Source organism: Pinus tabuliformis, chromosome 8 (assembly GCF_031772625.1).
Source record: "Pinus tabuliformis cultivar Carrire ecotype Pingquan chromosome 8, CPIR1, whole genome shotgun sequence".
NCBI classification, from domain to species: domain Eukaryota; kingdom Viridiplantae; phylum Streptophyta; class Pinopsida; order Pinales; family Pinaceae; genus Pinus; species Pinus tabuliformis.
The window spans coordinates 686,835,241-686,907,329 of record NC_142294.1 but is presented as its reverse complement, the minus strand read 5'-3'; the positions used below and the strand labels follow the sequence as shown (position 1 = coordinate 686,907,329).

Below are 72,089 nucleotides of genomic sequence, written 5' to 3'. Positions count from 1 at the left end.
TTGCTAACCATTCTAAGTCATCTATCATTCTTTCCAGAACCTCAATCCAAGAGTCCCATATGGCTCGACAACTGTTTCCTTTCTGCATCTGTCCCTTAGATCGCGGCCTCAAATATTTAGGGTTCTAGATCAAGCCTATTAGCCAAAAGATAACTGACTGGGTTTGGCTAGTAGCTAAATTGGAGAAGCGACTCAACATATGGAGCCATCGATATCTATCCAGAGCTGGTAGACTTGTATTGGTTAAATCTGACCTGGAGGCCACACCGGTCTTTTGGATGGCTCTTGCATGGATTCCGAGGAGCATCTTGGCAAGATTACATCAAATATGCAATAGATATCTGTGGAATGGGAACCAGGACAAGCACATAATTGCATGGGTAGCATGAAAGAAGATAGCTATTCCCAACAAATGGGGAGGTTGGGGACTAAAAGACCTGCCAATATTTGCTCAAGCCCTTGCCGCAAAAATGGGGTGGACTTTACTCACAGGTCATAATCTCTGGACCAGCATTACATACCACAAGTATATCTGGCCTCTTCACATAATGGAATGGATCCGACTTCCAACCTGGCCCAAATCTGGTATCTCATATGTATGGAAAGCACTTCTAAAATCTATGCCTCTCATCAGAGATAATCTGGTTTGGAAAATCAACGATGGATCTTTGGCTCGTATTGGTACAGACCCATGGAATGGAAGCGGCAGCAGACATATACTACCTGAGGCCCTCATTCGGCACCTGCACTCACAAGAGATCAAAGTACTTGCTGACATTGCTGATCCTCAAAACTCATCCATTTTAGATCAGCGCTGGAAATCTGCATTACAGATCAATCTTCCACCTCACTGGCACCAGGAATGGACTGCTTACATTAATGCGTTGTCAGAGTCACACATCAGGATTAAACAGGGGCCGGACGAGCTAATCTGGCATCATTCCGAGAATGGAATATATACACCAAAGACTAGTTATCTATCGCTGATATCGCAAAAGGTACCAGATTTGATTTCTTTTTGGTGGAAGACATTATGGAAGCTCACTGCGCCCCCTAGGCAGAAACTCTTTTTTTGGTGTATCCTCAAAGGTATAGTTCCCACAGGGGAATATCTCATGCGCAGAGCAGTATACGGGCCTACCTGGTGCACCCTGTGTAAATGCACTTCTGAATCGAGCCTCCATCTGTTCCTAAATTGCACAGCATTAACGACCCTGTGGCAATCCGTATCCTCATCTATACAATTCACAGGAAAATGGGAAGGCGACGATATAATCCGAGCCTGGGAATCATGGTTTTATCGTCACAAAAGCTCCAAATTACAAAGCCTGCCCATTATTATTAGCTGGTACCTCTGGCTGGCTCGAAATCGGGCTATTTTTGATGATAAACCAGTGAGCTGGCCTCATTTAACTGCTCTCATCATATCTGCCTATAACGAACTGCCTGAGCCTCCGCAACCTCGTACTCGAAGACCCCGTGATCCACCGCATATTGATAAAAGCACCCCATGGGCATTTTTTGATGGTGCTGCCCAGCAGCAGGGATGCGGGGGAGGTTTCATATTATACATTAACGATCATCATTACTATAAAGTCAGAATGGGTTTGGGGATAGGCTCAAACAATTTTGCAGAGATCATCACTCTTCGTCATCTCATGCATTTTGCATTGGGGCATAACTGCATGCACATTCATATATTTGGAGACTCGAAGATCATCATAGATTGGTTCAACAACATTATTGTTTGTCACACACACACACACTCAGTAACATATTGGATGAAATAAATATATTGAAGGCACAATTTATTGACATTACTTGCAATCATATCTACAGGGAACACAACAGCAATGTCGACCAACTATCCAAGGAGGCCACGACACTACCCAGAGGAGAGTGGATGATACAGGAGCAACAAGGAACAAATGCATATCAATACTATCATCGTCCTTACATAGATACACATTATCATAGGGCAGCCAGCCCATGAGATACAAAACAAGATAATGATATTTTTTGAACAGCTTTTTGTATATAGTTGACAGCACCACTTTTCAGAAGCCCTGCGTGGCAATATGTATATATAAATAGAACAACAAACGAAATAACAGACATATTAGACCATATAATGAGCCCTCAAGAGGCAGATAGACTCTATAGCATATGCATAGCGCATCTACAATATGTAATTTTTCAAGTTAATGAAAGATTACGATTTTTCCAGTGGAATTTTTTTTTTTTTAATACGAAATCTAAAGTAATGAAAGGGATAAAAAAAATAATAATGAAATTAATAGTAAAGTAGAAAAATGAAATATTTATTGTAAATATGAAATAACAATAATGACATTATTCTATGTATATGAAAAAAATGAAAAAATAATTTCAATAATAGAATTTTGTTCAAGAACAACGATTTTTTTTTTTAAAGAAACATTGGGTTAAAAAATAAAACTGCTTGGGAACCTTTCCAATTGCAATGACATGCAACATTGTGAAAAGGGAAAAAAATTGCAAGGCTTGCTCGTAAGAATGGATTGATTAAGCCTTCTTGGAAGATCGATGGATTTCTTTAGTGGAAATGGAGAGAAGGGAAGTGGAAACGAAAAGGTGAGGGTTGGTGGGAAGGTATATTGTAACGGTGCGGTTCCCCAAGATTATGTGTGTTGTTTCTTTGAAGTTGAGTTCTCTGAGTTGCTCTGATTCGTTGGTTGCGCAACATTTCGACAAGGTGATGGGTTCGAATTCAGTAGGTGGGGTGCTCTACAGAGATTCATTGTTTGGTCGTACAAAAATGTTAGGTAGCATTCCTGTTTTGTTCTTTTGAAATGTGGTCCTGTATTCAAAATATTTTTTAATTTACCTATAAACAACTTCGCGTGATTGTAGAAATTGCGTTTATTAAATCACAAATTGAATATTTTTTTGAAATAAGTCGCATTAGTTATTTTTTAATTTACCTATAAACAACTTCGCGTGATTGTAGAAATTGCGTTTATTAAATCACAAATTGAATATTTTTTTGAAATAAGTCGCATTAGTTATTTCAGAAGGATATTTTATATTCCCTTCTCATTGTTTTAAGTTGATTCCTTGATGGGCCAACTAAGTCCATCTGGCATAGACCCAAAAAGTGCTTGTGGTTGACAGTGTGCTGGAATTAAAGGGAAGTTCTACAAAACCTAAGGAGGAATTAAAACGTTTCCAAATGCTGACTTGGATTGGATTAAAATACTATTAACATTGGATTCCTTGAAAAAATTTTTACCACATTCCTACTATAATTTCACCGTCCTCGAGAAATTATTACCCCGATAGATAACGCTCTCCCATAATCACTCGAAACGGAAAAGAAAACGAAATCTCGATGAGGGGATTCAAAAAGTGAGTACTTTTTTGCAATTTGATTTGGTTTGCACAGGTGAAAGCCTTCAATTGAGGGGGGAGAGTGGAATTCATTTCTAGGTGAAAAGATTCAACGGCAGAGCGGACCGTTCTGTGGAGAAAAACTTACAGAAATAAGTGGCTACAACTGTTATCTTTTTGAAACATATATAGAGTTAAACTGTTGATTCCAAAACCAGGACGAACGCCTACCTCATATATCCGCTGATTTGGATGATCAAGACAGTATTTCCATTAGTGAAACAGTTCCAGATCAAAAGAATATTTCCACTGTTAAACATGACTCCGCAGCTTCGTCGTCGATCAATCGACTCTCATTATTTGAGTTACATGCATAACTTCGAAACAAAAAATATGTGGATAAGTTTCATAAACATTTTCATAAGCATAACTGAAACCAAAAGATACATGGATATAGCATATTTGCACAAAGTGAAAAAAAAATAAAAAAATTTGAACATAATTTTTTATATATATTTTACATGAGATTTCTTGCGAGAAAACAATGATATATTTCAGGTAGACTATTCAAAAATTATGAGAAATTAATGATTACTTTTCATGGAAATGGTCATAAATGAATGACTTACTTAACTGAGTTGATCCCAAAAAATGATCTAATATAATGCACTGCAAAAACCCCTTAATACTTGAATTCAAAAAGAGTGATAGGAACTCTACATGAATGGTTCATGAGGCACAATACTTGCTAAGGTTTTGCAAATGGGGTAGCAAACTAAGTGGGCTTGATTGTGGGAAAATCTCCACAGTTAAACACGCGTGAGCCAGAGGCGATCTAAGATGGGATGTAAGGACCACGAGTTGCAAGTGAACGCGTGTGGAGGTGACGATTGAAGAGTTGTGGAACAGTGGGAGAAATGTGCGAAGTGCGACCAAGTGTGGAAGCATTTGGATATATAGGCCGTGTGTGGTCCCGGCGGGCCGACAATGACATGTAATGGTTGGGTCTAGCAGTGGGCGAGCCGACCCGTTCAGGAAATGAAAGGGGTCGGCCAATATAAGGATGCGATGATTCAACATTGGGTGAGCCATATATATAAAGTGGATTGGCGTGGAGCTAAGTCAATCAAACAACCAACACACAAAACATCCAAGTGTGGAGTGAAGGGTGCAAGAAGTTTGAATGAGGCATAGTGTAGGCGGTTAGGCTGAAGCACTCACGCTGAAACAAAGGTGCGAGCTGAGGTACGGGTCAAGGGCTGTGTAGGGCGAGCCAAGGCGCACGGGAAAAAACACATGGGATAGTTGAACGAGTTGTTCAGGAAGTTGTTCGGACGGCTAAATGAACAGTCGTGCTGGGCTGAATGAACAGTCGTGCAGGGCTAAACGAACGTGCAGGAAGTCGTTCGGTGAATTGTTCGGAGGTCATTCAGAGGATCGTTTGGAGGTCGTTCAGAGGACGTACGGGAGATCGTGCAGGGGGTCGTTCAGAAGGTCGTTCGAGGGCGTGCGAGGGCGTGGTAGGACACCCACCTGAACAACACGAGTTGTTGAACAGGGTTCATGCGAAGTCTTCAACGGGTGCACGGTGAACGACTCGCCGGTGGACACTTGGCGAGTTGGGCGTTCAATGGAGAGCACCTGCCATTGGACGAGTTGGGTGTTCGGTGGGAGCGCCTAATGAGTTAGACGAGTTGAACAAAACGCGCTCGGGTGAACGTGCGGAAGCAAACGAAGAGTTGGGCAAGAGTCATTCGGACGACCGTGTGGGCGTGCCGACGAGCTGGCTAAACGCATTGTGCCGGTGATTGTAAAAATATTCCAAGTGTAAATCTAGGGTTTCCTCAGGATTGTAACTTATATATATATTATTATTGTGGGCAAACTCATTATAGGGAGTTGCCCCTCCCAGTTATACTGTTGTGCATTTATGTTAATGTTGATGAATGTTTAACTATTGCGTTATAATGAATGAAAGTATTTGGTAAAAGAGAAAAATAAACTAAGTATAGAAGTAAGGCGTAGTACATGACCGTGAGTATCGTTGAAAATAAAAGGGTCGGTGGTGCCACACGTCCTAGAGTGCGGTTGGAAGAGTACCGCGAGTGTAGGGGCGTGACAGGTGGTATCACATCTCATGAACGACGGGAATCTGATCCCATTGTACTAGCGTGACAGTTGGTATCAGAGCTGATGAACGATGAGAAGCTGATCCCACTGTACTAGTGTGACAAGTGGTATCAGAGGTGATTGAGACAAGGAAGCTGGTGCAAGCTACACTAACATGACAGTTGGTACCAAGGCTTTGGTGATTCAGATTGACAGTTTATGGTCTACACAAGATCGCAAAGAAGATTGATGGCAGAGATGGCAGAGGAACTGGTGCAGGGGTCCCCAGCATATACCTATACTTAGCCAAATGATACCAGGCTTACCTAGCATATACCCATAGTATGCATTTAAACAATGCATCCACAATTGTCCCAGGTTTTTAACTCAACGAAGGAGTAAAAACTTCAGATCTTAAATGGTCAAGGCCCCTTTATAAGCTCCTTTTATTGGAACTTCAATCACCCCGTCTGAACCTTTCTATCAGGACTCTATCCACTCTTATAACCCTCACATAAGAGTTAACGAAGCCTTTTCTTCATATCCCTCCATTGTTACACACACACACACACACACACACACACACATATATATATATATATATATATCGGCGCTATATTCCTATTACAAAGGAAATATACACTCATACTTACCTTTCTACCTTAGTACAACTTTTGCACAGATTTAATGCTCCACCTTTATCGCCGTTGGCAATTGGCTCCTCCTCGGCCTTAACACATATACACCATCACCCCTTCTTCGACTCCGATCTCCAACTATTGGAGCGATAACATATGCTTTTGCGTTAAAAGGCCCGTGCCATATAAACTATTGGAAATATTAAACACTTGGGAATACAAAGGAATTCCCACTCCAAACTACACACGGCGGATTTGAAATCTTATCCAACCATGTTCATAACTATCGTTGGGCCCGCCTCCTCTACGCTTCCTTCGCGCTCTCCAATAGCCCGACCTCCCGCTGCGCCGAACTCCGATATGCCTACACTCGCTATCAGCTATCGCTTCTCCACCTTCGCATTACTTCTTCCGCTATGAACTTCCGATTGCGTGATCACCAATATCGCTAATCACTCATCGAAGTTTCTATTTTTGTGGTCATTGTCCTTTGGTACCTCCAAAATGCGATTGCAACTTTCAATCGTGGTCGTTGATCTTTGAAGATCCAACAGCTGCTGAGCATCAACCTTTTACTTCTCACTCGCCTCTCTTACTTGGGTTTTTCCGTGTTTTTAATGGTTTCTGCAGCTCTTTTGGGTTCTTCAGAGGTTCTTCCTCCTTCGCTATTTCACTGCAACTCTTCTTTCTGAGCTTCTCTTTGCATACACCTCTACTTCAAAGCAACTCTTCATCTCTTAAGAGGATCAATACGGTTCCTCCGAATCGCTCTTCTTCTTTGTGCAGTTCTTCAAAACGCTGCTGTCTGTTTCCGCTGCTCAACTCCCTCAAAGCTTGCCTTTATGTGAAGTCTCACTTCGCTACTTCTTCAAAGCTTCACTCTGTTCCTTCAGCTGGATTCAACAATCCCTTATGATTCCTTTGAATCATCCTGTTCCTCTACGTCTTTCAAAATTCTGCCTACAAACTATCACAAAGCCTAAGAATTCATAATAAATCATTCACGAAATACTCTTCCATACTCTGACATAGTCAGGAACAAACATCTACATATATTAATATAAAATCAAAGTTTACATTCGAGACTTCTCGGTCTCGTACAGGCCTATTTTCCATTGTCAGTGGCCTCCTCTTCTGCCCGTAGGCTTATATATGCTTATATGGAAACTTTGGATTGGATTACTATGAAGGACCTCATCAATCCTCTAAAAAAAGCCCTAAAGCTCTCTACATGCATACATATGTGGCAGACTTTATCCATTCCATCTTTTCCTCTGTTTTAAAACAGAAAAGTTCCCTTATCAGCTCAATGGTCCACTTCTACTCTAATTAATTCCTAAAAGCTCTCTCTTGTTCCTTGAATCATGGAACTGTTAGGAGTTTGATTTGACTTCTAACTCTTTGTCATTTATTCACTACTCATGTTCTCATTTTTTTTTTTTGAGAGCATTTACATATTCTCCTATTATCTAATTAAATACACTTAAAGGCCTAAATATTGCATTAAATTGATACTTAGGAAAACTATTTTCTAAAATGCATGACCCCCTATGTCTACTATTTACAATGATTTTCCTTGGGCTGAATGCTCCTGCATCAGACTCCCAAAGTAGAAAATATTCATGATCTCCTGATCATGTGTCTTCTGGTCTTGGTCTTCCTGGATCCCACACTTTTTTCTGTAACTGTCCAAATGTCTTGTACCTTTGTTTCTGCTTTATGTCTGTTGTCTTCTCGTTATTATCAATCAAGTTCAAGTTCTGATTGATGTTTCTTCCTGCTACTACCACTTTTCTCCATTTGAATTGCTTCATCATCTGCTGCCACATTTCTTCAATTTCTATGTCAAGCGTATCTTTGGGCTGGTCCATCTTTTGCTTCATATTTCTGCCTCCTTTTCTTTGTTTCAGGTTGTTGTTGTTGTCTTCTATGCTGACTTTTCCTTTGCTTGCTCCAACTTTTGGTTTGTTTGTGCTTGCTTCAACGCTTTCTGTGACTCCTATGCTGACTTCTTTTTTACTTGTTTTATCCTTTGGTTTACTTGTTGTCTCGCTATCATCCTTACCCTCTTTCATGATTGAGTCATGACTGTTTAGCTTTTTCTCCAGCAAATTAACTTCTCTATTCCATGGATTGAATTCTTCCATAGAATGTTAGCTGAAAACATATTAAAGGATCATCAATTCACTATGATGATAGGCACAGTGGAGATAGCCATGGAAACTGTTGAGACAGAGAGTAGGGAAGAAGGACATCTACTGAAATATGTTAAGAAAGAGGAACTCTATGCAGAGGATTTAACCTTGGGAAAAGGAACACTAACAAAGGAGTGTTTTGAAGAGGATGGAAAGTATTTTGAAGATGTTGAAAGTCTGGAGGAGTATTCTAGGAGAACAGAGTATGATGAGGAAGACCTCTTGAATGAGGGAAGTAGTGATTTGCTACAACAGAAAGACCTTGAGATTACAAGGATCAAAGGAAGATAGTGTTTTAATACTGTAATACAACATGTGAAGGATGAAGCTAGAAGAAGAGAACCTTGTGATGAAGTGTTTGCTAAGTGTGAAGAAGAGATTAAACTGCTAGAGAAACTAATGAGAGAACCTGATGGTAGAACAAAAGCTGCAATTACAATTTCTGGAGAAGAAGATGTGTCTCAAGTAGCCATGGAGACAGAAAGATGTAATAATTTGTTTATAGGCTCATTAAAAATCATGAGTGAGTATGAGTATGTGATCAAAGAGATTGAGCAGAGATTGTTTGAAGATGGTAAAGAGGCAGTAGGAATCAAACAATTTCAAAGTGAAGATAACCAGTAGTAGGTTAAAGGAGGGGAAGTTCACTACTATAAACCAAAGCAGGGAAACATCATTAGAACAGATGGTGTGGAAGAGAAATTAATTGACAATCTCATGAATTCTGTTGAGAATTCGAATCAACATACTAATGTGCTGACAGAGGAGAAGGAGAAAACAGAACAACAAACTAAAATGTTTCCAAAGAAAGAAAGGGCACCAAGGCCTCAAGTTTTTAATTTTAACAAGTGTTTTGAGTATGCAGGTTTTGTTGCAAGTGCTGGAGGAGATTTGGCACAAGTGAATAGCCAAATAAATAACATCTTTCTCCCACTGTATATGAGATCTATCTATCTCATCTTCTTCCAAAATGGAATTTAGATTTTGCTGGTCTTCTTCCTTCTTCATGACAATATCAGCAAATTGTCATTCACCTGTTTCACCTACATACATACACAAATTGTTAGATTTAAAATCATTAGACCCCTTGGCCCCACTTGAAGTTTCAGTCTTCAAGTCTTCATCTTCACTTTCTCCCAGAAATTCTCCTTGTTCTGGTTCACAAATGGATTCTCCCAGTTCTAACTCAACTTCCTTGAGTTTTTCCTTCAACCACTTTACTTGCATTTGTTGTAGCCTTCTCTGCATTTCATGCCATTTTACTGGCTTCTTCCTCAAGACCCAACCTAGTCTCTAGCTTTCCTCAAGCATTATCCTTAATGCATTGAGTTGTTCTTTTAATTCAGCGACCTCTTTGTCAATTTCCTGTTGAATAATCTTCTTGCCATTTGCTTTGGCATCCTCGTTCTCATATCTTCTACTGTGGCTTCTCTCTGAACCTCTGCTATGACTATCAATAGTCATCTTCTTCTCCTCTTTCTTCATGAGATCCTCTACAACAAGCCTCTGCAACAGCTATTCCTCCTTGCTGCAATCTTACCTCACTAAGATCTCTTCACTCAGTGTTTTGGTAAGCATAGTCCTCTATCTAGGACCTTCTCTTGAGCAACAGCTATGCTCCTTCTAGGCTTTTGCAATCTCTCACTTCCTCTTCAGAACACTTTAGTTGTCCTCTCTGTCCAATCTCTTATTGGATTCTTCAAGTTCACTACCACTTTTCCTTCAAAGTATTCTCTTTATTGTGCCTTTAAGAACACATCAGGTTCTCTTCTCACAACTTTTCTTGTTGTCACTTGTGCATTAGTATAAAAAAAAACATTCCCAATTTAAAACAGAACATATTACCTCACCTTCAAGATCTCAGCATGATCTTGCTTCACCATTCTTCTGCACTTTGAATGGTTTGTAATCTGGTTGGTTTCCAAGTCCTCTTTCATTCAGAACTTTCATTAAGCAATCTTTCTTTCTCCTTCCTTCAAGGAATCCTCTGTTCATGTTTACTCCAAGCCTCTGCTGGAATGCTACAGTCTTCCAAGAACTTCAAAAGTTCTCCTTTTACAGATTACAATCTACTCTGATACCACTAATGATGCAGGGATCCCCGACATATACCCATACTTAGCCAAATGATACCAAGGTTACCCAGCATATACCCACAGTATGCATTTAAAGAATGCATCCACAACTGTCCCAGGTTTTTAACTCAACGAAGGAGTCAAAACTTCAGACCTTAAATGGCCAAGGCCCCTATATAAGTTCCTTTTATTGGAACTTCAATCACCCCACCTGAACCTTTCTATCAGGACTCTATCCACTCTTATAACCCTCACATAAGAGTTAATGAAGCCTTTTCTTCATATCCCTCCATCGTTATCTATATATATATATATATATATATATATATATATATATATATATATATATATATATATATATATATATATATATATATATATATATATATATCGGCGCTATATTTCGTTACAAAGGAAATGTACACACAAACTTACCTTTCTACCTTAGTACAAATTTTTCACAGATTTAATGCTCCACCTTTATCATCGTCGGCAATCGACTCCTCCATGGTCTTAACACATATGCACCATCACCAATTCTCTGACTTTGATCTCCGACTATCAGAGTGATAACATATGATTTCTTATTGAAAGGCCTACACCATATATACTATCAGAAATATTAAACACTTGGGAATACAAAGGAATTCCCGCTCTGAACCGCATACGCCAGATTTCAAATCTTATCCAACCGTGTTCATAACTATCGTTGGGCCTGCCTCCTCTACGTTGCCTTCGTGCTCTCCGATAACCAACCTCCCGCTGCACCAAACTTCGATAGGTCTGAGCTCTGATATGCCAACACTCGCTATCGACTATCACTTCTCCACTCGTGCATTACTTCTTCTGCTGTGAACCTCCAATTGCGCGATCATTGATCATATTATTGGCGATATCGCCAATTGCTCGTTGGAGTTTCTATTTTTGTGGTCATCGTCCTTTGCTACCTCTGAAATGCGATTGTGACTTTCAATCGTGGTTGTTGATCTTTGAAGATCCAACGGTTGCTGAGCATCAACCCTTTACTTCTCGCTCGCCTCTCTTACTTAGGTTTTTCCACATTTTCATTAGTTTCTGCGGCTCTTTTGGGTTCTTCAAAGGTTCTTCCTCCTTCGCTATTTCACTGCGACTCTTCCTTCTGAGCTTCTCTTTGCATGCACCTCTACTTCAAAGCAACTCTTGATCTCTTAAGAGGATCAATACGATTCCTCTGAATCGCTCTTCTTCTCTGTGTAATTCTTCAAAACGTTGTTGTCTGTTTCTGCTACTCAACTCCCTCAAAGCTTGCCTTTATGCAAAGTCTCACTTCGCTACTTCTTCAGAGCTTCACTCTATTCCTTCAGCAGGATTCAACAATCCCTTATGATTCCTTTGACTCATCATGTTCCTCTGTGTCCTTCAGAATTCTTCTTGCAAACTATCACAGAGCCTACAAATTCATAGTAAATCATTCACGAAATACTCTTCCATACTCTGACATAGTCAGGAACAAACATCTGCATATATTAATATAAAATCAAAGTTTACATTTGAGACTTCTCGATCTCGCACAAGCCTATTTTCCAATGTCAGTGGCCTCCTCTTTTGCCCGTAGGCTTACATATGCTTATATGGAAACTTTAGATTTGATTACTATGAAGGACCTAATCAATCCTCTAGGACCTAATCAATCCTCTAACAAAAGCCCTAAAGCTCTCTACATGCATACATATGTGGTAGACTTTATCCACTCCATATTTTCCTCTGTTTTAAAACAGAAAAGTTCCCTTGTTAGCTCAATGGTCCATTTCTACTCTAATTAATTCCTAAAAGCTCTCTCTTGTTCCTTGAATCATGGAACTGTCTAGGAGTTGGATTTGACTTCTAACTCTTTTTCATTTATTCACCACTCATGTTCTCATTTATTTGTTTTGAGAGAATTTACATATTCTCCTATTATCTAATTAAATCACACTTAAAGGCCTAAATATTGCATTAACTTTATGCTTAGGAAAACTATTTTCTAAAATGCATGACCCCCTATGTCTACTATTTACAATGATTTTCCTTGGGCTGAATGCTCCTGCATCAGGACCCTCAAGTTGTGACAGGTGAATCTAGCCACAATGCAGGTGAAGCTTTTATGAACAGGGTATTGGAACGAATGGAGGAATGGGGTTCTGAATGGACTTCGATGAAGGCTGAGAACATGCAGGTTCATGAAGGCTATGCGAAGATGAAAGAAGAACTTGAAGAACTCAAGGATCGATACGAGTATATGGAATGGAAGTATACACAAACAGAAGAAGAGGTCAAGAAGATTGGTGAAGCAAGAGATCAAGGTTTGGCTAAAATCTTGGAATTGCAGCAAGCTCTTGACGAAGCTTGAGATGAGATCGCGGTTTTGAAGAAGGCTATGAGGCACAACTCAGGTGGAGAAGTGACTCATGTCAAAATCAAAGAGCCATATTCTTATGATGGTACAAGGAGTACGAAGACTCTTGGAAAATTTCTATGGGACATGGATCAGTACTTGGAGCGCTTGGGATTATCCGATGAGGAAACCAAATTGAAAGTAGCTACTCAATTCTTGATGAAAGATGTTAAGATGTGGTGGTGAAGAAGGATTGACCAAATTGGCAATGGTAATGCTGGGGACATAACTTTGTGGGATGACATGAAGAAGGCTTTGCAAACCCACTTCATTCCATAGGATGAAACATGGGATGCAAGGATGAAGATAAAGTATATGAAGCAAGTGGGAAGTCAGCAGGCATATCAGCGAGAGTTTGCAAGTGCAGTTTTGGAACTTCTAGACATGGTGGAAAGGGAGAAGGTGTTCAACTTCATCATAGGTCTGAAACCTTGGGCGCGGAATGAAGTGAAGAGACAAAAGATTAAGACACTTGAGGAGGCTTTTGTTGTTGTTGATCATTTGGTAGAAGACTTTGATGAAGGTTTTGATGAGAAGAAGAAGAAGTATGACAAACCGAAAGAGAAGACTACGAAAGAGGAGACTTCGAGATCGAATGACAAGTCAAAGATGAAGAAACCCTTGAAGTGTTAAATATGTGAGGAACCACATACGATGAAGAATTGTCCTTGTAGATCAAAGGTGGCTGCCATGACACAGTCCAATGTGAAGAAAGAAGAAATTTATGTAGGGGTCATGTAGATATTGGGAGCTGCAGTGGCCATGGAAGCCATCTCAAGGAGAGATCCTGAGAGGAACAAGTTGGATTATGTTAAAATGAAAGTTTGGAGTGTGGATGTGCTTACTATGGTGGATAGTGGAGCAGCTCACAAATTTATGAGTGAGGATATTGCAAGAAGGATTGGGCTGAAGATTGTACCAGTGCAGGCACAAATGAAGACAGTGAATTCTCCTGCAGATTCTGTGATTGGTGTAGCTGAAAAGGTGGAAGTGACACTTTGTGAATGGATAGGGAAAGTCGATTTCACTGTGGTGCAGATAGATGATGATGAAGCTGTACTTGGTATAGAATTCATGAAGGAATTTGATGCGATGACTGTTCCCCATATGAGGAAACTATACATTTACGATGGACGAGAGGATGTACCCATTGGTGTACTGACTATGGGAGTAACTAAGGCCGAGCGTAAGATGACAGTGATGAGTATGGAGGATGGAAAGAAAGATGAAGAGATCTATAAGCGTTTGTCTGTTGCAGAGACAAAACTTATGGAGCAGTCACAGGTTATCAAGGCATTGTCAGATAGCATCTTGGATCTATCTAGGAGGCTGGAGGCAGTGGAGGATGACAATGACGAAGAGTATGTGAGGCCGAATGTCCAGGTGGAAGATCAGGAGGCATACTTGCAAAGAATGGAAGTGGAGGATCCAGATAGGTGGATTGAGTTGATATGTGAGGGAGAGCCTTCAGGCTCTGCTCCCTCCTCATCATCTTAGACTATCAGGGAGCATGAGGCTCATTGTTAGCTGCTCATGGAAGTGAGTCTCCAAACACTTTGAGCAGGCATCTAGGGGTGAGATGACACAGGTTGATAGATAGCATGCAGTGGACAGTCATGATGATGTGGGGCATGAGTTCTTGTGGAGGCGATGCATGGTTGGATTAGCTACCCAACTAATCATTGACATGAGGGGTACCAGCACATGATTCCTTGCAGCATAGTGGCATATCTATGGCATGAAGCAGGTTAAGTAGTGGACATCTGGACTACCCATATACACAGTTGTGTGGATGATATCTTGGCGACAGGTGGTTGCTGGGATGGAAAATTGTCGAGGATGACAATGACTTCAGGTGGAGGAGAATGTAAGGACCATGAGCTACAGGCTAACGCGCGCAGAGGCGACGAGTTGAAGAGCTATGGCACGGTGGGTGATGAGCCCCAGAAATGGGTAATTATATGGGCTCATTTTGCCTCTTAATTCGACTTAATCCACCATTCTCATTAGTTAATTGCATGTTTTTGAATAAATTTATGCTAATAGAGTGAATTGGGTTAGTCATTTTGCCATGTAGTCTAATGTGTACTTTATGCAGATTTTTTGGTCAATTTTGGACAAAGTCAATGGATTTATGAGAAAATGGTAGCAAATACTCGAGCAAAACAGGGAAGAGGATTTGTAGGGGGGTGTCTCCTTTATTTATGACCCCTTTCCTCGAATCTTCCATTAGCAACTCGGAGCACAAAGGTCCCCATTGATGCCTCCAAGGGGCAGCCGAGCAAGTAAAGAAGGATTGTTGTTTATCTCCAGTTCTGGAAAGCCGAGATCCTTGATTTTAGGAGGACTGTTGGAGGACTCCATTTGTATAAATAAGGGGGCTTAGAGCCTCAGTAGGTTAGCCAGTTATTAGTAGAATTTTCGCACTTTTGTGCAGCTTTTTCTCAACTCATTTCAAGCTTACTTTTGTAAACAAGTTCATGTAATGTGACTATTATTTTTTATAATGAAGATGAAATAGTTTTTGAGCCAGCACTGATCTCTTTCGGAGGGTCGAAGATCTTGGGTTAGGGCCCAACCCAAGCTGCCCAACACCTCTTTCTTTGTACTTATATGTTTTTGCTTCAGTTTATGAGTTAATTTCTATTACATATATTCATTTTGCTTTGTTAGATTAGGTTGCTTTTGATGGTTTGCACAGTTGTTTTTGTTTCAGTTGCTCAAGTGGGTTAATGCAGTGATAGACTAAGATTCAAAAATGCCAACAGCAGGCCCTGATCTCCTTTCTTCCTTCCTGGGACTATGATTTGAGGTGAAGGCACTACTGCTGCCACCAAAAACACAGTTTTTCTCTCCCATGCAATTTCTAGTGCGATGACTTGATTCGAAAAGATTGATATATTGATTTAGATTCAGTTTCCTAGATCATTTCCTATTCTTTTACCATAGATCTCTCTGCATGATTTTCTGTTCAAAGGTTACTATTCGGCATTTTCTGTTTGTAGGTCAGAAATTAGGTCAAGCTAGAGAAATTTTTGTTTTCATGGTATAGTCAGTCCTTTCTTTGATCAGTTTTTATAAGTAGATGTGAAGATCTCTTGTAGGACACCTCAACTCACCATACATCCATAAAGTATCCCACACCAACTCACTTCTCACATATTTCCCAAATCATTCACAACATTTCACCAATCTGCCCTAATTTCTACATTTTTCTTCATAAGTTGCCCTCTTGCCATTTGAACAAATCCAACCATCATGTTTTTTCTTGATCTTCCTTGATAAGCTCCAGACACCTCAATACCTTCATCTAGCCTTCAATTACCCTTTCCTATCATTTTTCCACCTTCAAAACTCCAAAAATAGCTCTCGGCCTCCTCTTGTAGATTCTCTTGTAGATCCGCTGCAACGTCCTATAGAATCCCCTATAAGTGGTTTTTCGAAATCCGATTGCAATGGGAGTCTCCAAAAGGGTACTAGGGCCTTATTAGGACTTCTCCACACCTTCCTCCACCTCTGCAAAATCCAACTCCATCTTCCTTCGCCACCAAACCTCTGCACAATCACAACTACATAAATCACAAGCATAATAATTTCACATAAAAACACTCAAAAGCACAAAAAGATGTTTCCTTCTCATTTCTTTTTAGAAGTAGCTTGAATAAATGTAATTTACCTTTTTCAGTAGTCAATGGCACTCCTAACATCAGTTTCTATCTCTTTTTCTACAAAAGTAGGGTTAGTTGGATAAATGAGGGTTTTCTAGGGTTTGCGTTACATTTCAGTTTTCCTTCTCTTTCTGCAAATAGAATAGCCTCTGTAGAGTTAGCTTTATTTCATCTATGTTAAAGGATTCTTTTGAGAATTCATAGAAGTTGGCTAAAGCTCCTAGTGATCTTGCGCCAACTGACCAAGGGACAGCCTGTAGTAAGAGCTAGTACTTGTGCATATAGCACCGTCGCTTCCAAGTTTTTTACGAACTACCGAGTTGATAAAAGTAAAGTAGGAATCCCCAGGAGTTGTAGCATTATTGCTACAATACTAGTGCTCACCACATTTTGGCATCGTTGCCGGGGAAGCGTCAGAGTATTTTGTGATTACTGCTTTCTTCTATTTTCTACTGCAACATTCTACTATGTAGTTTATTTCAACAAAAGTAGAGTAGTTGTTTCATTTCAATTCTGCAATTTCAATTCTGCAAAAGTAGATTAGGCATTTCCTACTTTCATTTCAATTTTTCAATTTCCATTTTAGCAAAGTAGATTAGGCATTTCCTACTTTCATTTCAATTTTGCAATTTCCATTTTAGCAAAAGTAGATTAGTCATTTCCTCACTTTCATTCCAATTCAGCAATTTCCATTCCAGCAAAGTAGATTAGTCATTTCCTTGCTTTCATTTCAATTCTACAATTTCATTTTAGTTAGTTGCAATTTGTTTGTTCAATCAATTTCAGTTTTGCAGATACAAGAAGAAAAAAACAAAAATCACCCAAAAAGAGATTTCATTTCATGCCTCGTAGGAACAGAGATAATTTAGGAAAATTCCTACCCAACACCCCCACCACATCACAAAGTCACCCTTCTCTCTTCTTCAGTGGCAGTGATCCAAAATAACCTATAGGTGAACCACCAGAGATATACGAAGATCCTATAATAGAAGATGAGCAAGAAACCATCCCTCTTGATACCATGGTTGAAAACAGAAATGTTAGAGGGAATGGGGAAAGAGTAGAGGGTACCTTTCCCATCCGAGAAACCAATGGGGACACTAAAATGAAGAACATAAGCCCTTCAGCCTTACCTCACTTCCATGGGTTGACTACCGAAGATCCTGATACCTTCTTGTTTGAATTTGCTGTTATCTATCAGACCTATGACTATGCAGAAGATGAGCAGAAGTTAAAACTGTTTCCTTCTACCCTCAAGGATGCAGCATTGCACTGGTTCATGGGGTTACCTGGCAACAACATCACAACTTGGGCTCAAATGCAGCAAGCCTTTAATAACAAATATCGGGACTACTATAGGTCAAAGGATACTAAGGAGGAAATCTTTTGAATGACCATGGGAAGTGATGAATCCTTGGAAGATTATGAAGAGAGGTTTTAGCTCAGTTATAAAAAGGCTAGGTGCACACTTGACCCCGAATCTCTGAAGTCAGTCTTGCTCAGAGGCATCTCGGAAGACCTTCTAGATACCCTCCATTTGCTGGCTTGGGGGGACATCTACCAACTACCTTATGAAGACATAAATATTGTGTTTAGAAACCATTCTAAGGTAGCCAGAAAGAGAGGTAGGGGAATTCAACCCTTAGCCAGTACATTCTCATCCAGTTCATCCCTTAGAGGTGAATTTGGAAATCTGCTGGAAGATTTCAAGAGCAAGATGATGTAGACTCTTTCCATGTAAATGGATACCTTGCATATCAAAAGGAAATAAGAAGAAGCAGAAAGGGCCTTAGCCATTTTTTGTCCTAACTACACCAGAAGGCATCCCACGAATGAATGTCCATTAAAATCTATAGAAGTGTGTTCAGTATGTGAAGAAGACCATTCTACGAATCAATGCCCTTCCTTGCCCGGACTTAAAGCTGCATACCAGGGGGCTGAAGGAGCCACTGAACCATTCTATTTCATGAACCAAAGGAGGCCACATGGGCCCAGACCTTACCAACAGGGAATGCAAGGGACATCCCAGATATATTACAACCCCAATCAAGCCACTTCCATGCCTTCTTTGGGTCCCCCTACTCATCCTTCCTCGTCCACACCCCCTCCTTGGTCATATCCATCTCAATACCATGCTCAACCAACTGCTCATTCATTTCACTCTTATTCTTAGCCACAACCTCAGTGGAATGCACCTCATCAGGGGTGGAGGCCCCAGTACAATTCTCCTCCCAATATTTTTCCTCCACCACCTGCTCAACCACAACCATTGCCTCCTACTCCACCAAGGCAACCCCAAATACTTGCTCAACTGAACCCGAACCCGAATAACAGACAGGCCCAACAAGTATATAGTAGGGAAACATCATGCCTGACTTATGTTGTGGAGATTCAAGAGATTAACCTACGATATAGGAAGGTTCTCCTAGATAACCAACCTCCTCCTAAGGAGTATGAGGAAGAAAAAGAGGAAAGTGAACCAAGAGCCACTCCACCCTTTCCTAAGAGATTATTTGGAACAACATAACCTACCCCAGAAGAAACTAAACTTCTGGGAGAATTGAAACAATTATATGTAAAGATACCACTTCTCCAAGCCATAAAGGATGTGCCTATATACAATAAGATGATCAAGGAAAAGTGCTTCAGGCACCCAGGTAGGCACAGGAGAGATGCTCCAACTATCAATGTCATAGGACAACTGTCTAACCTAATGTTGAGGTAGGTAATCTGTCTGAAATATCTAGACCCTGGAAGTCCTGTAGTCAATGTCCACATCAATGGCACCATAATCCCCAATACCCTGATTGATTTAGGGGTTACCATTCATGTGATGACCAAGGACACTATGCTCAAGCTCAACCTTCAGGGCTCCCTAAGAAAGACCACAACAGTACTACAGTTAGTAGACCGCTCCACCATGACCCCTAAAGGGATTGTGGAAGATGTAATGGTATCCATTAATTATTTGGAGTACCCTGCTGATTTCCTGGTTCTCTAACCAAAGGCAAAGCTCACTGAGTATCCTCTCATCCTGGGAAGACCCTGGTTAGCTATTGCAGATGCCTACATTAGTTTTTGAGATGGGAACATGAAAATCAAGAATGTGCATATGTCCAAGCATCTAGTCCTATATCCTCTTGCCCAACCTTTGTTAGAACATGATTGATCCAAGTGGATGTTGGTGGCCACCCACCTATCCCATTTGGACCCCCACAACTGTCTCTTTCAGCTTTTTCAGTTTCCTAAATTGTAGCACAGTTTACTATTTTTAGCAGTTTTTCGGGTCCTGAACTTCCGGAGCCATTTTGAGGCCCTAAACGACGTTTTTTTTGGGAATCTGGGGCAACATTGGTCCATGGACCAATGTTGCCTCCCAAAGTGGTAGTACTCGGATAGATCTTTCTAACGAGCTATCGTACGCGTCAAACAGAGATCGTATGCCAAAGTTACGACCCCGGGAAATTGATGTACCAATTTACCCAAACGGGGCCCACAATTTGGCGTTTCATCTTCTAATGTTAGGTTTCGGGATGTGAAGGGTTTTCCATTGTTTCTCAACAATAAATAGGCCTTCGAGCCTCATTGTAACATAGTTCTGAACAGTTCAGAGGCATGTAGCCACCACATCTCTTCTCAGAGATAAGCTACCATCGCCCTAGCTGGTTTATTTCCATTTCTGGTTGTAAGCATATTTCAGTATTTTCCATTAATGAAATGAAGCATTATTTCCGCTGCATATCTGTGTTTATGGTTATTGCATCTCTGTTTTTATGGTTATCTCTGTAATCTATTGCGTTCCTGTTTAAATCCGGATCAGTGGTATCAGAGCGGTCTGCTTTTTCTCTGTTTTTCTTTGCATGTCCCCAACGAGGTCGGGATATAAGGAGTTAGGGCTTGAACTGGTCGAACCTTTGCAAGACCAGCCTCACAAATCCCAATGGCCTCCCATGGCGGATGAGAAGAAAGACGAGGGAGCAGGAGATCCTATCAAAATCTTGCTCGAAGAAGCGCTCGAGCGGCAAAGGAACGCGATGATGGATAGCTTTGCGCAAATCCTTCAGCGGCTACCCAAAGGCGACGCATCGGCTTCCAACAGCGACTCTGGAAATGCCACACCCTTCAAGGTACAAGTTAATTTTGAAATCCCCATCTTCAAGGGTCAAATAGACGCAGATGCTGTAGATGAATGGTTAAATCTGCTAGATGGGTATTTTTTTGTTCATGAATTTTCAAATCGGGAAAAGATTGTTTTCGCTCTTCTCAAAGCAGCCCCCCACATCAAGGACTGGTGGGAAACCTACTGCGAGAAGAAGGATGAAAGTACAGGCTCACTATTTTCAGCCGCATCCACTTGGAATGACTTCCGGGATGCCATCAAGGAGCAGTACTACCCTGTCGGAAGCTATGAGGACAAATACATCAAATGGACCACACTGCGGCAGGGACGAGACCAAGATGTGCCGGAGTTCACAAACATTTTTCATACCCTTCGCACACAGTTGGGTATCAAAGATTCTGAGCTGCATCTGGTACTCAAATACCGCGGCTGCCTACATAGATACATCTAAGAAGAGATGGGGTTCTTGAACATTTCCTCACTCGGCACAGCATACCGATACGCTGTCAAAATCGAGCAAAAGTTCAAACAAAAGAAGCGAGACTTTGGATCTGCAAATCCGAAGCCCAAAGGACAAAGCCAAGGCGGGGTGACCCAAGACAACCCGTCAAAGACGCAAGAAAAGAACAACACCACGAAGCCGAAGAAGGACACAGGAAAGTGGTGTGAGTTCCACAAGAGTCCCACTCATAACACAAGTGAGTGTCGGACCAAGCAGTCACTGGTGGCTGAGTTGAAGGCTTCTGAATCATATGCATGTTCTGACCCTGAGCCAGAACCTGACAAGGGGAATGGCAAAGGGAAGTAGATCATTGATGCGGATCCCAGCGCCACTGTTGCCACCGCCAAGATCCAGAAAGATGAGCCCGAAAATCCAGAGGAAGGGGAGTGCCTTTTCCACTCACAGATGTGGGTGAAGGGTTCACCACTACAATTCATTGTCGACAGTGGCAGCCAAAAGAACCTCGTTTCAGCAGAGGTCGTGAAGCAGTTGGGCCTACTGACTACACCACACCCACAGCCATACAATATCGGGTGGCTTCATGAAGGACGGGATCTCAAAGTTCGTCAACAGTGCCGCCTTCCCTACAGCATCAAGCCCTTCACAGACGAGGTATTGTGTGATGTTACACCTCTGGATGTTTGTGATGTATTATTAGGCCAACCATACTTGTGGAGGCGACATGCTGTGTATGAGTCAAGGCCTCGTGCTGTCATTATTTCTTTAAATAATTCATTATATAGGATACCGAGGTAGCCCCACCTACTGCCACATCTTTGATCACTGCTAAGAAAGTCAGCAAGCTCATATCACAGACCAGGAAATTCATATGTCTGGTTCACTCCCAAAATAAGGGGAAGATCGTTGCTACATCCATGACCCCTGCAAAGGGTTCCTCCATGCAGCAGCAGCAGCAAAGGGATACGGTCATGAAAAAACACAGGAACAACTTCTCCTCCCCCACATGGGTACCACACAAGTTTCAGGTGGGCAACAAAGTATGGTTGCATCGACAGAAAGAACGCCTTACCAGAACCCATCAAAAGCTCAGACCACTCCAACATGGTCCTTACAACAGTGCCAAGGCTATGGGGAACAATGCTTTGGAGCACATCATTCCTCCATTCCTTCGCCTACACCAAATGTTCAATGTGGACCATCGTCGACCATGCTTCCCACCATCACTGGACACATCAGAGATTGCAGGGCAAGTTCAGCAGATGGAGGAACTCAACGCAATGGGGACCATTGCTTCCTAAGGGGGGAGGAATGATCCAGGTGGATGTTGGTGGCCACCCACCTATCCCATTTGGACCCCCACAACTGTCTCTTTCAGCTTTTTCAGTTTCCTAAATTGTAGCACAGTTTACTATTTTTAGCATTTTTTCGGGTCCTGAACTTCCGGAGCCATTTTGAGGCCCTAAACGACGTTTTTTTTGGAATCTGGGGCAACATGGGTCCATGGATCGATGTTGCCTCCCAAAGTGGTAGTACTCGGATAGATCTTTCTAACGAGCTATCGTACGCGTCAAACAGAGATCGTATGCCAAAGTTACGACCCCGGGAAATTGATGTACCAATTTACCCAAACGGGGCCCACAATTTGGTGTTTCATCTTCTAGGGTTAGGTTTCGGGATGTGAAGGGTTTTCCATTGTTTCTCAACAATAAATAGGCCTTCAAGCCTCATTGTAACACAGTTCGGAACAGTTCAGAGGCATGTAGCCACCACATCTCTTCTCAGAGATAAGCTACCATCGCCCTAGCTGGTTTATTTCCATTTCTGGTTGTAAGCATATTTCAGTATTTTCCATTAATGAAATGAAGCATTATTTCCGCTGCATCTCTGTGTTTATGGTTATTGCATCTCTGTTTTTATGGTTATCTCTGTAATCTATTGCGTTCCTGTTTAAATCCGGATCAATGATTTACCTCTTTGATTGGAGGAGGAAAATGAGGATGAAGTCTATTCCGCACCATTGTGTGCAGTGGAAGCTACCATGTGGGGGGGGGGGGGGGGGGGGGCACAAACAGAGGAGGATCTTATTGAAAACTTGATTCAAAATCCACCCCCCAGTGTGTTGCCATTGGAAAAGTTGGTGGAAGAAACCTAAGCCAATCCTTTAGTTGACCTCTGTGTGGCTGACCCGTCCTCTCTTCGAGTTAAGAATATGGAATTTAGCCTAGGAAGAACCTTGAAAATCAACTCATCCCTATCCACCTCTCAGGAGAAAGAACTGTGTAGCTTGTTAAGAAACCACTTGGATGCTTTTGCTTGGAGCTAGAAGGAGATGAAGGGAGTGCACCCTTCAATCTATACTCATCACATTTACATTAAGGAAGATTGCAAACTAGTCAGGCAGCCTCAAAGGAGGATGAATCCAGCCCTTAAGGACATTGTCAAAGAAGAACTGCAAAAGTTACTAGATGCAGGATTCTTCTACCCTATCTCTGACAGCGAATGGGTCTCTCCTTTGGTGCTAGTGCCAAAGAAAAAGGGGAAGTAGAGAATCTGTGTTGATTATTGGGAACTAAACAAGACCACCAAGAAGGACCATTTTCCTTTGCCTTTCATAGATCAAGTGTTAGATGGCTTGGCAGGGAAGAAGTTTTTCTCCTTCCTAGATGGGTTTAGCAAGTACAACTAGATCTAAATCAGCCTGGAAGACAAAGATAAGACCACTTTCACTTGCCCTTGGGGTACCTTTGCATATCATGTCCTTCCTTTTAGATTGTACAATGCTCCTGCCACTTTCTAGAGAGCAGTATTGTGTATATTTGCTAAACTGGCTCATGATGCAGTGGAAATCTATATGGATGACTTTACCCCTTATGGTTCTAACTTTCAGGAAGCTTTGTCTAACCTGGGAAAAGTTTTGGACAAGTGTATTGAAATGAACCTGTCCTTCAGTCTTGAAAAATGTGAAATCCTGATGATTGAAGGGACCGTGCTAGGTCATGCAATCTCTTAGCAAGGATTACAAGTGGACCCAAACAAAATTGCCATCATCCAAATGGTCCCACCTCCTCAAAAGGTAAGAGATGTTCGAAGTTTCCTAGGTTTATTAGGGTATTATAAAAGATTCATCAAGAATTTCAGTAAGATAGCCTCTCCATTGTTTGGTCTTTTGGAAAAAGATGCTGAGTTCATATGGTCTAACAACTGTCAAGAGGCTCTAGATACCTTGAAAAGTAAACTGGTGACTGCCCCAATTTTGAGAGGTCCAAACTGGGCCCTACCTTTCCACATTCATATATATGCCTTGAACAAACAGATAGGAGTAGCCTTAGGGAAGGTTGATGAGAAGCTACCTTATGCCATATATTTTGTAACTAAAAACTTCTCAAAGGTAGAGTTAAACTACACTGTAACCGAAAAGGAGCTCTTGGCTATAGTCCATTCCCTAAATAAGTTCAGACACTACATCACCGAATATCAAACATTTTTACATACTGATCATGCTGCAATTAGGTATTTAATGAACAGACGAGATGTAAATGCTCGCATTATTATATGGTTTCTTTTATTGCAGCAATTTGATTTAACCATTGTTGATAAGCCAGGTAAGGAAAATGTTGTTGTTGATTTTTTGTCTAGAATAGATCTGCCTGCAGGTGAAGAAGGAATGGTGGATGATCAAATGCTAGATGAACACCTATTTTCTATCTCAGTACTCTCTCCATGGTCTGCTGATATAGCAAATTACTTGGTTTCCACATAGTTCCCACCACACCTGTCCTGAAAAGAAAAGAGCAAGATCGTTTGGAAAAGTGCCCCTTTCACCTGGATTGGGGGAAATCTCTTCAAACTTGGCCCAGATCAGGTTTTGAGGAGATGTGTCAGGGAGGAGGAAGTTTTTGACATTCTCCTAACCTGTCATGATGGACCCTATCGGGGCCATTTTGCAGCAAAGAGGATTGCCTTCAAAATCCTGCAAGTAGGTTACTATTGGCTCACTCTTCATCAAGATGTAAGGAGATATATCAGCCAATGTGAAAGATGTTAAAGGATGGGGAAACCTACTCCAAGGGATGAGATTCCCCTGCAACCTCAAGTGACTTTTGGGCCATTTGGGAAGTGGGGCATGGACTTTGTGGGTCTTGTCAACCCTCCTTCAAAGCAGAAATCTTACATCATCGTGTGCATTGATTAACTAAAAAAATGGGCAGAAACAAAGATGGTCAAGGCAGCAACAGAAGAAAAGGTAGATGATCTTTTGAGAGAGAATATATTCTACAAGTTTGGATATCCAAGAGAATTAGTCATAGATCAAGGGAGTCAGTTTACCTCTAGTCTGATTGAAGACCTGCTCACACATCGCAAAATTAAGCACAAAACTTCCATCCCTTACCATCCTCAAGCAAATGGACAGGTGGAAGTCACTAACAGAGCTTTGGAAGGGATTTTGACCAAGGTAGTGAGCAGCAGTAGAAAAGATTGGGCAGATCGATTGGTTGAGGTCACCTAGGCCTATAACACCACCTGGAAGACCACCATAAGGTTCACACCCTATGAGCTGGTCTATGGGAAGAAGGCTTTGTTGTGAATAGAATTTGAATATAACACATTAAGGATGGCGACTCAGCTGGACCTAGATCTCAGCCATGCACAAAAGGAAAGTTTATTTCAGCTAAATGGATTAGATGAATAGAGATTGCAGGCCCTTCTCCACTCAGAGGTAGTCCAGCTTCAAAGGAAAATATGGCGTGAAAGACACCTCAAAGAGAAACAATTCCAGGAAGGAGATTGGGTGTTGTTGTATGATTCAAGGTATAAATATTTCAAGGGCAAAATGAGGACAAGATGGTTGGGACCGTACACAGTAGAAAGGTGCAATGACAATGGTTCAGTTTTGATTAGGACCATTGATGAAGAAGCCATCCTCATGCTTGTCAATGGGTATAGGTTGAAAATCTATAGGAAGCCCCTCTCCAAGCAAGAATTCATTGAGAATCTGAGCAAAACAGTGTTGGCAGTGGAGTAAGTCTCTGCCTCCACTCCACCCACACCCTAAAAAAAAAAAAAAAAACAATAAAACAATAAAAGAAGAAAGGTAAAAAGGAGAATAAAAAATCCCTAGGTGAAAACCTCCCCTTGGAGGTGCCCAGGGTAGGCAATGAGGGTGAAAAACTCCTAGAGGTGCCCCAATTGTATCATAAAAAAAAAAAAAAAAAAACAGAAACAGAAAAATTAACTTTTTTTTAATACATTGCAGGCTGCAGGAGGGCCATAGAAGAAAAAGGGACATGGCCGAGTCAAATACACCTTTGATAGACCATTTTTCCATCGTTATTGTCTTTTTCTAGTCCCTGGTCTCACCTGTTCTGGAAATTATGCATCCTATGGGAGGCTCTGTGCATTCTACTGGAGGCTCTTGTAGAAACCACAGAAAGCTCGCAATCAAATCAAGAAAAGGATCAAAGGGCTGGAAACTTGTCCAAAAGACCTGTGGACCCCCCTGCCACCATTCATCCTCCTAACTCTCCATTCCATACCTGCACCACTGCATTTCCACTCGCTTCTTTCTTCCCTGCACAGAAATCCTATTTCTTTTATTTAAAAAAAAATGAAATAAAGAATAAACAAGCAGCACCCTTAACTTAACTCTTACCTAGTACATACCAGCTACTTTTCCTTGATCGAAAAACCTTCCTCAGCTATCTCTCCAGTCGCTGCTCAAGCCTCAGCCAAAAGTTTTAGAGGAAGAAGTAGTTACAGGAAATCCTGCGGGATTCTTGTAGCAGTTGATCCCCTTAAAAATTGAGCTCCACAGGCAGGGTCAGTATAGCTGCAAATGTATAAAATGTGTAAGGAGCTAGTCCTGATTAAAGATCACCAGTACGAGGTACCTGAGCCACCAATTTAGAAGCCATTGGAACTAGCAGTAGTGATCCATGAATAGAACGCCAAAGTCTAAGCATGCAACAACACAGTAGTGACTAATAGGGAAGTGACTAAACTGTTCCTCTGTTGCATGGGTATAATTTAAAAACTTCATGGACAAGTGATATGGTTACGATTAAATGAGATTAGTGGCCAACTAACTGGCCACCCTCGTCTAGTTAAAACAACACCCCTCGTTTAGTTCAAACAATACCTCGTCTAGTTCAAACAGCGCCTCATCCAGTTCAAACAGCACTCAGTGGGTGCAATCAGCACGTGTGATCAGTCCACTCAAGAAAATCTCAAAAGAGGTAGTGGTGGCATCTAACAGGAATGATTGAAATAATTACGGTAGGCAGAATAAAGGTTTCATCATGACACTGAAGTAGGGACCAACAGTCTGGATGAGGTAATGTACCCTTCCTGCCACCTCACCTCGTCACCGCAGAACACTCCCGTAAGCTTAAGTACGCCGCAGTCGACCACCTCCACCACCTTTGTTTTCATTTGTATCGACGATCTCTCGGCTGTAGCAACCTACCTACCACCTCCAGAGCCTCGAACCAGTCACTCTCTTTCAATTTCAAAACCCTTTCGCTTATCGGGCTTTACAGGAGCATTATCCGACTTTACAGGAGCAGAAACACAGTTGTATAGGAGCCTTTCTACAGGAGGGCTAGTGAGCAGCATCGTAGATGAAAATTTGAGCTCGAAAAGGTAGGCTCATCAAAACCCACTCTCCATTTCCACATATATACAAAAGGTGGTGGGATTTGAAGTGAGGTATTGAGTTGAAAAAGGGAAGGAAATTGAGAATAGAGTCTGCCTATGTTTTTTTTTTAAATATATAGATTTTTTCCATTTACTCTTTGAACTAAAATACTGTCTCTTTCTCCTCCGTGGTATTCTCCTCTATAAGGAGATGATGCAACTCTAGAAAATTAAGCTTGTAAAAAAGTGAACTTGCATTGGGTAGTCTGCTTATTTTGTGAAAGAAAAAAACATTGTTCTATATACTCTCTGTTTTTTAAGATATTGTTTCCCTCCAACAGACCGAGAAGTAAATTAAGTTTGAGAACAGAGTTTGGAAGGAAGGAAAGTTGCAATTTGTTTTTGTCAAAAAGGAAGAACACGAAAAACTCTCTCTCTCGTTCCAGAAAGAAAATCTCTGCTATTCCTCTGTTTTCGGGTTTGAAATTTGCTACCTTCCTCCTCACCTAAGACATTCCAGCAGTCTTTGAACATCATGACGGGGGGTTTTATGAGGAAGGAGCCTCTGACTTCAACTAAGCTGCATGAACATCCAGAAGTGGTAGCCCTCTTTACCAGGGAAAATTGGATGCCTTTTTTTGAGAAGTTTCATGAGTATGAGGAGAAAGTCACAGAGGAATTTTTATTGTCTTTAAAACCTCAATCAAAAACCCATGCCACCGTTAGTTTCAAGGGTCTAACCATAGAACTTAAACCAGAGTTCATTAACAGGATTACAAGTCTCCCACTTGGACTTCCTTGGAGTAAGGAAGAAAAACCATTGGGCCAAATTGCCAAGGAGACCTTTTTTCAGCCTAATGAACATCTTGTGGAGGATAAGAATGGCATCAGGAGGACAATTATACCTTATCCATGGGGTGAGGTTAGTTATCAGATCATGAAATATATTTCCTGTGAAGGAAGATACAGCATAGTTTATGGGTATCATTTTAGACTGTTACATGAAGTAAGATATGACATGGACCTTCCTGCATCTAGAAAACTCAGTATTCCATATTTTCTTCTCCAATCCTTAATAGAATCTAGCACCAAATTAAAGGCAAGGGTTCCATACCAATTGGCTCACCATGGGCTAATTAAATTGCTGGTGGATGATGCCCTCTACACTTACACAATCCCCATAGCCTGGGAGATTTTTAGGAACATGACTAAAGAGGATAATATAAAAACTCTCACTGATGACCTTAGTCCATCTAGAAGTGAAGAGGAGGAATAAAAAGGGGAAGTTGAGAAGGAAATCCACGAAGAAGAAAAAAACACTCAATTGGGAGAAGAGGAACCCCACATAGAAGAAGGAGGAAACCAGACAGAAGAGGAGAAACATGACACCACCAAAGATGAGCCTAAAGTAGAGAAGAAGAAAGAATCAAAAGCAAAAAAGGGTAGAACCACAACAGAGAAAAAGAAGAGACCAAGAAATAACAGGAAGAAGCCTAAGACAAGGCATAAAAAGGTTGCCACAGGAAAGGTAGAAACTAAGCAAGTAGAGGAGAAAACAAATTCAGAGACAACAGAAACAAAACCAACAGAAACAGGAAAAACAATAGATGAAGAAGAAGAAGCAAAGTAAGAAGAAGTGTCTCCTGAGACACTAGCAAGAGAGGCACCAACTGTTCTTTCTGCACTTAGTACTCCAACCAAGCCCAAAGGAAAAAGGAAGAGATGACCATCTATGTACTTCAAGGCTCGAAAGAGCACTAGAATAAAGATGGGGAAGCCTCAGCCACCTTCAAAGGAGTCCATCATCACTGAGGATGTCCCTGATGTAACAAAGGAGGAATCTCCATCCAAAATCCCCATCACTTACGAAAGACGAAGTCTGAAGACCTCTACTTGGAAAGAAATGATCAAACTAATGGACTCTAAAACAGTCCTACAGGAGGCGTAGACCTCTCTACAGGAGACATTGACAAAGCTCCAAGAGACTGAAAAACTTGAAAAGAAGGCAAAAGAATAGACCAAGGAGGAGTACAAGGCAAAAGAGATACCAAAGCCTGGACCTCAGCCTAACTTAGGCTCTTACTTAACCTCCTGGAAGGTGGAGAAATCATCCCACAAAAGTTTGCAATCCCTCCTTTTTTTAAGTTGGAAAAGGAAAGAGTAAGGACCCATACATGGATGCAGATTGCAAAATCAAAATGGGTGGAAGACATTGGGCACATGGAAAACAAATTGACGAAAATGAGCAAAGAATTGAGCATGGTCAGGCATACAGAAAGCATCAGAAGAGCTCAATTGGAGGCAGAAAATGAAATGTTAAAGAAGCAGCCACAAGAAACGGAACCTCAAGGAGGAAATGAGCTATCAATCTTAAAAATACACCAACAGGAAGACGGACCCTAGGAAAACAGTGAGACATTAATAAAATAGCAACAGGAAAGAGAATCCCAGGCAGAAAATGAGGTGTTGATTTTGAGAAGGTAGCTACAGGAAAAGGAAACACAATTAGCCTACATGGCCAGCTGGGCTATGGAGGCATTACAGTGCAAGAAGCCAGCCAAATCATATGCAGTGCACCTCAAGGATCAGTGGCTTCAATTTCAAATCAAGACACTAGCCCAGAGGGGCACAATACCTTTTAAGGATTATGGCCAATTCATGCATCTATGTGATCACAGTTCAGCTAAGGACAAAGCGAAACTAGCAGAGTTTTACTTGCACAACCTGGCCCTTAGTGATATGAACCTATGGGATCCCAATGCTGCGTTGGGAGACTTGCAACTAATGGCCATGGCATCTTGGATGAACCATGAAGAGAAAAGGGCAGCAGAGATCCAGAAAATGACAGAAAAAGAGCTGAATGAACCCCTGATGATTAGAGCAGAACCAGCAAAACCCATGGCTCTCATCTATGCCCACCAACACCTTACAACTAATCCTCAAGTTGTGCTAGACTATATTGATAAGCAGGCCCAGGCTATTGCACATTTCAAGGACATGGAGAGATTGTTTGGAGATGACTGCATTCATGCTTGCATGAGAAGGTGGAACACATTAGCACATAGCCTATGGATCAGGGAGTATCACTCCCCAAACAAGATGAGGGAAGCCATGAAGAGAGTGGCATTGTATAAGCACTCTATGCAAAGTTTGAAGGCCAGTTGGATTGGCCTCAAATTCAGTCCTCCACTGCTACTAGGATTGCTCGAAGGAGTAAAAGAGGAGGAAGAATAGAAACAGTGGGAAGAGGTGGATAGAAAGGCAAGATTCCATGATAAAGAGGAAGATATCACATCAGAAGCATGGAATGTCACGGAATCTATCAGAGCCATCAAATATGAAGAGTTAGACTAGTTGCTTAGAGGATGAGAAACCCATTCAGTAGGGTGGTGATGATGAGCTCCAGAAATGGGTAATTATATGGGCTCATTTTTCCTCTTAATTCGACTTAATCCACCATTATCATTAGTTTATTGCATGTTTTTGAATATATTTATGCTAATAGAGTGAATTGGGTTAGTTATTTTTCCATGTAGTCTAATGTGTGCTTTACGCAGATTTTTTGGTCAATTTTGGACAAAGTCAAGGGATTTATGAGCAAATGGCAGCAAATACTCGAGGAAAACAGGGAAGAGGATTTGTAGGGGGTGTCTCCTTCATTTATGACCCTTTCCTCAAATCCTCCATCAGCAACTCAGAGCACATAGGTCCACATTGATGCTTCCAAGGGGCAACCGAGCAAGTAAAGAAGGACTGTTGTTTATCTCCAGTTCTGGAAAGCCGAGCTCCTTGATTTTAGGAGAACTGTTGAAGGACTCCATTTGTATAAGTAAAGGGGCTTAGAGCCGCAGTAGGTTAGCCAGTTATTAGTAGAATTTTCGCACTTTTGTGTAGCTTTTCTCACCTCATTTGGAGCTTACTTTTGTGAATAGGTTTATGTAATGTGACTAGTATTTTTTATAATGAAGATGAAATAGCTTTTGAGCCAGCACTGATCTCTTTCAGAGGGCTGAAGATCTTGGGTTAGGGCCCAACCCAAGCTGCTCAGCACCTCTTGATTTGTACTTATATGTTTTGCTTCAAGTCATGAGTTAATTTTTGTTACATAGATTCATTTTTCTTTGTTAGATTAGGTTGCTTTTGATGGTTTACATAGCTGTTTTTGTTTCAGTTGCTCAAGTGAGTTAATGCAGTGACAGACTAAGATTCAAAAAGGCCAATAGCAGGCCTTGATCTCCTTTCTCCCTTTCTGGGACTATGATTTGAGGTCAAGGCACTACTGCTGCCACCAAAAACATAGTTTTGCTCTCCCATGCAATTTCTAGTGTGATGACTTGATTCGGAAATATTGATATATTGATTCAGATTCAATTTCCTAGATCATTTCCTATTCTTTTACCATAGATCTCTCTGCATGATTTTCTATTCAAAGCTTACTATTCAACATTTTTTGTTTGTAGGTCAAAAATTAGGTCAAGTTAGAGAAATTTATGTTTTCATGGTATAGTCAGTCCTTTCTTTGATCAATTTTTGTAAGTAGATGTGAAGATCTCTTGTAGGACACTTCAACTCACCATAAATCTATAAAGTAGCCCGCACCAGCTCACTTCTCACAGATTTCCGAAGTAATTCACAATATTTCGCCAATCTACCCTAATTTCTGCGTTTTTCTCCATAAGCTTCCCTCTTGCCATTTGAACAAATCCAACCATCATGTTTTTTCTTGATTTTCCTTGATAAACTCCAGACACCTCAATACCTTCATCTAGCCTTCAGTTACCCCTTCCCATCATTTTTCCAACTTCAAAACTCCAAAAATAGCTCTCAGCCTCCTCCTGTAGAACCGCTGTAGCCTCCTATAGAATCCCCTGTAAGTGGTTTTTCGAAATCCGATTGCAATGAGAGTCTCCAGAAGGGTACTAAGGGTTTCTTAGGACCTCTCCACACCTTCCTCCACCTCTGCAAAAGCCAACTCCATCTTCCTTCGCCATCAAACCTTTGAACAATCACAACTAGATAAATCACAAACATAATAACTTCACATAAAAACACTCAAAAACACAAAAAGATGTTTCCTTTTCATTTCTTTTCAGAAGTGACTTGAATAAATGTAATTTACCTTTTTCAGTAGTCAATGGAACTCCTCGCATCAGTTTCTATCTCTTTTTCTGCAAAAGTAGGGTTAGTTGGATAAAGTAAGGTTTGCTAGGGTTTGCGTTACATTTTAGTTTTCCTTCTCTTTCTGCAAATAGAATAACCTCCGTAGAATTAGCTTTCTTTCATCACAGTTAAAAGCTTCTTCGGAGAATTCATAGAAGTTGGCTTAAGCTCCTAGTGATCTTGCGCTAGCTGAGCAAGTGACAGCCTGCAATAAGAGCTAGTACTTGCGCATACAGCACCGTCGCTTCCAAGTTTGTTATGAATTACCAGGTTGATAAAAGTAAAGTAGGAAGCTCTAGGAGTTACAGCATTATTGTTGCAATACTGGTGCTCACCAGTGGGAGAAATGTGTGAAATGCAACCAAGTGTGGAAGCATTTAGATATATAGGCCATGGGCGATCCTGCCGGGCTGACGGGCAGGGAGGCCAAATGATGACACGCAATGGTTGGGTCGGCCGGTGGGCGAGCCAGCCCATTCAGGAAATGAAACGATGGGTTGACCAACATAAGGACCTGACGGTTCAACATTGGGCAAGCCATATATATAAAGTGGATTGGCATGGAGCTAAGTCAATCAAGCAACCAGCGCACAAAACATTCAAGTGTGGAGTGAAGGGTGTGAGAAGTTTGAACTCTGAATGAGGTGTAGTGCAGCGGGTTAGGCCGAAGCACTCACGCCGAAACAGAGGTGCAAGCTGAGGTGCAGGTCGAGGGCGCCGCAAGGCGAGCCAAGGTGCATGGGCAGACACACATGAGATAGTTGAACAGGTCATTCAGGAAGTTGTTTGAAGCGCTGAACGAACAGTCGTGTAGGGCTAAATGAACGGTCGTGCAGGGCTGAACGAACGTGTAGGAATTTGTTCGATGAATCGTTCAGAGGTCATTCAGAGGATCATTCAGAGGTCGTTTAGAGAACATGTGGGAGGTCGTGCAGGAGGTTGTTTGGAGAACCGTTCGGAAAGTCGTTCGAGGGCGTGGTAGGACGCCCACCCGAATGACACGAATTGGTGAACATGGGTTCATGTGAAGTCTTGAATGGGTGCAAGGTGAAAGACTCGCTGGTGGACACTTGGCGAGTTGGGCGTTCGATGGAGAGCTCCCATTGGTGGACGAGTTGGGTATTCGGTGGGAGCGCCCGACAAGTTAGATGAGTTGAACGGAACGTGTTCGGGTGAACATGCGGAGGCAAATGAGGAGTTCGGCAAGAGTCATTCAGGCGACCGTGTGGGCGTGCTAATGAGCTGGCTGAACACGTTGTGCCGGTGATTGTAAAAATATTCTAAGTGTAAATCTGGGGTTTCTTCAGGATTGTAACTTATATATATATATATATATATATATATATATATATATATATTATTGTGGGCAGACTCATTACAGGGAGTTGCCCCTCCCAGTTATATTGTTGTACATTTATGTTAATGCCGATGAATGTTTAGCTGTTGTTTTATAATGAATGAAAGTACTTGGTAAAAGAAAAAAATAAACTAAGTATAGAAGCAAGACGTAGTCCATGACCGTGAGTATTGGTAAAAAGAAAAGAGTCGGTGGTGCCGTACCTCCTATAGTGCGGTTGAAAGAGTACCGCCAATATAGAGACGTGACAGGGGACCTCCTGGGAAGTCCTGGTTACCGGGTGCAAGCCTTCAAAGTGATAATTGATGCTATGTGATTCATTTCACCCAATGCAATGAATGCTAAATGGACCATTCAAAAATTTGTAAATATCTCTCATGGAAAATGTTCATAAATGAATGACTTAAAGCAGTTGATCCCAGAAAATGATATCTAATATTTCTATATCATTATTTTAAAAATTATTTCTAATTTTTTAAAATGCTTTAACTAATGAGAAATAAATAAATTCAGAATTGTCGCTGGGGTGGGAGTAGCTGTAAATTTTGAACCAGTGATACGTTGATCTCTGATTTCACCCTAGAGCAGAGGGCTTGCCAAAAGCACCTGAATTAGATCATGCCAGATTAAGGGTTAGTTCGGGACCAGACCCACATTCGTCGGTAGTCTGGGACGAAACCCGCATTAGTGGAGAAAATATTATAGAAGTAAGAGGTCGTAATCAGGGATCAAAATTGAACACGTCAGAGCCCTTCAAAGGGTCTCTGGCACGTCAGAGAAGTAGGGAGAAAATTTTACCAGTCAAAAAAAATTTAAAAATTGATTTTTGTCATTTTAAAAAAAAATTGGAATAATATCTTAAATTTTTTTAAGAAGTGCTGTCAAATTGTCAACTTTTTTTTAAATTTCATTTTTTCTGAAATTAGAATTTTAGGAATGTTGAATTTGTAAATTTCTTTTCATGTTAAAACTTAAATCGCATTTCAGAAACTCCCATTTCAAAAACAACAGTTTCCTTTTGAGTTGTTTTTTCTAATTTTGAATATGATGCAAGTTCTTATTCATTATTATGTCACAATTACCTTTTGATACCATTACATTTGGCAGTTTCTGAGTTGCTCCCATTTCAAAAGTAACAGTTTCTTTTTGAGTTGTTTTTCTAATTGTGCATATGATGGAAGTTCTTATTAATTATTATGTCACAATTACCCTTTGATACCATTACATTTGGTAGGTTCAATTGAGAGTGACTAGATGTCAATATGGGCCATGTATTAGGTTTGTAATTTCACTGGGTTGTGCCTGAAGGCTGCCCAAAGCAAGGTTTGACGACGGTTTAAGTTGGAGAGGAGCATAGATTCATCATTCAGCAAACCCCTGTCAAGCAAGGTTTAAGCACGATTTATGCTTGGAGAGGAGCGCATTCAACAGGTATTATACTGGATTTGATTTGTTTGCGGATTCCCAATTCCTGGTACGTTTTCATATTAAAAAAAAAGATACCAAAAACATATACACCTTTGTACACTCTTTTGTTGAATCCTAAACCTGTTTAGAATTTTACTGAATTTTTTCATTCATGCAATAAACTTAAATTTGATTGAGCTACTTGTATATTGGCTTGAACGTTCTGGTCACAAAAATTTCCTACAAAATTAATCCTTATCTGAATTGGAGCAGGAATATAGGTCTCCTGTTTATCCATTAATGGTAAATGCATCCGATATATTAGTTGCGGCTCATATCAGACCTGCCTTATACACAACATCCATGGGGTTGTTGTTCCACCATTCTCCTGTGAAAAAATAAAAAGAAATTTGAAAATAATTTACTGTTGTCAATTGAATTGCTCTTTTTTTTTATGCTTTTCATTATAGAAGTGTGACCTGAATATGTGCCCTTCTAAATGAAATTAAGACCTACCCTTCAAATTTGATCACTGGTCGTAATCCCTACCTTTTTCAAAAGAAATAAAGTGAAACTTGTGATTCAAAAAGCAAGAGCGGCACCTGCCTCATATATCCGATGACTTGGATAATTAAAAGTCTATTTCCATTAATGAAACAGGGCTCTGCAGCTTCATCGCCGATCAATTGGCTCTCGTTATTTAAGTTATTTGTTGTTACCAGTAGCATGTTACCATGTTAGATGCATAACTTGAAACAAAAAATGTATGGATAACCTGCATAAACATTCGAACATGCATAACTTCAACCAAAAAAATATATTGATATCATTTTTGAACAGCGTTAGATAAACATCTAAAAAGAAAAAGAAGACTTAAAGATATTTATTTTTACATTTGGCACCACATTTCCCGCGACAATTACATTACAGAAAACCACAAGTTATTTGTATATCATTATATAAAAATGATGTTAACACATTGAAATATATATATATATATAATGCTTAAAGTAATGAGAAACAAATAAAGTGGGAATTTCCGCTTCTGCGGTTTTCTCATATAGCAGAGAGCTTCCCAGAAGCACCCGAAACTGACTTTGCCAGAGTAGTTCATTGCATTTTACAGGGAGGGGTTTAAGGGTTAGTCGAGGACAAAACCAACATTCATGGGTGGTCCAAGGGAGTTGCAAAACACCAAATTTGTGAAAAAAATGCCGACAGTCTCGGCGATAGGAAATAGCGGGGTGCGAAACTTGAAGTAAGGTGATTACTGTCCACGGGCACTTGACATGTGGTAAAAACCAAAACACCTATTATGGTTTTGGCTAAGAAAGCCTTTCTAGACATTAATAAACAAAATATTTATTCCATTGCAATGAAGGAAAAATTAATGACATAATAAAGAAGACGAAATACATGAAAATAAATTAAACAGTAAACAAAACGGTGTAATTATGAAATTCAAAGGCGACAGCGACGGTGATAGCAAAGAGTCCACGAGCACTCGAGAGGTGCTCAGAAATAAATTACAGAAGGCATAACTGGGTAAGAAACCCTCCCTTCACAATGGCGGAAACTAGAATGCTACAGAGCAACATTATTTGGCGTGAAGCCAAAAATAATTAAACTGAAAAAAAACCTTCATATTTGTCAAATTCAAAAACCCACAGTGGGCGAAAGCGAACATTTTCATTCCAAACTTTACAACATAGGTCTGTTTTTTGCAGGAAAAATCCTTCGTTAACATTAACCCTAACAAAAATTGTATGGAGCAGAGTGGAGTTGCTCATGTCGACCATGTAAGGGTTCAGGTACATTGGAAAGACATGTACCCGGTTAGTATCGTTCAAATGCGAACCGGGGTTCTCGAAAATAAGACATTTACCGAAAATGCGAAAGTTGCTCATGTCGACGTAAATCCTGTGTTTGGGAACGGGAATTAGCGCGATGGGAAGAAATAACCTCTGAAATTGTGTACAGACTGAAACCATCGTTTACCTGCATGCTGATGAAGGGTGTCGCTGCTGGTAGGAAGTGATCGTCCAGAGAAAACCTGTGAGAATGGAAAAGAAGGACGATTTCAAAAATCTGCAAACAAATTCAACAACGACCGTATGAATGGAGGGAGCAAATTGAAAACGATGTCGAAATTTCGCATGGAATTGCTTACCTGTGGGGGCGAACAGTAGTCTGGAACGAGATCGCGCCGGGATAGAGCACCATGGTTGCAAAGCAGTCACCGCAAGACAGATGAAATTGGCGTTTGGAGTTAGGGTTTGGGGGAGGGTGTTATACCCTAACGAAGCATATTTCAATCAGATTTGTTGATCTAATCTCGCAAAGGCGATCGTGAGAGTGAATGAGACATCAAAGGCCATTGCTGAATCTCCCATTTGCAACGATCCCTAGAGGGGTTAGATTTTAATTGGTGGGGTTTGTGGCCAGTTATTTTCTCGTTGTGCATGGCAAATTTCCGACACTGGCCGATGGACAAAATAAAAAATAAAAAATATGGCTACATTTTTTAAAATAAAATATCTTATTTTTTTTAAATTGTTAAATACAGATTATCACTAATAAATGTTAATCATCAACATTATGATATAAGATATAAAAAAAAAAACTATATATTTAATAATATATTTAACCATATTCTTCATACAAATATATGATTTTAAAATATATGAACAAATTTCATAAGTTATGCTTTATCGAATTTAGAATGTAAATGACTTTATTAAAATATTTAAATGGATTGCTACGTTAACTTTTAATGTTTTTATTCAAATGTTATGTTTATTAAAATGTTGTGTTATGTTTATTTCAATAAATTTTCGATGCTTTTTTAAATGTTTTAATTCAAGTTTTAATTTGTTAAAGGAAACAATAGCATTGTATAAACAAAAATATATGAAGAAAAGCTTTTTAAAAATTTGAATTTAATTTGACTATAATGGTTTTTAAGCTAATGCTTGATTAGATATAAAAAGTGTTTGATAAAGCCAAACTTTAATTTCCCGATTTGGACGTTGAATTAGCAGCATGACAGCTATAACGAATTGATATGCCACCTCATTAGTATTATCTGTGCATTTAGACCACCTTGTAATGACAAAACATGACACTATGTTTGACATGGGAAAATGTTAAAGGTGTGTTGTTTTTGGTTTTGAATTTAATTTTGGGTGCAATACATGTTGCATGAATGTCTCACTATCTGATTAATTTTATGAAAAATGAGTTTTCATTTGCGTTTGATATACTCCATATTAAATTTAATTCATTAAAAAAAAATAGTTTTTGCCATATAGAAACACGATATGTAATAAGGTAATTCAATCTACAAAATTGTATGGACAATGTTCCCTACCTTTTCAAGTTAATGTCAAATTCAGAATGCTAACAACACATTGTAGACACAATTACTAAGGAAATTGAAGTGAAAGGTTAATCACATTTATTTATTTTTAAACACATATTTAAAATTTTATTTCAAAATACATTTTCAAAATTCTATTTTATTTGAAAATTAAATTTTGATATTTTGATATTTAGTTGAAAGTGTGCTTGTTACTTAATATTTATGTTTAACATTTTAATATTTTGATATTAATATTTACATATTTGGGTATTTTGATATTCTAAGTTTTTGAAGTTTTTATATTTTGATATGTGAGGCTCTTTTTAACCTAACATTTTTGTAGGTTTTTCTTTTGGAAAACTCATTCAATAATAATAGTGTGGACCTTCATAGAATCCATTTAATATTTATGTATGGATTCCTTTCATACCACCTCTCTGAAATCTACATAAGTGTCACAATGGGATCCCTGGGTGTATTATGTCCTTCTAATATATGTGATGTGTGTGACTTCACTATAGAATGTTGTACAAATATGTATTGAGAAAATTATGATGTGAATTGATAAATGGCATGCTAGCTTGTCATATGAATTGATAAATAGACATATAACTTTTTCTTATGTTTACAATATGTTTAGTTCATAGTGCTATAAAGATTGTTATATTGTTATATTACTAAATCTTGGTATTTGTTGGGTTAAACCCTTGGATTTATAGAATTGTTACCTAGGGTTATTTGTTTCCTTCCCTTTAAAAAATTATGATATGAATAGAGAAATTCCATATTAACTTTTCATATGAATTGAGAAATAGACATATTAGTTTTCCTTAAGTTACAATATGTTCGATTCATATGGATGTATTGATTTTTATATTGTTATACTGGTTAGGGTTGTTATTTATTGGGTTTCACCATTGGGTTTAAAGAGTTGTTACCTAGGGTTTATTATTCTCTTTACTTTAAAATATTTATAAATGGAGAATGTTTTATTGTTGAAATAAGTTATGACGTGGTTGGTTTTCACAGGATAGTGGCTACATTGGAGGCTTTCTATATATCATCTTTTCCAAAATTTTCATACATTGTTTTTTACATGTTTCAATGCTTAATATTATGTGTGTTTAGTTGACATCCTTTTTGTTTTGTTGTGAAATAAAACTTGTAGAATCTTCCTTTCTTTCAACAAAATTTTGTGTTTAACAATGGATGCAGTTATTTGGGAGTTTTTACTTTTGAAATTATTGCACTTGTTTTTCGTTGGCTTCCTTTGTCTATGTTGATGAGATTTAAGCTGGTTTGCAAACAATGGTGTCTTTTGTTGGAAGATCCACTCTTTCTTACTGGTTTTGATCGTTTTGGTGTCAAAAAGTTTGATTTTGTTGCTTTAGCAGCTCATAGAGGCCCTCGTTGTTTCGTTGGGTCTTAAATTAGTGATAAGGGAGTAATATATTTCATGCTTTTCCCTTTTATTGAATTTGGATTTCAAAGTGAAAGGATTGTTGGATCAATTATTCTATTCAGTTCTCTTCCTAATTCTTTTGGTTTTAAAATTTTCTTTCTTGTCAACCCTTTTACAAAAATGTTTAGAAAGATTTCTTTTCTTCATCTTGGCGAGCAAGGATTCTTATCTATTTTGCAAAAATCTAGCCCTCGAAAATATGTTTGGGTTGTTTTGAAAGAAGTGTCCTGTGATATGGATCCACATTTTTTACTTTGTAGCAGTGATGACATGGTTTGGAGGAGAACAATACTTCCTTATGGTGGTGTACCATTATGGAAGGAGGCTATCTTTTATAAAGGAATTTTTTTGTTGTTGTATTTGGAAAAATATTATGATGATTATCCTATGTATGGGTACACTATATATTGGTTGGACCTATAAAGGAATAATTGGGTTTTTATGTTTGTGCTTATTTCAGACACATGGTGTATGGAAATAGCGCACCACATGAACCAACATCTTTGTTTTGTGAATAATGGTGCTATGTCTATTTGGTCACTAGAAGAAATTGATAATTCTAAAATTGGCCAACCTTCAAATGAACGACCTGCTGAATATTTTGAAGGTGACTCGGGGTTCAGTTGGACGTTGATTGAGGAGATATTTGTGGACGTGTTGTAGCAGCTACAACCACCCTCCAAAATTTTGGCATGCACCAATTTCGGAGCCTCCCTTGAACAGTTCACTTGATGACTGCACACACTCGGGTTCACTCTGTGAGCTCGTGTGAGTCTTTACATTTGCCTTGCTTGTTCATTTCATTCAAGTTTCTGCATGCTAATGTCCAAGTCATGCTTGCGACAATGTTCTAGTTATGCTTGAAGTCTTCGCCTTGTATGTGCTTGTTGTGTTCGCCATGAAAGCATTTGTGGCACTAACACACGGAGTCACATTCATTGTCGCACAAGTGTTGTCTCTGTCAATGAATGATCAATCATGAGTGTCACGCTTGTCACTTGCACCGTCGGTCAGTCATGTTGAACATGTGTGTCTGGATGGTTCGTTCATTTCATCATCAAGTCATGTGAGTGTGTGTTGTATGACCACCATTACACCTTTCGATTGTTCACACACTTAGCCATTTTTGCTGAAGTTTTGACGACCAGACTCCTCACTAACAGCCGGACCATCACCCCGCCTTCAACTCGATTGACTATCAACCAGAAAAGTGTAGAAGCACCAAGCTAGTCCTTCCAAACTACGCTTCCCACAAGAAATCTCAATCAACTCTCATGTTGGCCTCCTGGATAGTTGGACCCAACAATCACCCTGAGACTGAATCCCCTCAATATTTGCATAGAGGCCATTGACCTCACACATTCAACTAACTGAGGAAATTTCATAGACAGGCCGGAAAAACACCAAGTTCCAGTCCTTCTCTCCTTCAGAAAATTGCACATTTTTCAAGTCAGTCATTCGAACAGTTGACTGAGTAATATATTCCATGCTTTTCCATTTTATTGAATTTGGATTTCAAATTGAAATGATTGTTGGATAAATGATTCTATTCAGTTCTCTTCCTAATTCTTTAGTTTTTAAAATTTTCTTTCTTGTCAACCCTTTTACGAAAATGTTTAGAAAGATTTCTTTTCTTCATCTTGGTGAGAAAATATTCTTATCTGTTCTACATAAATCTAGCCCTTGAAAATATGCTTGGGTTGTTTTGAAAGAAGTGTCCTGTGATATGGATCCACATTTTTTACTTTGTAGCAGTGATGACATGGTTTGGAGGAGAACAATACTTCCTTATGGTGGTGTGCCATCATCGAAGGAGGCTATCTTTTATAAAGGAATACTTTTTTGTTGTATTTGGACAAAGATTATGATGATTATCCTATGTATGGGTACACTATATATTGGTTGGACCTATAAAGGAATAATTGGGTGTTTACATTTGTGCCTATTTCAGACATATGGTGTATGGCAATAGGGAACCACAGGAACCAACATATTTGTTTTGTGAATAATGGTGTTATGTCTATTTGGTCACTAGAAGAAATTGATAATTCTGAAATTGGCCAACCTTCAAATGAACGAACTGCTGCATATTTCGAAGGTGATTGGGGGTTCAGTTGGACGTTGCTTGAGGATATGTTTGTGGATGTGTTGTAGCAGCTACAACCACCCTCCAAAATTTTGGTTTGCACCAATTTCGGAGCCTCCCTTGAAGAGTTCACTTGATGACTACACACACTCAGGTTCACTTTGTCAGCTCATGTGAGTCTTTACATCTACCTTGCTTTTTCATTTCATTCAAGTTTCTGCATGCTTATTTCCATGTCATGCTTGCGACCATGTTTTGGTTATGCTCGAAGTCTTCACCTTGTATGTGTTTGTTGTGTTCGCCATGAAAGAATCTCTGGCACTCACACACAGAGTCACATTTATTTTCGCGCAAGCATCGTCTCGGTCAATAAATGATCAATCACGAGTGTCGCGCTTGTCGCTTGCACTGTCGGTCAGTCATGTTGAACATGTGTGTCTGGATGGTTCATTCGTTTCGTCGTCAAGTCATGTGAGTGTGTGTTCATATGACCACCTATGCACCTTTCAATTATTCACATAGTTAGTCATTTTTTCTGATGTTCTAATGACCAAAATCCTCACTGACAGTGGGACCATCACCCCACCTCCGACTCGATCGACTATCAACCAGAAAATCGTAGAAGCACCAAGCTAGTCCTTCCAAGCTACACTTCCCGCAAGCAATCTCAATCAACTCTCATGTTGGGCTCCCGGACAGTTGGACCCAGTAGTCACCCTAGGACTAACTCCCATCTATATTTTCGCAGAGGCCATTAACCTCACCCATTCAATTGACTGAGGAAATTGCATAGATAGGTCAGACAGACACCAAGTGCCCGTCCCTGTCTCCTTCAGAAAATTGCGCAGTTTTCCGCATCAGTCATTTGGACAATCGACCGACTGTTCATCTTAGAAATTGTGTAGTGCTCATGAGCAGGCCTTCCGATACCCATCAATTACCTCAACTTGGAAATTGCACAAAGACAATCAGTAGGCCGGCCTCTCGACCTCAATGCATTTTTCCCAGCCAGCAACTCCTAGCAGCAGACTACTTGTTTTGTGCAGGAATTGCATAGTTTCTATTGCCAATGACTGAGCAACCATCTGTTAGTTCCCTCTGGGAATTGGGCAGTTTTAGCTGCCAGTGACCCCAACAGCCAACTAGGAGTTCCCTTTGGGAATTGCACAGTTTTGGCTGCGAGTGACCCAAAAACCAACTAATAGTTCCCTCTGGGAATTGTGCAGTTCTGGTTGCCAGTCTCCCGGGCAGTTCCCCAGAAAAATTGCGCAATCCCTACCTGCTAAGCCTTCATCCAGCCCAACCCGTTCCTCTGGAAAATTACGAAAATCTGGTTGTCCAGTCCCCGCTAACTGTTTGTTCCAGAAATGTGCAGACCATGTCTGCCTTGCCCTCCTACAACTTAGACTGTCCTTCCCAAAATTTACACAATTTTGCCTCCCAGCCAAGTCAGACTGTGCAAACAGTCACTGTCGACTTATATTTATTATCCCCATCTTCCAGTGACTCTTTTGTAATTTTCATCAGCAGTTTCCGGGAGCCATCATCCCACATCACAACCCTGCTGCATCTCCCGGTCACCTGCATTTGAATGATCATGTGTCATGGTAGACTAGGAGGTTTTTGATTTGATGTCATCTCGTCATGAGTGACTTCAAGTATAGGAACACCAACGAACATGTCAAGACGACGAACGGGATGAACGAAGGGAGCACATGCAGATGGACAGGTTCACCAACAGATGAACAAATGAAGCATGTGAAGTGGACAAACATGAAAAACATGCATCTTTGTGAACAAGTGAGCTTGTCAAGCTTTCCAGCATGAAAGCAAGGAACAACATGCTAAAGCTTCATCAATCAAACCAAGGATCATTGAAGACTCCACACACTTCACCATGCAGAGGTGAAGCTATGATACACCATGGAGACATCCATCACTCAACAACACTCTAGATCGACATTCACTCCAGCAGCAGCATGAATGTACCAACATTGTCTTGTGAAGTCATGTTGAGTAATGTCATGAGTTATGTTGCCAACATCTCCACTATGGGCTTGCTGTCAATCAATGTGATGTAACGTGGAATTCTAAGAGACCAACTTGTTGAAAAATAGAGTCATGTAAGTCGGAAAGTCATGGAAGTCAAATGGCCATGAGGGTAGTTGAACAACCACAAAGGTCAGTTTCACCCTTCGCTATAAATACCCCCCTCATTTGTACATGAAAGGAGTTTTCACCTCAGCTTCTCCCACATAGCCAAGAGAGTCTGTAATCTTTTCCTTGAGGAGTAACTAGTGGCTCCAATGCCCCACTGATGGGGTTAGTGATGTATGGTGTAACGATGTGTCTTGGAACTTTTGTTTAATTCAGAAGCCTCTTAACAGGCCAACACGTTTTCACAGATGTATTGTATTTGTTGTAAGACTGATCTTTAACACTTGTAATGCATGTTGCTTTAACCTATGTTCTACATCTGAACTGATTCATTTGATGTAATGCATAATCTATTAATGGAAATGTGTTATATATGTTGTTAATGTTGTCCCATCCATGTTGACTACTCTATCGGACATCAGACAGACCTTTCACATGAACCTTGTTGTAAGAACCGTTGCACTCATTCAGACTATTTTGTGAGTGTTGTACATGTTACCTTACCTTATATGTTGTGACTACCACATCCGAATGGATTGATCTGCTAGAAGCTGTGTATGTCCTTTGTGTTGTGCGCTCCTAGCCAAGTTGGTAGTGATCCCTTTCAACTTGGAACTCACCTTCACCTTCTTCCCCTCATAGTGAAAGAATCATTGACACAAGTACACTTACACTCACTGGGCATGCGAACCTCACTTCTCGAAGACAAAGAGAACCACTCTCCTATGGTGAAAAGCAAGAGTTGAGGAAAATCCTTAAGATAATGGTAGTCGGGCCATCATATTGGATGGGACTCCCACACTAAACGGTGTGAGGTCTATTTGGGACTTCATACCATGGTGATCCCCTGAATGTTGATGGGTCCAACAACATCAACATTTATGGCGTTAGAAGGAGGGTAACAAGTTGTACATGGGTGAAATTCCCCTCACACTCACTCATCAATCATCTGGTCAAGGCAGTAACTCACAACCCCTCTCTCACGACTCTGTAGTTGTTTACTCCTCACCTCCCTATATTGAACATGAGATTTCATATCAACAACTTTGCTCTGTCCATCCCATCACTCACCAGTTCATGAAAGTAGTCGGATTGATCCGAGACATACAACATCTTCCACACACATCTAAGAAGCTAAAAGCCAATCCCACAAGACTTGTTGTATCATTGGTGGAAGAACTAGTCCTTGCTACTCTTGAAGGTTTGGAAGAAGCTATTGAAGGTAGAGAGGAACGTCCAATCTTCTTTGAAGATGAATAAGACATTCTTGTGGTCTTGGGATTGAACTCTAGTATAGGAGGCCGAGGGGAAGATAATGGAGGAGGTGGAGGCAAAGACGAACCGATAGACTCAGATCCGAAACCATCAGATTCTAAAGGAGAGGAAGAAGATGAAGAGATGGCTGACCCAAATCTTGAATGGATGACTCAGGGACCATTGGCTCTCCTAGCTATTCTACACAAGATGCCGAAGTGAGCAGAGAGAATGAACATCAAGTTCAACCTTGACAGCATGGTGAAGGCAGAAGACCATTTAGACAACTTCTACCTAAAGATGCAGATCGTTGAGGTACATTATGATGATGTAGCATGTAGATTATTTCCATGTACCTTGGACCGCCGCATAGCTTCTTGGTATCACAACCTTCTAACCAACTCCATACAGAACTGGGGTTCTCTCAAACATATGTTCCTTGAAACGTTTTCTAATGATAATACCCCAGCCATGCTACCCAAAGAATTTGGAAGCCTCAGGATGGAGGGAAAAGAGAAAGTGAAAGATTTCAATCAGAGGTTTATGCTTATTTTGAACAATTTTGTAGCACACACCAAACCTCATGACTCCATCATTTTCGACTATTACACGTCTGCACTGCCAACCACCATTACACAATTTGTCAAGTGAGCTATGAAGCCAACACTTTTAGAAAGCCGCGAGGAGGCTATTTCTGATGAGAAATGCTTGTGTGCCATTAGAGTCATCAAGGATGACAAATCAATGAGAGACTCCAAGGATGCGAGCAGAAAGCCCTAAGCAATGGCAAGCAAGGGCAGAGACAAGGAAGAAACTAATATTGAGACATTCACTTGCCTTGTCAATAACTTGACCACTGAAGTGTCCGAAATCAAGCAACGGAAGACAGACACATTCGTGAGCAGTCATCCGCCCAGACAGAGACAGGCAAGCAGTTCATCAACAGCTCATCAAGCAACAACTGGTTCAGTTCCAAATTTGTGTAGAAGCCTATGTTCTAACTCGATCAATGCATTGATCCTAAGTTTTGTTCCTTCCATGAAGAAATTCACCCCGAGAACTCTTGTTCAGATTGGAAGTGAGTTGTTACCTTTGTCTGTACTCATACACTCGATGCAAATAGCGACAGACAGGAGTAGCCTGAAGACACTAATGATAACAAAGAGGTTGCACCTAATCAAGCACTAAGTTTTGGGCATGTGGTGAACACATATCGGTGCTCACAAGTAGTCTTGAAGATGAACCCCAAAAGAAAAATGATCATTACCATCTTAGGAGTAAAGGGGCTCCCCCTACACTTGAGGAGATGCAAGAGAAGGTGAGATAGCTGATAAAGAAGACCTACCCACCGACTGCCTCAAAGAAATAAACAAAAAGCAAGTCCAAGAAGATAGCGGCAGATAAGAGTACGTCCATAGGAAGTAAGTTGCAGAACACTCTGTCAGACAACACGAACATCCGTTCCACTCCGGACACCTTGGTGAGTCTACCACCTCTGGATTACAGCATAGTCGACGACATGAAGAAAACTCGAGTGAACATCAGTTTGTTCGAGCTAGCCAAAGTAAAGAGTCAACGAGATATCCTGCTGCATGCATTGGTACAAACAACAACAGATAGCCTGACCTACACCAGCAAGGGAGCAAGAACACCTCTTGTATCACTATCCACTATGCTCAATACACTTGAGATGGATGAAGAGAACTCAGGTTGGCCCCCATTCCTACTTTCAGCCCAGGTTTTCAACTACAATGTCCACAATTGCTTGATTGATTTTAGCGCGACAACCAATGTCATGCTGCTCTCCATTGTTAAGAAGATTAATGCACGATGGAGTGAAACGTCCCTCATAATCATCCAAATCGATAGAACATTAGTACCAACCATTGGTGAACTACGAGATGTGATCATCTGACTATCCCATGACAATCGAGTCCACCAATGCATCAACATATTTGTTGTGGACATACCAAAAGCATATGGCCGTCTACTCAGTAGACACTGGTCTAGCAAGCTAGATGGATATTTTGCTACAGACTGGTCTCACATGTGACTTGCGTACAAGGGAAGATTCAACCAAATCCTAGTATTATCGGAGAGGTATATGAAACACAATGTCACTCCCCTTAAAAATGAGAACGAACCATTGGCCTTCGCAAAACTCATGTTTGGCAACTGCTTCCTTGAAAAGACGTTGGAGTGTTATCTTTCATGGCTAACCCCAACCTCATCAGACAAGAAGTTTGGACTCCTTCCTCGCCCAGCTGATGATAATGAAACTTGTACAGTTTTTTTTTTCTAATAGTAGCAGTAGTAGCAACAATGGTAGTAGTAGTAGTACCAGCATGCCAAACGGTCCATGTACAGACAAGATGTGGGCCATGAGTCTTGACAAATCAGGAACACATGATGGCTCAAGGACTGAGTGTATTTCAGTCATCCAAAACAATGAACCATGCATGATTTCAAGTTTTTTGAAGTTCGAAGTCACAAACTATGATGCTGAAGCACTCGTGTTGAACACACAAAGGACCAACACCATGAATGAACAGAGAAACCTGAGAACCCACCATGATCCAAAGATGGCCAATCTCGGTACAAGTTACACACCGCAATAGCAACCAATTGTTGACCACTTGATTGAATAGTACCGAGATGGGTCTACACGAGTAGATGATGACCTGAGTACCCATTGCACATGAGCAATCCAACATGAGATTCCAGGTAAAGGAGGAGAAAATCCATTGTAGTAAAGAACAGGTAACACATACATGTTATTTGTCCTCCTTTTGCCAAAAAGATTGACTAACATTTTAAGTGTTTGGATTACTTGCAAAGTTTATCATCATACTTGGTTTTCTAATTTAAATACTGCACATAAGAAATCTGGGAAGATCTTCTTACGCATTGACTTCAGAAACTTAAACCCTTCCTGGAATAAAAACAACTACCCCGTGCCATCATCCAAGCCCATGTTGCACACAATACCTAAAACAGTGGTGTTGTCTTCACTTGTAGGTCTTCTAGAATGCAACCAAGTTCTGGTAGTAGAGCCCAGTGGACCGGCACTAGTCCACGAGAAACTTGGCTCACACATGTATCATTTGCAATCACTTGATGGGAGGATTGATAATCTTCCTGTCAACAACCAAGTCCTCAAACACTAGTTTTAGTAGGTCGGGTTGCGCCCGTGCCATGTACATAGTTTGCTTGCTATTTGTTGCTTCATTCAGTTTGTTTTTCTTATGATCTTTGCTTTTGTCTTGTTTGATTCTGCTTACTATTTTTTGTTCATGTTCATTTTTTTTTGATATATTACTATTTTTGTTTCCGGAAATAAGTGATGCGAACTACTACGTTCTAGATTTTGAATAGAGTATGTGGCTGAAATTAGAAGAGACTTATGACACTGCAGCACTTGGCCCGTATTGTGTCCAGTTTCTCTATTCTTGGTTCAAACCTTCGGTCGATGATGTCCTGAAGGAAAATATGAACCATCTATAAAGGAAGCTCTGGTCCAACTATGAACTTGTGTCCACACTGGGAAGCCCCATGCCTGTACTCAACCTTCTGCTCTGTTTGTTTAAGCTAATCCAACTAGTAGAAATGGAGAATGGGAAAAATCTAAATAAGAAAAATTATGTCAGAGGTCTTACATTCTTCTCTGAAGGCACAACCTCTTCTTCTCTCAATAAGTCGGGATCCCTCTTCTACCCCAAAAAATAAATAAGTTCCTATGCATAGTTCTCTTAAAAAAATACAAAGGCGAAAGAAGAGAAAGGCTTCCTGTGCAAAGAGGTGAAGCATGCAACTCCACCGAGGTACTGACCAGGCTCGTTGGAAGTGGAGAAATGTGTGTGTTCCTATGTGACTCTATCAGAGTATTTTCCAGGCTTACTGGAAGTGGAGCAACACTAGAGATGAAAACTTATACCCTGCAAATCTTCAACTCACAAACTAAACTACCCTTCTCGGATTTGAAATACTGAGATCTAAGCTGAACTTTTGATTGTGTTTGACTAAGTTGTAAAAGGGTGAACCATGAATGTCCATAGGGTAAGTGGGGAACTGAGGTAACTTGCATAGTGATTCAATACTCCTTAAGAGACCAAGGCCCTATGCTAGCAATGAACCAAAACAGAGAATTTGGAGTTCTACCAATGTGTCACCAAGCGTTGTAGCGGTTATAACCACCCTCCAAAATTTTTGCCTGCACCAATTTCAGAGCTCCCTTGAAGAGATCACTTGATGACTGCACACACTCGGGTTGACTCTATGAGCTCATGTGAGTCTTTACATCCTCCTTGCTTATTCATTGCATTCAAGTCTCTACATGCTAATATTGAAGTCATGCCTGTGACCATGTTCTGGTTATGCTCAAAGTCTTCGCTTTGTATGCGTTTGTTGTGTTCACCATGAAAGCATCTATCACACTCACAAATAGAGTCACATTCGTTGTCACGCAAGCGTCGTCTTGACCAATGAATGATCAATCACGAGTGTCATGCTTCTCACTGGCACCATCGGTTAGTCATGTTGAACATGTGTGTTTGGATGGTTCAGTCATTCCATCATCAAGTCACGCAAGTGTGTGCTTGTATGACCACCTATGCACCTTTCGACTGTTCACACACTTAGTCATTTTTGTTGAAGTTCTGATGACCAAACTCGTCACTGACAGCCAAACCATCAGCCCACCTTCGACTTGATCTCTTGTCAACCAAAAAAGCATAGAAGCACTAAGCTAGTCCTTCCAAGTTGCACTACCCACAAGCAATCTCAATGAACTCTCATGCTGGCCTCCTAGACAGTCAAACCCAGTAGTCACCCCGGGACTGACTCCTCTCAATATTTTCACAGAGGCCATTATCCTCACTTGTTCAACTAACTGAGGAAATTACATTGATCAGCCAGATAGACATCAAGTGCCCATCCCTGTCTCCTTCAAAAAATTGCATAGTTTTCCCAGTCAGCCATCTGGACAGTCGACCAACTGTTCATCTTAGAAATTGTGCAGTGCCCATGAGCAAGCCTTCCACCACCCATCAGTCATCTTAGCTCAGAAATTGCATAGAGATGATCAACAGGCTAGCCACCCGACGTCAGTGCAGTTTTCCTAGCTAGTAGCTCCTAGCAATAGACTACCTGTTCCCTCTAGGAATTGTGAAGTTTCTACTGCTAGTTCCCTCTAGGAATTGCACAATTTTGGCTACCAATGACCCTAGCAGCCAACTAGCAGTTCCGTCTGGAAATTTTGTAGTTTGGCTGCTAGTGACCCAGAAGCCAAGTGGCAGTTCCCTCTAGGAATTACGTAGTTCTAGTTGCCAGTCTCTCGAGCAGTTCCCCAGAAAAACTGTGTAATCCATGCCTACTGACCCTTCATTCAGACCAGCCCATTCCTCTGGAAAATTGTGCAAATCTGGCTGTCCAGCCCCCACTAAATGTTGGTTCCAGAAAATGCGTAGAGCATGCCTGCCTTGTGCTCCAGCAGCCTAGAGTGCCCTTCCCAAAATTTGCACAATTTTGCCTCCCAGCTGAGCCAAACCTTGTAGACAGTCACTGTCGACTTAGATTTTTTATCACCATCTTCCAGTAACTCTTTTGCATTTTTCATCAGTAGTTTCCCAAACCCATCATCCCGCATCAAAGCTGTGCTCCCTCTCCCAGTCAACTGCATTCGAATGATCATGTGTCATGGTAGACTAGGAGGTTTTTGATTTGATGTCATCTCGACATGAGTGACTGTAGGTATAGGTATGCCAAAAAACATGTCAAGATGATGAACGAGATGAACGAAGGGAGCACATGTTGATGGATAGGTTCACCAACAGAAGAAAAAAACGAAGCATACGATGTGGACGAACGTGACGACCATGCACCTTTGTGAATAGGTGAGTCTGTCAAGCCTTCCAATATGAAATCAAGCAACAACATGCTAAAGTTTCATCAAGTGAACCAAGGACCATCGAAGACTCCACGCACTTTGCCATGCGAAGGTGAAGCTATGATACACCATGAAGACATCCATCACTCAGCAGCATTGTAGCTCGACATGCACTCCAGTAGCAGCACAAATGTATTGGTATTGTCTTGTCAAGTCATGTCGAGTCAAGTCATGAGTCGTGTTGCCCACATCTCCACTATAGGTTTGTTGTCAATGAATGTGATGTAACGTGGAAGTCCAAAAGACCCACTTGTTGAAACATAGAGTCATGTAACTCGAAAAGTCATACAAGTCGAATCATCATGAGGGTAGTCGAACAACCACAAGGGTTAGTTTCACCCTTGGGTATAAATACCCCCCTCATTTGTACATGAAAGGAGTTTTCACCTCATCTCCTCCCACATAACCAAGAGATTCTATAATATTTATCTTGAGGAGTAAGTAGTGGCTCCAATGCCCTGCTGACGGGTTTAATGATGTATGGTGTAATGATCTGTCTTGGAACTTTCGCTTAATTCATAAACCTATTAACAAGCCAACACGTTTTCACACATGTATCTTATTTGGTGTAAGACTGATCTTCAACACTTGTAATGCATGTTTCTTTAACCTGTGTTCTTCATCTGAACTGATTCATTTGTTGTAATGCATAATCTATTAATGGAAATGTGTTGTATATGATTTTAATGTTGTCCCATATGTGTCGACTGCTCTATCGGACATCAGACAAACCTTTCACATGAACCTTGCTGTAACAACCATTGCACTTGTTTGAACTATCCCATGAGTGTTGTATGTGTTATCTTACCTTGTATGTTGTGACTGCCGCATCCAAGTCGATTGCTCCGCCAGAAGCTGTGTATGTCCTTTATGTTGTATGTTCCTATTCGAGTTGGGACATATCTCTTTCAACCTAGAACTCACCTTTACCTTCTTCCCCTCACAATAAAAGAACCATTCAAAAAAGTACACTTACACTCACCAGGCACGCGAACCTCACTTCTCAAAGACAAAGCAAACCACTCTCCTATGCTGACAAGAAAGAGTTGAGGCAAATACCTAAGATAATGGAAACTGGACCATCATACCAGATGGGACTCCCACACCGAACGGTGTGAGGTCTAGTTGGGACTTCATACTGGGGTGATCCCTTGAATTTTGGTGGGTCCAACACTGTCAATAGGATGTAAATAGTAAATTTTTAGGGTACCTTCCTTTTCGTGTTATGTAGGAAAACATGCTTCTTTCTGGTTCCATCAAAGTGCAATTTAAGTTATATGATATGCTGAGTGGGGTTTGCACAGAAGCAATTGTTGATGGTGTATCGATGTTGGAAACATTAGGGTTCCATGTTCTTACTATTGATCATTTCAATGAATACATCGAAAATGGGAATGTATTCTCGCTTCTTCCTAATGTTGATTCTATTGTAGACATACCACCAGTAATTGTGGGTGTCAATATATAGTGTTTGAGAATTGGAGATGTTTGTTATTACATGTTGTTGGAAATGTAGACTTTGTCCAATATTTTCAAATTTGAATTTGAAATCATTGTGTTTTGAATTGTGATGTTTCACTAAGCACATATTTATGTTGACATTGATTTTATTTTTTTGCGGATAAATATTTATTTGTACTTATTTGTCATGATATATAATATTTCTCTCAAACCTGTTGTTGGGAAAATACATTTTTTGGTAGTAGTTGTTTGGAAAGGAAAAATTGCTATTTTTTTCCCAAATTTTTAATATATCGTTGCTTTTTGGCTTTTCTTTGATAGTTTTCTAGTTTCTTTTCTCTTCTGTTTAGGAAGTGTTTGTTTCATTTATAGATTTATTTTTTAAAACTATTGGGGGTTCATTGTGTTGTGAATATGGTTTGTTTATCATCGTTGGGGATATGAAAAATAAAGTGAGGAAATAGTGTTTAAAATGGTTGTAGAAATGTCGAGCGAAGAAACAAGCAAGCATGCAAGTAAAAGAGTTCACTCCCCATCCTCTCGTGAGAGAACAAATGAATATCAGAGGGAGTGGTATCGGATGAACAAGGATGTTATAAATGCTCACAGAAGGATTTTTTTAACAATAAAGGAAAAAAGCTTCAGCAAATCACAAAGATGTTCAGGTTGATATTTGTGAGTATCATAATAGCATGATTGTGTTTGGAATGATAATTTTTTTGAATGTTTTTTTAATTCATGTTGATTGCAAGAAATTGTTTCTCTTAATATGTTTTTTTTTTAATTTGACTTCTTTATGCACCTTCTTATTGTGTAAGAGAGCCTCCAATTGATGAAAGATGAAGCGTCCTCTCAACACAGTCAAGGAAATTCATCATTACAAGAAGATCTTTCAGCTGCAAATGTGAAATTTACGGCGTTTGGTTTGTTTGTTGATAGTGATATGGTTCTCTACATTTTTGACAATGTGCCTTAATCGATTGGCAATGTTTTTTTTGGTGTTCCTAATAGCAACTCCTTAGTCAACATTGCTAGTCCACCTAAATCTTTGCATACTACCTCTGCTGAAGCAGTACAGGTAGTCAAACTTTTTTCTTTAACTTATTTATTCATGTTGATCGAAACCAAATTGTTGTTGATTGCTTTCTTTTCTCCTATTATTCCCCCCCCCCCATATGTTTTCATAACAGATTTTCCTGTTTTCTCATGTTTGGTGGTGGGGTAACGAGCATCATCTAACAGATTTGAAGCTTGTGGGTTGGGTTCTCAAATACGAATAAATTGAGAGTCTACTGGGCCTAATTGTCGTGCATATGGAAGCTTTAGTGTTCTTTGGCAGGAATAATGTTTTGAAATATTCACTTAAGCGCATCTTTCGCTACAAAATTTTCTCCCACTTCTTTGATGCTATTCTATTTTTTTGTGTTACTTTGGTGGATTGTCTTTACAAAGGTTGCGTTCAGATAAGTGGGAATTGTGGGAAATATTGAAACAATGGGGGAATTGCTATAATGGAAGGTGGCTGAAATGAAGGCCTTGAACAACTTCTTGTGTCTGATTTGTTTTCTGGTAATAGTGTGCTTCCTAGGATGGTTGAAAATCTGCGACAATCTGCTGGGGATGTTTGGCCTAGTCTCACTCCATTTAAATATGTTGTTAATGTTGTTCACCATAGAGAAAGTCTCCAAACTTCTCCTTTGAGGAACGAGCAAGTGTTTTCTCTACTTTCTTACGTTTTGAATATTTAAATAAATACTTTGGTTTGTTGTGTTTAATATTTATTTTATGTTGTTTAATCACAATGTTGAATTTGATATTGGACGAAAATTATATTGCTAGGTAGTGCAGTCTCTATCAGTTCCTCAACTTGTAGTTGGAGATTGTAGTAACCACCGAAATGCATATTCCATTTATTTTCAAATGGCTGGTTAGTTCGACAAATTGTGCTTTCATTGTTAATGTTTTTCATTTTTACATAATGTTTTTTACATTTTCATTTACAGAATGAACATGTTTTTAATGAAGTAAGGCGAGTGGATGTTCCTCGTTTGATGGGAATAAATGATGTTTCCCATGTTGTAAGCACCCTATTTTCTTCTCATCATCGACAGGTTTGAATGCCTTTTCATGGGGGAATGAAGCTAGTTGTTTTCGTTTTAGTGACGAGATGCTTAAAGCACATAGAAAATTTCATTCCAGTCTTGATGACCCGTTTATTATGAAAATGTGCCAAGTGTGTAATTAATGCTATCTAGGTATACAAGTTCTAAGATGGCATGAAGGGTCCATTTGTAAAAGGTGCAAACCAAGTGTGTAATTAATGCTATCTAGGTATACAAGTTCTAAGATGGCATGAAGGGTCCATTTGTAAAAGGTGCAAACCAAGTGTGTAATTAATGCTATATAGGTATACAAGTTCTAAGATGGCATGAAGGGTCCATTTGTAAAAGGTGCAAACCAAGTGTGTAATTAATGCTACCTAGGTATACAAGTTCTAAGATGGCATGAAGGGTCCATTTGTAAAAGGTGCAAAGGGGAGAAGGCTCACATCATTTTTCTTGTTTTAACAGCATTGATCTAGGTGAGCAGCTTGAAGTTCTAAGAGTTTTGACACAAGTTGAATAAATTCTTATAGCAAGGGTGAATCCAATACTGCAAGTGTCACAGGCTCCTCATGGTCAATATAAATATAGTGGTCATATAATACATTTTCCTCAAGATATATCCATGATTGCAAAGAAACATCCTCGCCTTGTTAAACAACTTGATTATATTATTGTGAGAAGTCACGGTGTTGAATCAAGATATTATGAATGATATATGAAGAGACAATGTGTGATGGATGTGTTTCTTTACAAAATTCAAATCAATAAATATTATAGGGATGTTGAAGTTCATATTGATTCAATTGTTGCTCACCCTGAAAGTCCTACTGATGTGTCAATGATGCTACAACATGTTGATTGAAATTTAAATGAAATAAGTAGAGCTGAGGAGGACATTGAAAGTGGGAGGTAATTCCTTGTGGTCCCATCTATTGTCTTTTTTGTCATGCTTACCTAATGATTGCAGGGAGATTGATCGAACAAGAAGATTTCTTGAAAATGCAGAAGATACAGACATAGATGCTTTAGAATGGCCAGATATTGGTACAACTTATGTTAATGAATAGAATACAAAAGGGTTTCTAGACATGCCACTCCCTACTTTGTTCCTGATTGGAGATGTTGATTGGTTGCATCGACACATTTGCAACATTGAAATGCATGATTATGGTTTGCACTTGCTAAGATATTATGATCAAAGATTTAGAAGCCACTTTATATTTCAGTACTTTATTTTTAATATGATTATGGAGCATCATAGTCAGGGAAAGACATAGTTTATTTTGATGAAGGGTTTACATGTAAATGCACCTTCTATTGTTGAACAACCGCGTCAAGAAATTCTGTTGGCATTATGACTAATGTATGGCACTATGACTATGTGTTGTCCTTAATGGAAACCTACTTGATGAGTTGTCCTTTGATGGAACCCAACTTGATCCTGATTTCAACAGGATGTGTCTACAGATGTGACAGAGAGTTTGGACGAAGGGATAACAGTTCAGAGGCAGACGAAAGGAAAATATGAAATTTCAAGAAGTATACACATGGGTATGAAGAAGGAAAGGCACGTATAGTTTCTGAACCATGGTATTCTAAATACCAAGGGTCTTTACCATGGTATTGACCTATGGTACTGAGCCCAAAAATAGATATTTTATCCCATCTAAGAATACCATTGAAATGATTATGGTTTTGACCTGTGGTACTGGGTAAGGGTTGAGCTATATAAAGAGATGAAGATCAAAGTGGTAGAGGGTGTGAAAGTGATGAATATTTTATGAGTACTTAGATATGAAGAAAATATGTATGTAATGTGCTGTTAATGTTTTTCTTGATATAAAACTAAGTATTCACCCAAGAATTTGATGATGGATCAGATTCAATAGATCTGAGATGATAATATTGATTATGAGGTCATTTCATCTATGTTGATAGTGTCTTAACGCGTGATTTTTTTGTGTATGTCTAGATCTGGGTATGTCTGAAGTTTTGTGATATAGCAAAGGTTTGTGCCAGTAATTGTGGATATGTACGTGAGTTTTACAACCTGAAAGGCACGTGCACACATGGGTTTGATACTAGTAAGCCACCGTTAGGATATTCTGACCCATAGGAAATAGTTAAGTATAACTTGTCTAGTGTAGAGTTAGGTAAATTGTGTTTCTTTACTATGTACTTTTGTAACTTACAATCCGAAGGTCATGATATCTTCTAGACATGAAGTGATCCGACGGTTCATTCTATCCTTGGTATTACTAACACATGATCCGTGGCTTAACACCCGATTGGTCCATGATCTCTATTTAAAGAGCATGGAGAGTCATTTGTAGGGTGACCTCTCATGATAGAAGCTTATGTAATTTTTCTTTCTTTTACATTAATAAATTGCCTAAAGTGGCCATGTTGGCTTAGGCCATGGAGTGTTTCTCTCTTTGAGGGTTTTAACCACGTCAAGAATATTGGTGTATTGATTTGTGATCTCTTTGTGAGCGGTGTCCTTTGTTTTTCTATTTGAGGAACTTACCTTGTAAATTCCTACATGGTATCAGAGCTATTTGAGGGCTGCATCCATTGGTGATCCAAATCTGAAGCCAGTACAAGTGCATGCGACTGTCGTTTCCTAGATCTACTATTTCTGACTGCTTTCAGGTTGAGAGGACTGCTCTATCGTGTTAGGGGAATCTGTTCTAGTGAGGAAACCCTTTCATTTGACGTGAAAAGGTTTCTAGTAGCCCTAGTTACGTTATTTTTAAGATCTGGAGGTATACAATATTTATTTGTAGTTTTAGTTATTCATCTCTCTATTTATTTCGGTTTATTTAACTCTTTGTTTTTTTTACTACCAGATCTATACCTTTCATTTTTGCGTATGCTCTTTGCCCTGCGACTTTGTGTGATCTCGGCAAATCAGAAACATATAGGAAGGATTTTTCTCATGCTATGCTCTTTTCCGCCGTGCCTTAGTGTGATCTTAGAAAATCTGAAATATTGAAGAAAATATTTAGTTTCTGGCGAAAGCTAACTTCTATTTTTTTTGCTAGGTAAGCACCCATGGGGGATTTGAGCCAGTGACCTATTGCAAGGACTACCTTAATAGTGCACCCATTCATCGCCAATCCAAAGCCCCGTAAGCCAGCGAAAGCTAACTTCAAGCCATAAGGTTTGGTTTTTATTTGTATGTCCATGTTGGGTTGTGTGGTTTCTTGTTTTGTAGCCAAAATGAGTTTTTTCAAGTAAGCACAGACCCCAAATCTTTAGTGACTAAAAAAAAAAACCCTTCCTCTTTTCCAAAAATTACTGACCTTTTAAACTATCTCACTTGGTCCAAAGTTACTTTATGAGAATAGAGGTCTTGAGTTCAAGTTTTTCTTTTTGTTGAGTTACTTTTTCAAAAAGCACATGTAATTTATGTTTTAAATTTATTTTATTTAAAAGTGTTCTCACCCATTATAAAAAGCGAGTCACTTATAATTATAAAGTCTCTTTATCTTTTATTTAAGTTACAATTTAGTGGGTTGCTCATAAAGTACCATAGTAAAAGTGACTTTCACTTATTTATAAAAGTGGGTCACATAATTTTTTTTTTAAAGTCAGTTAATTAGATCAAGTTTGGAAGGGGGGGGAATTTTTTTTTAAATATAACATTATCATTCACTTCCACACATTCACACACTTCATTTGCATCTTCAACAACTTTTCTTCAAAAAGCCATAGCTTCTTCATCCGGAAGTCGTTTTTAGAGCCCTTTTTTTTAATCAGCCCAATTTTTCGAGATCTTTCCATTGGAACACTTAGTTTCAGAATATAAATCTTCAATTTCTATTAAAATGGAAAGTCCATGCCAAGTTATCCTGGACAGCACCAACTACTTCCATTGGTGTTCCTACATTGTGGATTTACTTAGAAGTAAAAGTCTTTACAGAATAGCCTCACACCAAAAAACTAAACCTAAATATGAAGATAAGGCAACCTAATGGGAAAATAGGAAAGATCAAGCATGTGGGTTGATAGGGATGTCTATTTCTCTAGACCTTGGATTCCATATCCCAGAAATTGATACCCCTCATGAAGTAATGAAACAACTCACTAAAGTTTTTGGAATTAAAAATGAAATTAGAGCCCATCAACTCGAAAATGAGTTTCTTACGTTGGACCCCAATAATTTTTCTTCCATTGAGTATTTTTTGTCCAAGTTCAAGACCTTTAGACTTCTCTTGGAAGTTGTTAAGGTTAAGAAAGAAGATGGTATCCTTATCTATTCCATTCCTACTAAGTTGGGACCAACCTACTCTATGTTTGTTTCCACCTTCCATTCCACTAGAGAAGCCTATATTTCTCAAGGACAAGACTACAAGTCCCCCTCTTTTGATGCCTTTTGTGATTCTTTAATAAGATAACAAGAAAAAATCTTACATCTTGGTCTTCTTAATCTTGAAAACTCTTCTAAGAAATCCTTAGCCGCCTAGAAACAACCAAATTCAAAGAATCCTGAGAAGCAGTATCCTAAAAAGAATGGTCCTAAACAAAACAAGGGTCCTAAGCAATTTCAATCTCAAAATGAAAAATCAATTCAAAAAAATGATAAGGAAAATAAAAACAAAGGGAAGAAGACTAATAAACATTTCAACTTTTGTAATCGAGATGTCCACTTACAATCCAAATGCTTTAAGAAGATGGAAGCCTTGGAAGAAGCAATGAAGAAGCATAACATCCATTTGGAGCACTCTTCAACTTCAACTTATCCTCAGGAGTAACACTCTCTACATGTGGTTGTCAAGCATCTTGGTCTGGTTATGCATGAAATGTATCTTCTTCTTCTCACTCTCATGAGTTTCTCATTGATTTTGGAGCTTCTTATCACATGGCCAAAAACAAAGCCATGTTTTCTTCTTTAAATTATTGTAACACCAAAAATATATATGTTGGTGATGATAGATCTCTTGGTGTTGTAGGGACTGGAACTGTTCATCTAGACAATGGTCAATTTAATTATGTATTTTGTGTTCCAAACTTATCCTGCAACCTTCTATATGTATATCAGATAACTCATTTAGGTGAAGGTAAAACCATTGAATTTTCACCTCACGATGTTGTAATTAAGGACCTAACAAATGCTAAATAGATTTTAGCTACTGGAATTACTGATGATTCTACAAGGTTGTATAATTTTAACAACTTTGGGTCATCAAATCTTCCCTCGATATTTGTTTCTCATAATGATGAAGTGAGCAAACTTTGGCATGAGCGATTTGGTCACTTAAACTATCACTCCCTTCAAAATCTATGTAAAGAAAATATGGTGACAGGTTTTCCTATGGTATTTGTTCCGGATGTGTACTCAGAAAACATCATCGAGATAGTTTCCAAAAACGTGCCTCTTGGCACGCCTCATTGCCTTTACAACTTGTGCATAGTGATTTATGTGGTCCACTTCCAGTTGTTTCATTCTTTGGCTAAAGTATTTCTTAACTTTCATTGATAATTTCTCCAGACACCCTTGGGTATACTTCTTAAAACTCAAGAGTGAAGTATTTAACATGATCTTTGCCTTTAAGGCCTTTGTTGAAAAACAATCTGGACATCAAATTCTTAAGTTAAGATCTAATAATGGCGGAAAATATGTTAGCAACAAATTCAACAACATTTGCATTGAGCATGGAATTCAAATGCAGCATATTGTTCCATATACTCCATAGAAAAACGGTGTAGCTGAAAGGAAGAATCACACCTTAAAGGAAATGGTTAATTGTATGCTTCAATCTAAAGGACCTAGTCTTAATTTTTGGGCAGAATCAATTAACTATGAAAATTACATAGTAAATTTCACCCGTACTAAGGTTTTAAAGAATATCACTCCAGAAGAAGCATGGAGCTTAATTAAACTAGATGTCAGTCACTTCATGCTTTTGGAAGTGAAGCATGGGAACATATTCTAGATGAGAAACATAAAGCCTTAGAACCTAAGAGTGAAAAATGTATTTTTGTTGGATATTATGAAGATGTGACTTATTTCACCTAAATCCAAAATGTTATCATTAGAAGAGATGTAATGTTTTCTCAAAATATATCGCTCTGTGAGCCTAGTTTGACGGATGTGCCACCTCTCTCTATCACATCTACTTCTGAAAATATTTCTTCTTTAGATGATGATAGTGAGGATGAAAATCCTCCCCCACCTTCTCGAGATCCTCCTTCATCTCCTCAGCTTCCAAAATGGGTCTGCGCTACTCAGGATGCAACATGTGTTCTTGCAGGTGATCCTACAGATCAACGTCACACTCATTCTAAGTTTGATAGAGCCTCTTCTTTACTGGCTCAAGCTCCAGTGAATTATGATCCTGACACCTTTGCAAAAGTTTCAGGCCATCCAAATTGGTACATAGCTATGAATGAAGAATATCATTCATTATTGGCAAAAGATACATGGGATCTTGTTCCTCTTCCAAAGGGACGAAAACTTGTTAGATGCAAATGGGTTTACAGAACCAAGTATGGACCAGATGGAAAAGTTGATAAACATAAAGCTCATCTTGTTGCTAAGGTTTTTTCCCTTGCTTCCTCTTTCAAATTGGAAGTCCATCAGATGGATGTTAAATTTTCCTTTTTGCATGGGGACTTGCATGAAGAAATATATATGGAACAACCTATTGGCTTTATAAAAATAGATTCTAGCCTTGTATGTTGGCTTAATAAATCCCTTTATGGTCTCAAGCAAGCCCCTTGGGCTTGGTATGCCGAAATGGATAGCTTTCTTTTAGATACTGGCTTTTCTAGGTGTCATTTTCACAATACTCTCTACATCAAGAAAGTGGGTAAGTCTATTATCATTCTTGTTCTTTATGTTGATGATCTTATCCTTACTAGTAGTGATCCCAACCTTATAAACCATGTGATGTCCAACCTTAAAAAGTAGTTGAAATGACATACTTAGGACACTTGCATTATTTTCTTGGTCTTCAAGTCTTGCAATCCAAGGAAGGTATTTCCCTTTCCCAGTCCAAGTATGCCTGTGATATTCTATGCCACTTTCATATGGAAGACTGTAAGCCAACCCCTTCTCCCTTTTAGTCTGGAGTCAAACTTTCAGTCACTTGTACTTCCTCTGAAGTTGATGCTACCTTATACCATCATCTTGTAGGAAACATTTTGTATCTGACCCATACATGTCTTGACCTTTCCTTTGTTGTTGGCCTTATTGCTCAGTTTATGCAAAACCCACATGAAAATCATTGGAAAGTAGCTAAAATAATACTTTATTATGTTTGAGGTACAGTTCAGTTTGGGATTCATTACAGTGCAGAAGAATCTCCTCTATTGGTTGATTTCACCGATTTTGATTGGGCTGGTGACCATAATGATCAGAAGTCTATTGCAGGTTATGTCTTCACTCTTAGTTCTATACCTATTACATGGGCGTGCAAGAAACAAAGATCCATTTCTCTTTATTCAACAGAAGCAGAGTATCATGGCACAATAGAAGCTAGTAAGGAAGCCCTATGGCTTCGTCAAATCCTGTCAGAGTTTGGATTTCAATAGCAGCATTTGGCTACACTTTGGTGTGATAGTAAAAGTGTCATTCAACTATGCAAAGATCAAGTCCAACATCAGTGCAACAAACACATTAAACTACACATGCACTTCATCAGAAATCTTATTCATGACCATGTTATTGAAGTCCAATATTGTTCAACAAATGATCAAGTTGCAGACATATTTACAAAGGCTCTCATAGAGGTGAAGTTTATTGAGCTTCAATTTATGGTTGGATTTTAGGAAGTTCTCACTAAGGGGGGATAGGCTCTAATGCCTCCTTCCTTCTCCTATTGTGTCATATTTGTACATCCTTCAATCCTATCCCAAGTTATTTTTAAGGGGGGATGTTAGGATATTCCGGCACATAGGAAATAGTTAAGTATAACTTGGTCTAGTGTAGAGTTAGGTAAAGTGTATTTCTTTACTATGTACTTTTGTAACTTACAATTAGATGGTCACGATATGTTCTAGAGATGAAGTGATCTGACGGTTCATTCTCTCATTGGTATTACTGACACTTGATCCGTGGCTTAAAACTCGATTCGTCCATGATCTCTATTTAAAGAGCATGGAGGGTCATTTGTAGGGTGACCGTTCATGAGAGAATATTATGTAAAATTTTATTTCTTTTACATTAATAAATTTCCTAAAGTGGTCACGTTGGCTCAGGCCATGGACTATTTCCCTCTTTGAGGGTTTTAACCACGTCAAGAATACTAGTGTATTGATATGTGATCTGTTTGTGAGTAGTGTCCTTTGGTGTTCTATCTAAAGAACTTACCCTGTAAATTCCTACAGTCACGTATATATTCTGATCTATATGTGGGTTTGTTTCCTTAAAAGGGTGTATATATGCGAGTTTGTTTTGAGGAAATTGCGTACAAAAACTAGGGTTTTTTATGAAAAGGATAATCAGTCTTGTTTTGTTTTTGTTGTCTGTTAATGAAGTCTTGTTTGATGTTCTCATCTTAACAATAATGTTTAAAATATGAATTGACTGATTTAAGAATGATGATGATACGTGCTATTTGTGATTGAAGTTCAGTTAAGGTTTCATGATTGTTTCATAATGATGTAGTGGATCTATGTATGATTCAGTATTTGTTTTAGAGTGACAATGGTTTAGTTTTTAGGATTTAGTAGTTCACTTTTAGGTTTCAGTGGTTTAATATTTGTACGTGGGTATGATTTATGAAAAGTGCATACACACATGGGTTTGCTACTATAAAGTAGTGTATATATTTTGATATATGGTTGATGAGGGTTTGCAATAATAGAATCTAGTTTCTATGTTGTGCAGTATGTTGATTGGTATTAAGGTTAGAGTGATCTAACTATTTCGGTTGTTTAAGTTTGAGTTTTAGTTTATTGGTTTAGTTTTGGTTGATTCGGTCTATTCAATTATTGGGTTAGAGATTGGTTGTTTCATATAATGATTGAGTGGTTTGTTGCAGTAATCAGTTTCAACTCTGATAATTGGTTTTGGGCTTAAATGATGGTAGTGGGTCCAGTCTAAAAATTTGATGGAATGTGGCCTATAGTTGTGATTTTTTGTATCAAGTGGATCCAATATGAAAATCTATGAAACATGGTCCCTGAAGGTGTTGAAGGTTCAAGCCTTCAATCAATAAGTTGAAGTTTCCTTCAAGTGGTAGCTAGTAAATTAGATCAGGGGGTTGGAGCTCCCTTCCAGTGTTTGCCAGTAAATGAGATCAAGGGGTTGAAGCCCCCTTCCAATGTGTGTTGGAGAATGAGAGAAGGTTGTGGCCTTCTGCAGGTGGCTTCCTGTGTGATGGTATGAGTTTGTGCCAGTGAAATATTGTAAGAAGTTTTTCTTCATAATAAAAAGAAGACAGAGATGACAACAGTGATGGTTTTTTTCCACATTGGCTTTCTACCTTAAATCATGGCATTCACATGTGATGGTTTATTTTATTCTTACTACACATGGTTACTATTTATTTAATTCTTAATGAAGTACTATTGCACTGGGTGAAGATAAACAAAAGGCGAATTAACTAAAAAAAATATGCCTTTACTGGATACACTAGTAGAAATGAGAAATTAGTGACTAAGTGACTAAAAACGTTAGGCACCACAGATTTTCCAGTAAAATAATATCAAAAATGAGAAATATTAAGTGCCCCAACTAAAAAGAACATAAATGATTAATTTAGTCCCGGGTTGAAATATACAACTAAAAATTACTAACGTGAAGGCCTAATTTAGTCTAGGAACAAAAATATAACTACCTAACAAGTACTACAATAATATGAATTAGTCGTTTATGTTAGTAATTTTAATACAAATCAATAACCTTATTTTACTTCCTCTAAAGTTATTACATAAGGAATAAGGTATGAAAAGTCAAGCTATTTTAACTATTATCCCAGATTGGGCTTCCCTTCTTTCTCTCTAACCTTACCTCTATAACGAGGAGCCTACCCTCTCTCTGGATTTTCACAATTATGTGGGTGCAATTCCTGCCATTGACTGAAACATTTCAAGATTATATATATATATATATATATATATATATATATATATATATATATATATATATATATATATATATATATATATATTAGGAATTCTTGGGGTATTCAAACAATGACCTAAGTACCTTTGGGGCCTTTCTTGGAGTTGAATTTTATGTTGGATTTAGCAAAATTCACTAGTACATATGGGTGGAAAATTTGACGTTGTACTGTGATAGTTCATTCGTGTTGTTGGATTTTACTTGCAATTTTTTTTAAAAGCCCCAACTTTCATCAAATATCTGATGGACACAATTATCATCGGATATTGTATAATATGTTAGTCAGATATATGACACTAATTATATTCTGAGGACAATTGAATGTTTACCTAATATCCCACAAACATTCACTTTTTGTTAGAAATACAACATTTGACCATATCAATAATCAAATAAACTTAACATAATACATATAACACTTTATAAATCACTATTTTAAACATGAATTTAATTCATTTACATTTACACCACTACCCATTTTTTCTTTATCCTCATGTAATTTGTGAGCTTAATGATCCAAATCTTTGAAGTCCCTCACAAAACTCCAACAATCAAAGAGAAGGTACTAGCTGGAAAAAGCATTGTGAACCATCGCTCATGGGAAACATCGACTCAACATTGGAAAAGGTGCTGCAAAATTAGTTTCCATAGGGCGATCACTACTTTCCCTTGAAATTTTTGGCGAAATATGCTACTTCAAAAGTGTCCTTCAAGTATGTGTGAAGTCGAAGATTTTCACATTGAAGCCTTTAAATTATTGAACATCTAGTAGCCTAGTTGCAAATTTCAGTGGGGTTTCAATTTTTTGTGTGTTAAAGGCCCTTTTTACTGAGTCTAAATTTGTATCAGACCAAGGATCCCTGACAAAACACTTATTATTAAGATTAAAAAAAAATGATGCACCATAAATATAACTTGTTTGCAAGATATCCTTTGGTAGACATTTGGCATCATAGAATAAAGCTTTTAATTCATGTGACACATCTAGAGAGTGCCTTTGGCCATTTTAGGTTGTAGAAGATTTTTTTAGCTTTTGTTTCCATGGATGATCTTGACAATAAATATAGTAGAAAATGTTCTACCTTACTTGGCAACATATGTGATTCCAAATTCCTCATTCCTTCTAAGGCAACAAAAATCCCATTTTAGTCTGGTATGGCCCATTTTTCCTTCTATGTGTTCATAAGAACTTATAAGGTTATGAAAAATATTGTCAACAAACTATGCCTTTTGGAAGGACATTGGAAAAAGGAATAAGGTGCAATGAAATTATCTTGATGAGCCACATATTGGTCATGCTCAAAGTGGCAACTCAACGATCAATACCCATCGTATATCATACCAGTGCCATAAGGAAAACTTTTCCTAAGGGATCTTAAAAGACCAAAAGGGTTTTAAGGTGGGTTTAAAGGACAAATTTAATTTTCATGGAAAGGACTTTATCTAGGATTTTCAAATACAATTGTAGCCCTATTTAGGGTCACTTCATTTGGATATGAGCTTAATATTTTATGTATTACCAATTGATCATGATGTCAAGTAAATTTCATCTTAAAACTTCTTTTAAACTTTTAGCAAGATAGGCCCAAATAATTCCCAATTAGTTTTGTAGTATTCACATGGAAGCCCATCTATTCTTGGATTTTTACTATCAACCATGTTATTCAAGGTAATGTTAAATTCCTTTCGTGAGATGTTCAACTCACAAACCTCTCTATCCACGTGAGAAAATTTAGAAGGGACAACTTTTAAACAATGAGTCAATGCATCTTCATTAGACTTCTCATTGAAGTGTTGGATGTGATATCAATTTGTGGTAGGCTAAAAGATTTTGAAAAATCTCTTTATTCTTAATGAACCTACATTTCTTAAAATGAATAGATTTTATGTCTTCAAACTCCTGCTATTGTTGAAGATCCTGAGAAAAGAGTTTGGTGCATTTATCCCTAACCCTTAGTCCAATGGAGTTTGGCCCTAATTTGTACACCTTTGTCTTTTGTACCCTTAGAATTCCTAAGGACATGCCTCGATCATGGTGTTTGTTTTGCATTTCAAGATAAAATGGGTTTTCTTTTAACACCAATCCAACTAAGAGTAAGTATTATTATTATTAAAAATACATTTATTATTTTTGTGAGGAGTCATATTATTCAAATTATTACACATGTTAAGAGAATTAATAGTTTTCTCATTATTATTATTATTGTTAGGGGTATTATTAGAGAAATTATTATTAATGAGGGATTTATTATTAATTAAATTATAATTAGTAAGAGAGTTATAATTGGAGAGGATATTATTAAAGTCTGATAAATGAAGGGGGGAAAATAATTGGGGACTTCAGGGAACATGATTAGGATTAGAAAGTGAGGAGATATAATTATAATCAATAATATTGTTAAGAGTTATTTTTAGTAAAAAAAATTATTAGTGATGGAAGAATAAGAATATTAGAATCAACACGTGAGGATGAGGGGAGGATGAGGGGGGATTTTAGGCAGGTTGAAGAATGAGAAAGATTTGACAATCCAATACAATCCAACGGTGGAGGAAGAGAGGTTAGAGGGTAAATCATTCTCCGAGGTATCGCTTGCAATTTCTGTCAATTTAACCATGTCATCATCCAATGAGACCTCAAATCCTGGTAGAAAGAATCCCCAGTTAGATATAACACAATGGATCTCGGTGACAGAGGCGAGGCTACTGTGGTGGTATGGGTGGCGGTGGCTTTGGCAGAAATTTTGGGGATTTTCTAAGTTTCCCAAACCCTGTTGCTAGATTCGACTTATTTGGTGGAGGGGTACGTGGACGAAGCTTGGTGGAGGAATTCTTTGGCCACGGTGCATTTGATGATCCTTTTTTCTGGTGCCCATTTGGGGGCTTGTTCGGCCCTCCAGGCAATAGTCTGTTTGGTTTCAGCAGCCTTTTTGGGTTGATGAGGGGGAATATGAGCATGGGCATGGACATGATGGACGATGAGCCATTCCATTGCCCTTCCAACGAGGTTTTTATTGATAAGAGGCCCTTCAATTTGGCACAGCTACAAGGTTGATGGGGAACTATGATTCAGGAGCTGCCTCACGACGATGAAGCTCCAACATCTGAATCTAAACCTGCTAAACTTGCTAGCACAGAGCCCGTGGTTGAACACCTAGTTGAGAAGGTTATTTAGGCGATGTAGAGGATGAAACAAGAAATATCAGACAATAATACCAGTCATCTGATACCCACCCTAATTTTACTTCAATCATTCGGTTACGATAGATCTACAGTTTCTAGGCCCAGTGTTGTCTATTATACTTCTTCATCTAAAAGGAGGGTTGGTCCAAATGCGGTGACGAAAGCGAAACATCATGAGAAAGATAGACTTGTTGGTATTGAGAATAGTGCATCCTTGACCTTCTGCCAATTTCCTGTCTGTGCCACTCTGAGTGAGAAGATGAATAGAAATGGTGAAGGACTGGCAATCAAAATCGATCTAGGGATGATGTATTTGTCTGTGGGAGTATGGCAGAATGGAAGGTTGGATATCATATCCAACGATCACGGGAATTGAACCACTGCCTCCATCATCACCTTCACTGATAAAGAGAATCTTATCGAAGAGTCTGCTAAGAACCAAGTTGCCAGAAATCACAATAATACAGTTTTTGGTCAATAATCGTCAATTACTTATCCACACGATTTTATTTGTTACATCCTTCCTCTTTCCGTAAAATTTGTATATGTTTTTCATGTCCGTTGTTATATTATGATTATAAATCTAAGTTGGTTTGTTAACTTATGGAAGACGCAAAGTAGTTAATACGAAGGAAGTTCTCTGATCCGTGCATTCAGAGCAATGTGGGGCTATGACATTTCAAGGTTATTCCAGGAGTTGGTGATAAGCCCATCATCATTGTAACATACAAAGGGGAGGAGAAGTGTTTTGTAGCCGAGGAGATATCTTCCATGGTTTTAGAAAAGATGAAGGCGATTGCTGAAGCTTATCTTAGGACCACGGTGACGAAGGCTGTCATTAGTGTTCCTGCATGTTTCAACGATTCTCAGAGGCAGGCAACCAAGGATGTTGGTGTCATTGCTGGCTTGAATGTTATCAGAATTATCAATGAGACCACTGCTGCTGTCGTTGCCTATGGACTGGAAAACAAAGGCAGTAGTGTTGGTAAGATCAATGTTCTCATTTTTTACTTGGGTGGAGGTACCTTTAATGTTTCTATTATGACAATTGAAAGTTGTCGTTTTGAGGTGAAGGCCACAGTTGGTGATAACAATTTGGGAGGCGAAGATTTTGATAACATATTGGTTGACTAATTTGTACGCTACATTAAGATAAAGTATAGAAAAGACATCAGCAGCAATGTTAGAGCCCTTGTGAGACTAAGAAAATCATGCGTAAGGGTGAAGATAAATCTCTCATCAACTGTTGAGACCACCATTGAGATTTATTCTGTCTATGATGGTATTGAATTTTATTCCACTATTACTCTGGCCGGTTTCGATGAACTTAACATAAATTTGTTCTGGAAGTGTATGGAGCTTGTTGAAAAATTCCTATGAGATGCCAAGATGGACAAGAGTTCCATTCATGATGTGATTCTTGTTGGTGGGTCTACTAGGATTCCCATAGTGCAGTCGTTATTGCAGGACTTGTTTAATGGCAAGGAACTCTGCAAGAATATTAACCCCGATGAGGCCGTTGCATACGGAGCTGCGGTGCAGGCTGCTATTTTGAGTAGATAGGGTGATGAGAAAGTTCGAGATATGCTTCTTCTGGATGTAACTCCTGATTATTTATGGATTGAAGCTACAGATGGTTGTATCACTGTCCTCGTCCCTAGGAAAACCCTCATCCCCACCTACAAGAACCGAGTCTTTTCTACTGTCTCGAACAACGAAACTGGTATTGAGAAAGATAGCTTTTCTCTGGAAATTTGTGACAAGATCCATGTTGTGTGTAACAAACGGAATGCATATGGCAGAGAGAATAGTATAGAGACTCTTCACTACATGACTGAAGAGGAAGCTGTCAAATTCAATGAATTCTGGGAAACACATGCAACAAGTTCTCTCCTTGGATCAAGAAGTAGATCAAGGATGTTGGAAGGAAACGGTAGTGGATCATCTAGTAGACCTCAACTTCTCTTTCCCTCTACTGAAGGTCATTAATATGCATGTCCTGGAGTTAGGTGATATTAAGATCCTTTCATATGAAGGGCATGTAGCCTCACCCTCTCATCTTGGAAAGCCTACAAGAGTAAACTTCGCAGGTTGTTGAGCATGAGATGATTATTCTTTACCTTGGTAATCAATATTTTCATCTAAGTCTCATCCACTATTTTATTTTTATAACTGACAAGAAATTAAGTTTGAACCTCGTGTTATGTGTGAGCGCATTGACAAGAGAGTTCCTTTCCAAAATAGCCAGGTGAATCTTTTCTATGTTGTATCATGTCTTCTTTTAGTTTATTTTTATCACTGGATATTTATGTTTAGATCTCTTTTATTTGTATTTTTATACAGTGCTATGATATATATTGAGTTCTATGCTTTTTATTTTACCATAATTGTATAGCTTTTTTAGCAGTTGCATGTACATGTATACCTTCATTTTGCCATCAATCTGCAACACTATAATTTCTTGTGCCATTTAAATTTTTGTGACCTAAAATATAACAAAACTCTTATTAATGTTTCAAATTGAAGATGGAGATATTATTTGGTTTCAAAGGGTTGGTTCTCTCAAAGATGAGGAGGAATGGTATCTAACAAAACTCTTATTAATGTTTCAAATTGAAGATGGAGATATTATTTGGTTTCAAAGGGTTGGTTCTCTCAAAGATGAGGAGGAATGGTATCGGTATCCACATGTGCGGTTATTTTTGGAGCATGTGCGTAACAGACAAGTAAAATACTCTTTTACTTCAATATTAAAATATATGTAGCATTTAGAGTAAAATAAATGATAAGTATTGAAATGCAAAGAACAATTTCTATTTATTCCATGGATGAAATTATAGTATTTTTTTTGGTAGTTGTTTCCCTCTGCAACAATCTGAATATAGGTTTGCAAAATTCTTTTAATCTAAAAAAAGTCAGGTAGGTTCTTTTCTAATTAGTAGTTTTGTTGTAAGTCCTTTTTTGTTATTTGTATCTTTTAGGTTATTCTTTTTGTGATTCAAATACTAAATACCTCTTGTAGGAATTTACAGGGTAACTTCCTCATATAGAACATCAAAGGACACCACTCACAAACAGATCACAGATCAATACACCAGTGTTCTTGACATGGTTAAAACCCTCAAAGATGGAAACAGTCCATGACTTGAGCCAACGCAGCCACTTTAGGCAATTTATTAATGCAAAAGAAAGAAAATTTACATAAGCTTCTCTCATGAACGGTCACCCTACATGTTCTTTAAATAGATATCATGGACCAATCGAGTGTTAAGCCATGGATCAAGTGTCAGTAACACCAAGGAGAGAATGAACCGTCGGATCACTTCATGTCTAGAACATATTGTGACTGTCAAATTGTAAGTTACAAAAGTACATAGTAAAGAAACACACTTTACCT

General features: G+C 39.1%; 1 pseudogene; it reads left to right on the top strand.

Annotated features, from left to right (window-relative positions):
• Positions 1-14,644: 14,644 nt before the first annotated feature.
• Positions 14,645-70,705, top strand: LOC149237449 (uncharacterized; annotated as a pseudogene).
• Positions 70,706-72,089: the final 1,384 nt, after the last annotated feature.